Source organism: Diorhabda carinulata, chromosome 7 (genome assembly GCF_026250575.1).
Source record: "Diorhabda carinulata isolate Delta chromosome 7, icDioCari1.1, whole genome shotgun sequence".
Classification (NCBI taxonomy): domain Eukaryota; kingdom Metazoa; phylum Arthropoda; class Insecta; order Coleoptera; family Chrysomelidae; genus Diorhabda; species Diorhabda carinulata.
The window spans coordinates 10,836,991-10,897,938 of record NC_079466.1 but is presented as its reverse complement, the minus strand read 5'-3'; the positions used below and the strand labels follow the sequence as shown (position 1 = coordinate 10,897,938).

The 60,948-nt window shown below is 31.9% G+C and overlaps 2 protein-coding genes and 1 long non-coding RNA gene across 3 annotated transcripts; 2 read left to right on the top strand and 1 right to left on the bottom strand.

The window, feature by feature from the left end:
- The first annotated feature begins 3,797 nt into the window (after positions 1 to 3,797).
- On the top strand, positions 3,798 to 5,796 carry LOC130896559 (uncharacterized). The gene is made up of 2 exons (XM_057804739.1): positions 3,798 to 4,128; positions 5,744 to 5,796. The coding sequence occupies exons 1-2, from the start codon at positions 3,798 to 3,800 to the stop codon at positions 5,794 to 5,796; spliced, it is 384 nt and encodes a 127-aa protein (XP_057660722.1).
- Positions 5,797 to 19,698: 13,902 nt separating this feature from the next.
- On the bottom strand, positions 19,699 to 20,451 carry LOC130896558 (uncharacterized). The gene has a single exon (XM_057804738.1). The coding sequence runs from the start codon at positions 20,449 to 20,451 to the stop codon at positions 19,699 to 19,701; it is 753 nt and encodes a 250-aa protein (XP_057660721.1).
- A 29,048-nt stretch (positions 20,452 to 49,499) lies between these two features.
- LOC130896553 (uncharacterized) lies at positions 49,500 to 53,673 on the top strand. The gene is made up of 3 exons (XR_009059589.1): positions 49,500 to 49,717; positions 52,695 to 52,811; positions 52,873 to 53,673. It is a non-coding gene; the product is annotated as an uncharacterized LOC130896553 (long non-coding RNA).
- The last annotated feature ends 7,275 nt before the right edge of the window (positions 53,674 to 60,948 follow it).

Here is a 60,948-nt window from a genome sequence, read left to right as displayed (position 1 = left end):
AAACAAGAAATAATAGCAACTTTTTTTGTTTTATAGTATGTTTTAATGACCTCAAGTCAATGCCATTTTACTCATAGTCTTTTTCTATTTATATATAGCCAGAAATGTTACAATTTCTCTTTCTTCTATTAATGAATATAGTATTGGCAAGAGGATATGGTCTAATTGAGGATGATAAGAATAGTTCATGTCAATATTACTTAAAATTTCTAATTTAACATTGCATTGTTTCATTAACAACTAACATCAATTCTAATATGTTGATTTTACTTTTCTGAGAGAGAGAAATGTTTTAAGAATCTCTGAAATGTGCAGAACAAAATGAATTGAATGGTGACAGAAGGAAAGATACATTTTGTATTACTTAAATAAATACAGCTTCAAGAGGTTAAATATTTCTTGTTTTCAGGTAGAAGTAGTAACTTGGCACTAATTTTCCAACTAAGATGTTATTTCCTTTAAAATGAAAATACCGCTACCTACAAATTTTAAAGTTATTTTTGAAGCAAAAATTAGCACTGAAATTAGAAAAATCTAATGAAATACTTGAAGGGTACTCAAACAATCCTAATAATAGAATTCTCAAAATATATTTTGATAATATAGAAAAGTCCAAATGTCAAAATTTGTCTTTTGAGAATTATCTAATTATCAAAAAAAAACAAGTTTTAAGGCGAAAGAGACCTAAAATCAAGAATATTCACATGCAAACATACATACATACATATATATATATATATATATATATATATATATATATATATATATATATATATATATATATATATATATATATATATATATAGTATATATATATATATATATATATATATATATATACTTCGCAGAAAGAATCCGAACAATTGATACAAAAGAATGTATACTGAATCAGGTGTTATATGTACCCAAACTTAGCAAGAACTTAATATAAGTGACAGCTATAATAGAAAATGATGGTAAAGTGATATTTGAAGAAAATAAAGTATATGTGATTAAAGAAAACAAAAAATTTCTAGAAGGAATGAAAAATGAGAAAGGACTTTATACAATAGAACTTACAAAAGAAGATATAATGAGTGAATATACAGAAGAATGCAAGGAAGGAAGCATGTTGACAGAAACAACAGTAAAAAATTGATAAATTGGCACCGTAAACTTGCACATCTGAACATCAAAAATATGAAGAAGACAATTGAACAAGAAATTGTGACAGGAATGGATATTATCTCAAAAGATTGTGACTTATTTGAATAACCGTGTGATATATGTATGAGAAGAAAACAGACAAGATTTCCATTCAACACAGAGAGCACCAGAGCAAAAGCACCATTAGAAATTATTCACACTGATTTATGTGGCACAATCTACCCTCCAACATGGACAATAAAAAATATATGCTTACAGTATTAGATGATTACACACACTACTGTGTAGTTTATCTTCTAGAAAATAAAAATGAAACAACAGACTTCTTAACATAATAGATGAGATGGGAAGAGAACAAAATTTGAAAGTTGAAAAGATAAGATGCGACAATAGTGGTGAATATGTAAGTGATGAACTAAAATACTATTGTAGAGAAAGTGGTATTATTTTGGACTATACAATTCCATACACTCCCCAGCTAATCGGTAAAGCAGAATAGCTCAACAGGACAATAATTGAGAAAGTGAGAGCTGTATTATTCGAAACAAACAAATAAAAAATTCTGGGGTGAAGCAGTGAGAGTTGGGGTATATGTGTTAAATAGAAGCATCACAGAATTTTTAATTGTATACAAGACACCATATGAAATATAGTCAGTAGTCAGGCAAAAAGCCAAACTTAGAAAGGCTACAAGTTCTTGGATCAGAAGTATTTTAAAAAAATCTGGAATATTTAAAAAATTAGACACCCGATCAGAAAACCACTTCTTATGGGATATGCATCAACTGGATACCGTTTATGGAATAGAACCAAACAAGATATAATAACAAGGAGAGATTTAGTATTTAAAGAACCTCAAATTGGAAATAAAACTAATAATAAAATTGGACCATGAAAGTGAAGTAGAATCAGAAAATGAGATAGATAATAGTAAAGAACAAGAAAATCAAACACATTAAACAACAACAAGAAGATTAGATAGGGAAAAATATACAGCAAGAAAATGAAACAGAAAACATTTTTGAAAATAGTGATGAAGAAAATTTTAATTTGGGACAAGGTAAAGAAGAGGAAGAAAAATAAATAAATCAAAGCATTTTGAAGATTACGTTTTATTAACAAACAATGAAGCAACTGAAGGTCAAGACGTTGATTTTTGGAAACATGCTATAGAAGAAAAAAAAGAATCTTTAAAGAAAAATAATACCTGGGAATACGTAAACAAAAATCAAGCAAGTGGAAAGAAAATGTTGACAAACTTACCCGTATTCAAGATTAAGTACCATAGAACATACAAAGCCAGATTAGTTGTAAGTGGTTGTCAACAACAGAAAGGTATAGATTATGAAGAGATCTTTAGTCCGGTTGTACAAGTCAGTACACTGCAACTGATGCTAGCAATTTCAGCGCAAATAGAATATGAAATAAGAAAATTGGACATAAAGACAGCTTTTTGTATATGTTGAATGGAGACATTTATATGCAGATACCTGAAAGATACGAGAAGCAAGATGACAAAGTTTGTAAACTAAAGAAATCATTAAATGGGCTTAAACAAGCACCTATGAGATGGAATGAGTATTTCACAAAATTTTTGAAAGAAAATGATAAAATTTTGCTGGAGACAAAACAACGGGGTATGTTTTTTATTCTGGTGGACCAATAAGCTGGTGTTCCAGGAAGCAACCCATAGTAGCATTGAGCTCGACTGAGGCTGAATTCATAGCAGCCGCTGAATGTGTTAAAGAGTTATTGTTTTTGAAGGTATTATTAAAAGTTTGATTTTTCAAGATTCAAAAATTATTTTAAACATTGACAATCAAAGTGCAGTAAGCATAATAAAAAACGCACAGTTCAATATAAGATCTGAAAACATCGACGTTAGATATCATTTTATACATGAAAAAATTTGAGATGGCTTAATTTTCGTTAAATACTCGTGTACTGAAAATAATGTTGCAAATATTTTAACAAAACCATTAAATAATGTCAAATTTGTAAAACATAAGAATTTGCTAGTTGAGTGAGTTAGGTCAGATTTATAAGTTTTATTATTAAAATAACTTATAATTATTTTTTTATAAATATTAGGACAAGGTGTTGAGAAAGGTAATACTTTATAAAATAAATTAATATGTACCCATTTTATCAGTGACCTTACTTAATAGTTTAGTATAATAAAACAGGGTGACAGTCCCTTCTTGTTTAATCTCCTCATGGATAAAATTATAAACAAAGTAACATGTCTCAACCTCGTATACAGAATGGGCAACAAAAGGGTTGGTATGGTATGCTACGCCGATGATGCAGCAATCATCGCCGAATCAGAAAACGACAAATCTTCCAGTTTTTCTTGGTAAGCCGCCAACTCAATATGAACATTTCTATCAGCAAAACCAAATGTATGACAATCGCGAAGGATCCTCTCAGATGTAAGCTGGTGGTGGAGGACAATCCCATAGAACAAGTTATGCAATTCAGATATTTGGGCATAAACATATCAAGTTACCCACGACCCAGTTAAAGACCTAAGAAGCCAGATTAACAAAGCATCCGCACTATTAGGATGCCTACGAGATATAATCTGGTCCAAACCGTACATACGCAAAGATAGCAAAATTAGAATCTACAAAACTTGTATCAGACCCATCATGACGTACGGCACGGAAGTCCGTGAGGACACCAACCAGACGAAACAAATGCTGAGGGTGGCCGAGATGAAAACACTGAGAACAATAGTGGGGAAAACAAGAAGAGACAGAGTAGGAAATATAGATGTCAAAGAGCAATGCGGGATACAAGACATTGTGAGGTGGGGAAGACAACATAAGAGGCAGTGGTACAACCGTATAAGACGGATGGACGAGAACAGACTTCCGAGAATAGTCCTAGAAAACAACCCGCCCGGCTCAAGGCCTCCCGGGAGACCACTAAAAGGTGGAAAGATAGTTGGCAATCCACCTCTCAGGAAAAGATGCAGAGGCAACTTCAGAATTAACAGATCGACAGATCTCCAAGAAGTAGAAGAAGAGGTATAATAAGAATGATGTAAAATAGAAGAAGAAGAATATTTTTTGTAACCTTAACGGTAGGTAGAAAAATAAAAAAATTAAATGTTCTAAAAAAATGCGTGTATTCTGCTTAGAATTAAACAAATACAAACAAAATAACATAACAGAAAAATTAAGACATTTAGAAACATAAACAAATCAATTGGTCTAGGAAATATAAGAATATATAAATATTGAGGCTATTGTAAGAGCCCTTTTCTCCTTACTAAAGTTAAATGTAGACAAATCGGGTTTTGAAAGTTATATCATTTATAATTATAATTTACACAAAATGTGTTATTTATTAATTCAAATTATTAAATTAAATTACTAGTTGAAAGGCACTGAAATGCTGCTTGTAGTTCATGTAGAGAATTAACTGTAAATTTAAATTAAAATTAAACTAAGAATTCGCCAACCTTCAACTTTATTGTTTAATTCCTTAATTTAGTGAGGTTACGAGTTTGTAATTAGTCTGTATTGGTGGTATTGTTTTGTTTACAACATCATTGTTCTTTGCAGAATATATATATATATATATATATATATATATATATATATATATATATATATATATATATATATTCTGCATTTCCAAAGAATTTTGAGCAAGATGCCTTGACTACAAATTCAATTGAAGTTGCAGAGAATCATCTATTAGCTTTTAAGATAATAATTTAAAGATAATGCACAGAGCAGCGATGATTCTTCCATGTTGATTCATATGAAAAATAAGATGACAAAAATACTGGTGAGGAAGTTGATAGATTATTTTAGCGAGTCTCTACAGATTTCACTTTGTTTTTTTGGAGTGGAGAATCATCTATTAACTTAAATTTCTAGATAACGCTTAGATCAGCGATGATTCTTCAAAAGGTATTTTTTAATTTTTCCATTTTACATTGGTTTGATCCCTAACAATCGAAGCTTGAGAAGTTAAACTTCAAGTTACTAAACTATCGATAGCTTTCCAACGATAGTATCGAAACTATCGATAGCTTCAACTATCCAACTATCGGCAACCCTAGATCAGGGTCTGTGCACTGGAATAGGAGAAGTTCAGGACGATTTTCAACGCCATCTCTGTGACTGGCTCACATCTAAAAGCTTACTTTTTGATGTTTCATTTTTGAATGTTTGTCAATCTGGATTCTGAAACTAAGTTGCAATGACGTATCGAGACAACAACCTAAGATTATTGAAATGAACAACGTCCATCTTGCAAAGGTGTTTGATTTATTAGCTATTTGCATTTTTGTGCATTTAAAAGTTATTATTTGTTGCGAATTGTGCTATCGTGTTTACGTAATCAATATGAGTAAACGAGTAAAGGCCTGCCGTGTACCAGGATGCACGAATAAGCAAGCGAAAAGGTGAGAGTAATATTTACTATTTAGCAACATAAAAATATTTAAATTGAAATGAAGTTCATATCTAAACGAAAATAACTCTTTTCTTCCTAACTTCATTAATTTGTATTTAGGAAATCATTTTATTGAATGGTTAAATATGTTAAATTATTTTATCCTTATTTTACTTTTTTATAGACATTCCATTCCTACGAATGAAGACGTTTGCAGAATTTGGTTGCAAAGAATAAATAACCCCAAGTTAATGCTTGCAGATTCAGTATTATCATCACATAGAATGTGATATTCATTTTGAACCAATTTGTAGAAACCATAATGGCAGGTTAAAAAAACTTTCACTGCCAAGTTTACATTTACCTGGTAAGTACACATATTTACTTAGACAATAAAGCTCTTATGAATCATAGTGGAAAGTTATGCAGAGGAAAAAATTACTAACCTAAGCATTTTTTTATTGTTTTGATATCAGTTTAAAAATAAATCACCACCAACATCGGCGCAATAACGCGAATAATATTTCCATAACCAAAGAACAATGACGTTGTAAACAAAACAATACCACCAATACAGACTAATTACAAACTCGTAACCTCACTAAATTAAGGAATTAAACAAAAAAGTTGAGGGTTGGTGAATTCTTAGTTTAATTTTAATTTAAATTTACAGTTAATTCTCTACATGAACTACAAGCAGCATTTCAGTGCCTTTCAACTAGTAATTTAATTTAATAATTTGAATTAATAAATAGCACATTTTGTGTAAATTATAATTATAAATGATATAACTTTCAAAACCCGATTTGTCTACATTTAACTTTAGTAAGGAGAAAAGGGCTCTTACAATAGCCTCAATATTTATATATTCTTATATTTCCTAGACCAATTGATTTGTTTATGTTTCTAAATGTCTTAATTTTTCTGTTATGTTATTTTGTTTGTATTTGTTTAATTCTGAGCAGAATACACGCATTTTTTTAGAACATTTAATTTTTTTATTTTTCTACTCGCTAAGGTTACAAAAAATATTCTTCTTCTTCTTTTTTACATCATTCTTATTATACCTCTTCTTCTACTTCTTGGAGATCTGTCGATCTGTTAATTCTGAAGCTGCCTCTGCATCTTTTCCTGAGAGGTGGATTGCCAACTATCTTTCCACCTTTTAGTGGTCTCCCGGGAGGCCTTGAGCCGGGCGGGTTGTTTTCTAGGACTATTCTTGGAAGTCTGTTCTCGTCCATCCGTCTTACATGGTTATACCACTGCCTCTTATGTTGTCTTCCTCACCTCACAATGTCTTGTATCCCGCATTGCTCTTTGACATCTGTATTTCCTACTCTGTCTCTTCTTGTTTTCCCCACTATTGTTCTCAGTGTTTTCATCTCGGCCACCCTCAGCATTTGTTTCGTCTGGTTGGTGTCCTCTTACGTTTTTTGGCGTGAAGAATCATAATTTGCACTCTAGTTAAACATTGCTAATAGAGGGCGCTAGTATTGTATTGTATTGATGAGCCGAAATAGTACAGAAACATCAAATTTGAAACTAATTCCTTTTGAAGAATCATCGCTGCTCTAAGCTTTAACTAGAAATTTAAGTTAATAGATGATTCTCCACTCCAAAAAAACAAAGTGATATCTGTAGAGACTCGCCAAAATAATCTACCAACTTCCTCACCAGTATTTTTGTCATCTTATTTTTCATATGAATCAACATGGAAGAATCATCGCTGCTCTGTGCATTATCTTTAAATTATTATCTTAAAAGCTAATAGATGCTACTCTGCAACTTCAATTGAAGAATATATATATATATATATATATATATATATATATATATATAAATGGCTCTTAAAGCCATTTATTTAATAGAAAATTCATCATGTAAAATTATATTTAGAAACCAAGAGTTAATATTTCAACAAAAAACGTTTGGACCTTTTGTAATAAATGAATTAAATTTGAAAATAAATCAATTACACATTTCTCCAACGAAGATTGATTTAAAAGTGTTAAAATTAAAGGATATTTCAAATCAACTGGTAACACCAATATTCAAGGGAAACACTAATTTTCACATTCCCAGTATTTGGACTATTCTTCTTTATATAGCATTGATATTGGCCTTCATGTGGATTTTGTATAAGAGGAAACATTCAGGAAGGACAAGTAAGAATCACCCGCAGGCAACAGAAGATGGGATCCAGCTTCCAGGAGAAGCTTCTTTCTAAAGGGGGAGGTGTCACCTACGCCATTGCCCTTAGGTGGACAGTATATTGTGCTGATTAAGAACTTATTTTATTGTAGAATTGCTTAGCTTGTGTTTACTAAAAGATTATTTAATTCACGATTGTAATAAAAAATAGGAGTCTTGTAATTGAAGTTGTTGATAGAATTTATGTCAGAAATAAACTTTGTTTTTTAAAAACACTGTTCCAGTTAAAGCATATAACATTCGGTTCGTTTCTACAATTTGTTGACTGTTCGAACAAGTAAAGTTAAATTTTTGGAACTCTTAGTTGGGCGAACTGAGTAACTCAACTAGAAGATCTGTGTTGTGCCAGAAACCGGAAGAATCAAGAGGATATTGGTTGTTCCTGTGCAGTCCGAGCCAATGGAAAGGATCTTCATTCTATTGCTGTAAGTGTTTTTAATGTCATATAGAGGAAATATTAATTATTTACCTGACACATCTGACGATTCTGACTCAAATTCTTATTCAATTAACTCAAATTCAGGATCAAACTCTGTTAATACTAAAATAAAATTTAACTTAGCATCACCAAAACTTTTTTCTACGAATAATTTTAATAAAATGGCTACTCCACAATTGCCTATTTTAAAAAAAGAGTATCTTGATATGATACCCGAATTTGATGGAAACAATGCATTACTTCCTAGGTTTATAGAAATTCCAGAGAAATTAGTAAGTAAGTTTTATAATACTGTGGATGTAGGGGATTTTCAAAACGACTATTTGATGTCCAGCATCTTAGCAAAAATAAAACTTTAAATTCTATGTTGTTTTTACTTAAAAATGTTTGGAATTCATTAGATTTAAAAGTAGTAGCGTTGTCAGAAACTAATGCAAAAGGTAAGCCAAATCTAGAAAAAATATCCCTTGAAATATTTATTGTTGCACTAGATTTAGTGTTTGAAGTGACAACTGCTTCTAGCCATTTTGTATGAGCATCAACTAACACTAAAATATAGTTATCAAGAATTGGACCTAAAAAATCAATATGAATTCTTTCCCATGGTCTATCGGGAAAATTCCAATTTTTTAATGGTGTTTTGGGAGGATCACTTTTAGTTTTTAAACAATATTCGCAAGATTTAATTACATTTTCAATATCATAACTAATTTGCGGCCACCATACATAAGAACGAGCCAAGCTTTTAGTTTTAACCATTCCGAAATGAGGAGAATGTAGTTGTTTTAATATATTTCCTTTTAAATTACAAGGAATTACGACTTTGTGGCCCAGCATCAAACAACCATCGACAACACTTAAATTTTTTTTATAATTAAGATAAGGCTTACATAACTGTGGTATCTTTTTAGGTCACCCCATATTAACATATTTACAAATTTGTGATAAAATTTTATCATGTTGAGTTTCCGTTTTGATCTGTTCCCAAACAATCGGCAAATCAGTATTTGAGGCAATAAAGTTTAAGTAAGCACTCTCAATGTCAAACTCTTTTAATTCTTCCCCTAAGGGTAAACGAGAAAAATAGTCAGCCGTATTATCTTTTGATTGCACATACTCCACATCAAAAACAAAATTAGAAAGTATTAGAGCCCAACGTTGCAATCTGTTAGTGGCAAGTGGTGGAATGCCTTTCTTATTTCCAAATAAAGTTACTAAACATTTGGCATCAGTTTTTATCGTGAATCTCCTACCATACAGATACTGATAAAACTTCTTCACGCCAAAAACAATGGCTAAAGCTTCTTTTTCTACTTGAGAATATTTTTGTTGACTGCTAGAAAGTGTTAAAGTTGCAAAACTAATGGGTTTTTCTACATTATTAATGGCATGTGAAATCATAGCTCCAACACCATAATAAGAACTATCAACAGTTAACTTTACTGGTAAATTTGGGTCATAAAGCTCCAAAATGGGAGCAGAGCTAATTATGTTTTTAAATTTATTATATGCCTTTGTACATTGTTCAGACCAAATAAACTCAACATTTTTCTTCAATAAATTGTACAAAGGCTGAAGTACTGAGCCCGCGTTAGGTATAAATTTATTATAAAAATTCCCAAACCCCAAAAATGATCTAAGTTGAGTAATATTTTGAGGTACTGGAGCTTCAACAATCGCTCTAACTTTATCTTCACTTGTATGCAATCCGTATTTATCAATTGTGTAACCCAAATAATGTACTGTGAGTTTTTGAAAAATTCACATTTGTCTAATGCTACCGTAAGACCACTTTTTTGTAACCTATCCAAAACTTTTTCAACCTTTCTTAAATGAAAACCCCTGTTTTTTCCAGTAATTAAAATGTCATTTAAAAAACAAAAAACCCCATCTAAACCTGCTAAGATTTGTTCCATTATTCTTTGAAACATTGCTGGAGCACTAGCAATACTAGTCTAAGAGCCAGTGAAAGGCTACCTGTATGTATTTGACCAGACCTGATTTTTGGTGTATTGAGGCCCCTATACCTACCCTACATGGAATGGGGACTCACTAAGCCTAAAGTGGTGGACGCGGCTAGTGCGCAGGTAACACAGGTATTAATTTTGAATGAATTTTGAATCCATTTGACCACGTCTGCCGTTTTGAAATTATAAAATATATTATTATTATTATCGGAAAATAACATTGGCAGACTATTATCACGCCGATTTCTTTGTGGCAGACAATTTTGAAATTTCAAAAAAAAGTCAAATTTTGAAAGTATTTGACCAGATCTGCCATTGATGTATTTTATTAATTACAGTCTAAAAAACTTATATATATCACGGCAGACGTCTACATCGCGTATAAATCTCAATAATTAACAAAATCCCAGCGACAGCCCGGTTAGATAGTTGGCCTAGGCCTAGCGATCTCTTTTTTTCACTCATGTAATACTGTTGTACTCATCCTTATCTGTACAGCTTATTCTATCTTATTCTAGTATATTCTTTCTCAACGTATAACGTTCAAAAAATATAGGGTGTGTACCTGGAAGGGTCAGATAACAGTCCCAACGTAGCCAGATGTTTTCAGTATAATTCTATGCGTACATATAGTTACCTCGTGTTTCGTGAATATTGCAATATACGTAGTGCTGATTATTTTATTTTTTTGTTAATTATTTATCAAATATATCTGACATGATGTCGAGTAATAAAGACCAAGTGAAGTGTGTTTTTTGTATAACATAAAAAATGAAAAATTAATAACTTTCTGTAGAGACAATGGCAAAATGCCGAACGATTTTAAGGTTAAGAAAATTTCATAAGTTGAAATATAATGACGTTATTTTACCAGATGAAATTTATGATGCCGCTTATCACAGTGCTTGTTATAAATCGTTTACAGCTTTAAAAAAAAAGTTTGTTTCGACAGAGATCACAGAAACGGTTGAATCACGACGTCATACTTCTATCTCTGCAATTGATGAACCATCAACATCTGTTAGTCATCATGTAACAATGCTAAATGATTCCCATGCAGATGTGAACGTGACCGAAACACCCGATGACATGGACATAACTACAGAAGCTGCAGAAGATCAGGCGCTGGAGGAAGTACCATGTGAAGATGTTCAGGCTTCTGGTAACGTGGCGGCAACCAACCCGCAATTGTGTTTTTTTTGTAACAAAAAAAAGAAACAAAACCGGTCTAAAAATGAGCCTTTACGGACAGCAGATAAGGATCAATTTGAAAAAAGTATTTTGTCAAAGTTCAAAGTAGATACAGAAATTTATAATGAAACTTTGTCAAAATTACAAAGTCATCAATTCCAGAACGTTCATTATCATGATGTTTGTCGGCAAGATTTTAGAAACAAGAAAAGATCCTTGGTTAAAAGTCCTGTCCGTACTTCTTGGCATATCTCTAGAGATTTACATGAAACGGTCTATAAAGAAATATGCAATTTAATAGAAGAAAATGTGGTAAAACGTGGACGTTGTTATTTATTAACGTACTTACATAAAGAGTATCTAGATATGTTTAATGAATTGAGTGAAAGCTTGGAAACAAAATCGATATTTAACACACACTTTTTAGAAGAAAAAATCCGCAAAAAGTTCAATGATAAAATTCAAATTCTCATTTCTAAAAACAAGAAAGTAGTTGCCCCTAAAGGTATTACAACCATCGATGATTCATTATTTGCCCATTTGAAAGATCAAGACACACTGCAAGCAGCCGCCGCCATTTTACGACAGGAGATCATGGGAATAAAGAAGAAAAAATTACCTGACTACATAACAAGTCAACGACTGATCAATGGGGAATGTTCAACACCACCAATGGTGTCAGAATTTTTTTCTTCAATTCTCGGAGGTTATGGTCGTAAACATCGGAATTGTGATAGTTTTCAACGCCACGTAAAATCTTTGTCCCAGGACATCATTTATATGAGTCACAATGGTAACATTAAGACTTCGAAACACATCTGCTTAGGCATGGCGTTAAAAAGTCTTACTAGCAGTCGAAAGGTTATCGATATCATCAATCGTTACGGCCATTGCATCAGTTACAGCGCAATTGAAGAGCTTGAAACAGAAGCAACATTTTCTTCCGTTTCACGTACCGGGATATGTCCAGAGGCAATTAATAAAGAGGAGAATCTTTCGACAGGTATGGCATTCGACAATTATGATAGATTTGTTGAGACTAGGAATGGAAAAGATACTCTTCACGATACAGTTGGTATAATATACCAAAATATTGTACACGACAATTTAGAAGAAGAAGAAGAAGACGAAGAAGAAGAACGAGAAAAAACACGAGTTGAAGATATGACAGGAAATAAACGTAGAAGGCGATCTTTTGAAGCAGTCCAACATGAATTGCCACAGTGCGCTAAAAAACTGAAAAAAAGCGACTAATATTGAAATTCAAAGTGAGGAAGAGATTAATTTAATAGTGCATAAGAGTCTTTACGATCAAATTGACATTATTTGGATGTTAAGTCACGCTTTTGGGCTGCCCAATACCCCTATGTGGACTGGTTTCAACAGTAAAATAATAACCGATGATAGTCCTCAGCAATTAATTTCCTACTTAACTCCGATTAATGAATCTCCAACAAGTAATGCAGTTGTTTTGGCTACTATGCATCAATGCATGTCAGTATTGCAAGAGCTAAATCAAGAGTACATGCAAGTAACTTACGATTTAGCTATTGCAAAAATCGCTTTGCAAATCCAAGCTACGGAAAGTAACACCTTTAGAAAACTATTCATACACTTGGGTGCTTTTCATATTATGATGTCATATTTTAAGGCGATTGGAAAGTTTATTAATGATTGTGGTTTGACAACCATCATGGTTGACAGCGAAATGCTTGCTAGTGGATCTATTTCAAGTTTTATTGAGGGCAAGCATTTCAATCGCTGTAAAAGATTACATCCAATGATGGCTTTGGGGCTACAAATTATGCATTTCAGATCTTTTTTAAAGTCTAAAAATATTAAAATTTCTAATGATATCGAAGAAGAACTTGCAAGATTACAAAGTTGTCAGACACCTTTACTTATTATTCACAATGAAAGTTTAAGAGAAATCTGTAATGACTATGTTATTTATGAACAGCAGACATTAAATGGTGATCATGGTAAAACATCGCAATTTTATATGATTTACATAAAACTTGTTTATCATTATTTACAACTAAGCAGAAGCATTCGTGCTGGAGACTTTCAATTGTATCTTGACATTCTACCAAAAATAACCAATTTATTTTTTGTTTTCAACCATCAAAATTATGCAAAATGGACTGTTCAGTATCATTACAACTTAAAGAAAGCTTATACAACTCATCCTGGTTTAGAGGAGGACTTTAAAAAAGGATTTTTTGGGATCAAACGTACCAGTAAACCATTTTCAAGGCAGCCCATTGATCTTACATTAGAACAGACCATCAATGCAGATGCTGCAAGAACACTTACTGGTATCTCACATCTGACTAATTCCATTTCAGCTCGTCAACGGTGGGCGAGAAGTCACGACATCCGCTCAACTATAATCACACACGTGTTAGAAGAGTTGGGAATAACCAAGAAGCAAGATATTTCAGTAGAGTTGCAGCCACATAATATCAAGAAAAGTTGTCAACAACTTGATAAGTTTATAAACTCGTTCGATCAGTATGTGAACCCCTTCAGCTTAGATTTATCACCCGATCAATTATTTAATATAGGTTCTGGGAAAGCTGCATCAACTCAAGTGAGTGAATTTCTTTTAAATATCGAAAAAAAAGGTGAAGAGCTACGAACTACTTTTATATCGGAATGTGCATCTGACTCCAATAGGTTTGGAAAAACCATAAAAAAGACACCGATACACAATTTTTCAAGTCTACTTATGAAGAAGAAGTCGGTAAAAATTGGAGGTAAGCATCAAGAGATCAAGCTACAGCGAGATTTATTTGGGCGTTTGTTGGGAATTTCTATGGACCATCAAATTGATGTTTTAAGAGTTTTATCGTATCCCATAACTCCTGTACCTCTTGCTCTATGTCATCTAGATGGTGGTTTTTGTAAGACTGACAAATCTGTACTTGTAAAATGTCTTGTACCAAATGTTGATCAAGAACCACCACGCAATACAGATGTGTTTATAATTGGTGGATTTTTCATTCTTCATTCAATGAAAGAAGTTCCTAAAACATTCGGGAGTATTTCAAAAAAATTTCTTCAAATGATAACAAAATATTCTGCCCGACGTATTGATGTTATCTTCGACCAATATTTTTATCCATCAATAAAAGATAGTGAAAGATTTCTACGGCATGAAGCATCTTTGATTGACTACACAATTTCTGGGCCTGATCAGGTGCGACCATCAGATTTTTCAAAAGAATTGAAAAACACCAATTTTAAGGAAGCTATTGTTGAATTTTTTATAAAGCATTGGTCTACTGAGGAAGTAAAATCATTTTTGGGTAACCGACAGATTTATTTAAATTTTCGGAATTGTCAATTGTATCAAGTTGTTGATGATACAGTAGAATCGAGTGTTGTGGAAGATTTATGTTGTACTTCACATGAAGAAGCTGATACAAAAATTATCTATCATGCTTCTTATATCGCAGAGCAGACAAACATTGTCATTAGGGCCTCAGATACCGACATTTTAATTCTAATGATTGGTAATATGTCACATTTAAAGAACCCTCGTTCTAATATTTGGATGCTCAGTGGAACAGGAAATAATGAAAGATACATTGACATCAAAAAAATTTATAGAGAACTTGGTGAACTATTAGCTAAAAGTTTAATCGGTTTCCATGCATTTACTGGATGCGACTTTAATCCAGCATTCTTTAACAAAGGGAAAAGAAGACCCTTTACTTTACTGAAGAAAAATTCTGGATTTCAACAAGCATTTGCTACACTTGGTGAAGATAATTTAACAGAAAATCAACTACAACAGCTATTTAACACTATTCAAGAGTTCACCTGCCAGCTATACAATGCCAAAAAATCTACTGATGTAGACGATGCCAGGTTTCAGATGTTTGTTAGAAACTATAAAGCCTCAGACATCAATGAAAATTTTCAGAAGAAAATTCAAAATTTTGACGCAAGCTCAATACCACCATGTAAGACTGAGCTTTACCAACAATTTTTGAGGGCCCACTACATTTCTTCTCTGTGGAGAAATGCTTCCAAATTACAACCGACAACTTTAGACCCATTGAAGTATGGTTGGGATGAGCAAGACAACGCATATACCTTCAAATGGTTCGAAGGTGACCAACTTCCATCTTTTGTGGGTGACTTAATCACCAAAGTTTCTGGTAAGTTTATAAAAATATATCCTTTCTAGAATATTTTCCGATCAATTTATTTATATTTTACGACTAACGTTTTATTTTTGCAGAGTCTGACGCATTAGATGATGAGGACGAGCTACCTAACGACCAACATGACTCCGATGACGATGATGATAACGACGATGATGATGAATGATGATTAAGATGTATATACTTATATCAATATATATTTTAAAGTATGCATGATTTATTTTTAAACTTTTTTAACAATTTTGTATTTATGTTGACGAAATGAAATGAAAAAATTGAAATGAGACATTTTATCATTTTTTTTATTACCATTTTACCTTATTATTTATTGTTCATCCTTAAATATATACTTTTTATCATTTAAATAATGAAATATAATATATATAATAAAAAAAAATTTTAATTTTTCCAAATACTCTCATAAAGTGACTCAAAAGTTAATTATATTGATGTAAATTAACGAATATAATACATATACATCTGACCGGGCTGTCGCTGGGATTTTGTTAATTATTGAGATTTATACGCGATGTAGACGTCTGCCGTGATATATATAAGTTTTTTAGACTGTAATTAATAAAATACATCAATAGCAGATCTGGTCAAATACTTTCAAAATTTGACTTTTTTTTGAAATTTCAAAATTGTCTGCCACAAAGAAATCGGCGTGATAATAGTCTGCCAATGTTATTTTCCGATAATAATAATAATATATTTTATAATTTCAAAACGGCAGACGTGGTCAAATGGATTCAAAATTGGTTAAAAATTAATACCTGTGTTACCTGCGCACTAGCCGCGTCCACCACTTTAGGCTTAGTGAGTCCCCATTCCATGTAGGGTAGGTATAGGGGCCTCAATACACCAAAATCAGGTTTGGTCAAATACATACAGGCTACCTGTATGTATTCACTGGCTCTTAGACTATACCAAAAGTTAAACGATTATAACTAAATAACCCCTTTGGAGTATTAATATTTGTTCATTTCTTTGACTCATTGTCTAACTCAATCTGCTGATATGCTTGAGAAAGATCAATTTTTGAAAACTCCGCCTTGTAGTTTAGAAAATAATTCCTCAATACGGGGCAATGGGTATTTATCAATTAACAATACAGGATTAAGAGTAATATAACGGAGGGCCCCCATTAGAAATTATATACAACCGTATTGTTTCTGTTTTTAAATTAAAAGTCACTTCTACCTCAATAAATCCCAAAGGATGAATACTTGAACCATCATAACTTGCCAAAGTTTTGCTGGTTCGATAAACAATGAACTTATGCAAATGTTTTTCTCTAAATTGTTTAGAAATTACAGAGACCCAGGCCCCTGTGTCCAATTGAAAAGTAAACAGTTGCTTGTTTATTGTTATTTCAATTGTGATTTTATCATTTGAAGCAGATAAATTAAAAATGTGATCAAACTTACTGTTTTCACCATCAGATGATAAATCAGAATTATTATTATCTAAAAAATAATTACCCCTCTTAAGTTTTTTCTGGCAAATATTGGCTAAGTGGCCTTACTTCTGGACAATTTTTCAACCAAAAAAAAAAAAAAAATAATATACGCGTTTCCGTTTTACCTCGTCGCCAACTGTAATGTCTTATTAGAGTTGAGAAAAAGTACCACGAGTGAAAACTCACTAACTTTATTAATTAAAAAAGAAACAATTCGAAATTAATATTACAATGTGTTCAATCTGACAACCGTGTATTCGATGTTAACAGTTCAACGATTCGAAAAGAAGAGAGAGGCGAACTCCTACTACAATAAGGAAACCGTACATGCATACAATAAAAAATAACTCTTAAACGTCTGCGTTAAATATTCGAAATATCGTATTAAGAAGTAATAAGGGTTGCCTATGCTTATTGGAACAAATTTAATATTTAATGTGGGATACATTACAAAATCAAAGTAAACTTTTTTTGGGCTAAACTTACAACTTACAAGCGTTCAATTCTACAAAAAAAAGTTACTCTTCTTTGATTCGTGTAACTCAATCGGTTATCGAGTTATTTACTTCTAAAAAGTTCAATAAATTCTAATTTTTTCATAAGAAAAATTTATTATTCCTTAAATATGTAACAATATCAAATTTGTAAACAAAAATAAAAAACTTAAAGCAAATGCTCAAAATGCCCACCATTTACTTCAATGCACTTTATGATCCGCTTTCGTAAAGATCTCCTAATATCAAATAATCCTTATCGCAGTTGTGGAGGAGAAGTAATTTTTTAATTTTTTTTTGTAAACTAATGCCTTCATTTGAGACCAAATTATATATATATATATATATATATATATATATATATATATATATATATTCAAGCGACGTAATATTAATATAATTTCTTATTCAAGATGTTGTTTTTTAAGGTTTTCTTGAAACTCCTTGAAATTATAAAAGTCCGTTGTAGTCTGCTAGCCAAAGTCCTAGAACAGTCGTCGCCAACCTCTCAATGTGTTGAGCTATTTTGATAATTTTGGAATAAACTGCGAGCTACCCACTCGGAAGCCACGTAACGCAACGTAAATTAAATAATCCACAGTTAATTTATCATTATATGTATTTATTTTATTATTTAATTGAAAAATAAAAATGCATGTTCAATGAGAAGGCTGACACTCAGACTCATCGATAATTTTTTTAATGTTTGCAGTATAATTTGATGCAGCCATTCGAATACCATTATCCAAATGTTCATCTGTCAGTCGATTGCGATATTTGTTCTTAATAAACTTCATCTTGAAAAAAGAAGATTCACAAAAATAGGTTGAACTGAATAACGCTTTCACTTTCGAGGCAACACGGCATAGAACTGAATATTTGTCTTTACTTACAAAAGGCCAGATACATTTGGTACTTGAGACTAACGATTTTAAGACTAAATCATTTTGAAACTCAATTACTTCCATTTTTGTTGCAGCGATGTCTTCGCCAAAGTTCTGCGTAACACAAGTTGGATATCAATTTCCATAAATATATATATATATATATATATATATATATATATATATATATATATATATATATATATATATATATATATATATATATATATAAATATTCGAGTATACATTTATATGCTCTTTTGAGTACTGCATGAAAAAGTTATTAGAATTTTTTTCTGCACTTTTGAGCTATGAAATTTTGAATGAGTTCTTCAAAATCTATTGTTCTAAACAATTCACTTTCTTTTTTCAATCTAGCCAGTGCTGACAATATTCCATCTGCCATGTTTGCGCGATGAAGATCTTTAACTCTTTTTAAAGTTGAAAATGATCGCTCTGCTTCACAGTTACCGATAGGTATTGTAACATATATACGATAAGCTATAGAGGTATTGGGAAATACATCAATCATATTGAATTTTACCATCCAATTTAAAATTTTCACAGGATTTAGACTTGTGTTTTCTTTGGTGTAAAGTGGATCGCTGCTTCTTTTTACTAGAGGAATAAATTGTTTAAGCTCATCTGAAAAATTATCGTTCAAGTCACTCGAATAAGTTTTCACTAAAAATTTCCTTCTCATCGATAATATCATCTTTCATCAGATGCAGCTTTAAAAGAAACTCAAACGTATTTACTATATGCGAATAAGCTTCATTCCTCTTCTCTAATTCAACAGTGAGTTTGTCAATGAGAACATACGTATGAATACGAAATTTATCAGCCCCTGTTAAAGTTTCAATTGTGGTGGATCCATCGGGTAGCTCCTTCGTTATTTTTCTTTTTTTGGCGTCTGCATATTCTGCAATCACAAAATCACTAAGGTTTTTTGCTTCCTCTTTAAAATTTAAAAAATTATTACGTAAATCTTTTACAAAATCTGCCAGAGATAGAAGCATATTATTTGCCGTGCACAAGTCTAACTCTACTTTTTGGATATATTTGCTGACACTATCAAATCTATTTAGAACAGAATTCCAAAATACAGTCATAAAGGCATTTTCCAACACCGTCGATTTTTTTTGCTAGTGTACGGGCTTCTTGGCGCACATCAGCCTTTTGTGATTCATCTTCACTTATGGTGACAAGTGCTTGATAAATACCTTTATAGTTTTGTTTCAAATCTTTTGCAGCGTCGCTACGACGTGACCACCGAGTCGTAGACAAGCTTTGCAAATGAGCCTTACACACTGCCATTAGAATTTCCCATCGCTGCGTAGAACAAGTGAAAAAAGTATAAAATCTTTGAAGTAAGCCAAAAAAATTATGGCTTGAATACATTCCTCTACACTACATTCACCAACTAAATTGAGAGAATGTCCGATACACGGAACGTAGAAAGCTAGCGCGTTCAATTCTTTTATATGAGCTTGTAATCCTTGGTATTTTCTTGACATATTCCGAGCATTATCGTATGATTGAGCTCTACAATCATTTATTAACAAGTCGTGTTTTCTAAATAAACTCAGTAATTCATGTTTCAAAGATATACCCGTATGGCTGTGAATAGGAATAAAACAAAAAAACCTTTCGAACACATGAGAATTTAAATAATAGCGAAATATAACTGATAACTGGTCTACATGCGAAACATCAGGTGTTGAGTCTACAATCAATCCCCAGTATTTAGCATCTTTCATTTCACTTTTTATGCGTTCTAATAAAACATCACCCATCAAAGTAATAAACTCATCACAAACAGTTTTCGAAAGATAAGAAACATTCCCTTTGCCTTTATTACCATAATTTTCTATATGCAGGCGTAAAAAAAGATCGAACTGAGCAATCAATTCTAAAGCTCCAAGATAGTTTCCGTTGTGAGGCGAATCAAAATGTTCATCCGTACCGCGGAAACCAAGACCTCTTTCGCCAAGAAAACGAATAGTTGCTACGACTCTTCTCAAAACTTCTGCCCAATATTTTACCTCTTGTTGCATTGCATTTATCATATTTTTATCGACGTGTTCTTTTTTTTGCATATATTGAAGATATTCATTCATGCAATGTCTATGCTCTTTGCTGTTTTCATGACTCTATGGTTTCCGCAGTTTTCTTCCAGTTGCAAAATCCAAACTTCACAAACACATTAGTGCGATTAGACTTATTAGCAAATAACTTGCACACATAATAAAATATTGTACCAGTCGATTCGGAGTACATAATCCACTTTCGTTATACCTTTTCTCCATTTTCGAGAGTCATAAAAAATGTTTGGAAGAAAAATATCTAATTTGTTGAGCATAATCTCGCTTCGATGCAAGATATTCTTCATTTTTATTTTGAAAAAAAAATGTATCCTTTGTCTATATAATTCTGACGATCCCTATTAGTGAAAAAAATTGGCCACAAAGCAGGATCCTTGTGTACGACGGCTTCATCTAGAAAAAAAACAACAATTGCAATAGTTTCTCTCATTACATTTACTCATTCAAAATTAGGAACAATCTTCAAAGCCTCATGACCTTGTGTACAATTATAGATATTGAAGATTGACATTTATAGTAATCATAATTATTAAGGAATAATTTAACAATGTACCTAACAATATTTCATTTTTTACTTCTTGTAATTCAAGCCTTTGATTTTTTTCATCATGTTCAACTGTTAAATCTTTATTATCGTGCCCGCTGTGAGGAGCATAATTTAGAGTATTGTCATTTGTTATATCACACAAAACATTATCTGTCGTCACTGGCACTGACACATTTTCTTCAAGATTATCTGAAGAATAACTTGCTCCAGCATTTTCATTTTGCAATTGTTCGTCATTCTCATTATTTTCTTTTTGTTGGTCTAATTCGCTTGAAAAATAATTATTTATCTTTGGTAATTCTATCTATCAACTTCACACAACACAAGAAAATATTGCATGTCGAACGCTTACAGGGAGATGAACAACTCACAACTGACATCTCCGCTGTGTTGAGTACGCACGAGCACGTGAGTGCAAGCTTTTGTTTTTCCGCGAAACGAGAACAAATGCCGGGACCTGCACGCGCGACGCCGCCGTGCGGGTGCTTCCATAGGCGGCGCGCACGCTCTCCTGCGAATTACACGTTTCAAAAACAAATACAGTTTTCGCATATGATTGCTTATTTGTTTTTTTTTATGATAAAGATTATATTAGATACGATCAAGAGTTAGGGTGCATAGGCTAAAAAGTTAGATGGAATCCATTTTTTTTGTAAAACAAAATTTTAAAAATAATATCAATACGTTAGATTTGTGGTATCGAACCCTCTTGGACCTGGGGCCCGGGGCTATAACCCCTCAAGCCCCTAGCTTAATCCGGCTCTGCACCGCAACGTTGCCGCTGTTTGTGTTTAATATTATGACAATTAGATTTTTTTGTGGAATTAAAATCGTTGTGAGAGCTATTAGAATTGCCTAGGCGAGCTACCGGTAGCTCGCGATCGACAGGTTGGCGACCACTGTCCTAGAAACATATTTGAAAAGGGGATATAAGTAGAGGTGAACGAGATTATGAGGACGCTAAATTTCAACAGAATCAAATATGTCATTAATAGTAAGTTTTTGAACAAGAAATTATATTCACCTTTTGCGTTTTAGACTAAGTTTTCATTTTAACCTAAGAACTTGACTTTACCAATTTTTTCTTTCCTGGTAGATACTTATAATCAACCATTGATTAGATAAATAATAATTAGAATCCAAATCACTCGACTCAAACCCAGAATGTCTTTTAATCAATTCCAGAAAACAAATTATCCTCATGAAATATTTCGTTATTTTCAAACATTTTTTAACTCTAAAAATCCACATCTTCAAGTATGTTTTGAAATGATTCACAAATGAGACAAGTTATAAAAGGTAGTATCCATTTATCTGAATTTTATTTTTCTTAACGAAAAATTCGTTTTTGAAAAATATATTTATTAAAGCAATTACAAGTTTATTGTTAGAGTTCTGAACAGAGAATGAATTATATAAAATGAATTTACAAGAAAGTAAGATTTATCTACATATATTGTTAAGTAACAATTTCTCCGAAAGTATAATGTTTCTGCTGCGCTTTTAAGTTTTCTTGATAAGCCGCGTACGTAACTCCTCCCTCCTTAAGTCTCGAAAAGTATGGATTGACTTTTCGATTTTTGGGCCCTTTCCAGGTTTCCTCGACTTTTTTCTTTTGTGGGTTTTCTACATACTAAAATTTTTTATTTGAATTTGAACAAGACATCTGCTATTAAAATAATGAATATTATCGCTAAAAGGCTTTCGATTGTTGTTGTATGACTCTGTGTATTGGAAATTTCTTGAATCGGCTTCAATTTTCTTGACAATTCGTTGATTTGGAAAAGATAATCGAAATTGAGATTTGTTATATTTTTCGTAGTGTTTTGAAGTTGACAATTTGTTTGTTTCTAATTTAGGCAGGACAATTGGTTTACCGTAACTGATTTTGTCGTCACTGATGTATCGTTGATTATTGATACATAGTTCACAATTTTTTGGGATTTTGACAAGTGATGGTTCTTCTATTTCAAGGTATTGATCGGATTGACATTTTGAAAGTATTTTTTCTTGTTGAATCGGCGATATCAAGACTTCTTTTGCTCTTTGAATGATTGTTTCTTCGATATTGACTTCTAGAATTTGGCAATCATTGAGATTGTCCCTTCAAGTAGACTAGGGGTGCAATTATCCCTTTTGAACAAAATTTTGACGTCAATAGTAGGTATCTTCGAGTGGTGGACATTCTTCTTTTTCTGGTTGGGTTTCATTTTGCGTTCGTGCCAGGTAAGGGAATTTAGGAGTGTACATTTTATTATTTTGGATTATGGGAAAAAGGAGGTAGAATTCAAATGTTTCTGAGAGAGATAGGTACGTAGATAGCAAAGACTAATTTCGAATCATTGATTGATACTTGAGTTCCAAGAAATTGATAAGATGTTAAAATGTTAGATAATTTAGGAATTTGTTTTTCTGAATATAGTTTTCCTAAATGTTGAATTATGTCTAGTATCTCGTAACTAGAAGTTATAGACGTATGTACAGAATTAAGTTTCGAAAATACAACTGCATGCTCAATATTATCTATAAACGTTATTGTTGACTTACAGTCTAAATCAATCTGATACAACATACATTGAAACGTTAGATAATAGTTGCAAATCATTATTAAAGTTTGCTTGATTTTTATTTAAAGTTTTTATTTTATTTATGAGTTTCTTATAAAGAGAAATTTGAAGGCTAGTTTCATGGATAATGTTCTTTTGATTTTGTTGTAATAAAGTAATTGCGTTATCGTATTTTATTTCGTCATCTGAATCGAGGTTTCCAAATAGCCATTTGTATATTTTACTAACGCCATTTAGTAAGCCTCTTCGATTTCTGATATGAGGATTCAAATTTTCGAATTTTTTCTTTATAATGTTGCTCAAATATCCGGTTCTTATTAACATGTTTTGTGCTAAAGCGTGATAGGATATAGTGTTTGTAGTGGTTACAGTTGTAATATACTATTTTTTATGTAATTGAAATGCGTAACTAGACTATCTATTTTCTTAATAAGTTAGCTTAAATCTATGTTTACTATACACTAATCCAGGGCTTCTTAAACTTTTTTATATAACGACCCCCTTCAAGCTTAGGAAATTTTAAACGACCCCCTCCTGCATATAATGAAATATATATTAACCGTAGATGTAGATGTAATATCGCACTATTTTACAATGTAAATAAAATAAGGATTAAAGAATACGTACCCATTCATTTCACATATATATAATTGGAAACGTTGACGGGATATCGGTCGTAATAAAACACAATAAATAGAATGACATAAAACTATATATATATATATATATATATATATATATATATATATATATATATATATATATATATATATATATATATATATATATATATATATATATATATATATATATATTTATTCAATAGAAAAAACTTTTGTAACAATTTTTTTATGAGAAGAAAAAATAAACTTTTGTAACAATTTTTTTAATAAAAACATATTAACATCAAACAATATTAATGTGTTTATTTTTACACAAATAATTAAATCTAGGCTCAATTTGAGTTAGTGCAGATCGTAATAAATTTTCAACGTTTATTAAAGTTGAACGGTATTTTGATTTTATGTAAGTTAATGTGGAAAGGGCTGATTCACATAAATATGTTGTACAAAATGGCAGTAATTTTTTCATTGCCATTTCCGATAGTAGGGGATATTCTGATATGATTTCTATGCAAAATTCATGCACAGGCACTTGAGAAAATCTGAGTCGCAAGGTAGTATCTCTTGTTAATTCGGCAAATTCTTCTTGTGCTTTTAAGTTCAAAAAATTAATTTCTTCTATTTCAATTGAAAATGGATTGCAAATCCATTGTTGTGTATCGATATCATTGCGAAAATACCTATGCATGTAAACTTCCATATCCTTCAAATGATTAACTATAATTTTTGTTATAGGAGTATCTTTTTTTGAAATATTGTTACTAATTATATACTCGTCAGTAAATGGAAACATTTCGAGCGATACACTTTCCACTCTGTTCTTCCATATAAGAATTTTTTTAACAAAGGCCTCAAGTTTATTTTTTAACATAAACATATTAACGCATACTCCCTGCATTGATAAATTCATATCATTGATTTTATCAAAAATATCTGCCAAATAGCATAGCTTGAGAAGCCATAAATTATCGTGAAAATAATCGGCCAAATTAGAATTTTGCTCTGTTAGAAATATAAGAACTTCATCTTTTAAAGTTAATAATCGTTTCAAACTTCGACCTTTTGATAGCCACCTAACTTCAGCATGTAGCAATAAACTTGTATAATCCGAATCCATATCAATGCACAAATTTTTAAACAATCGACTATTAAGTACTCGACTTTTAATAAAGTTAATTATTTTGACTGCATCAAAAAACACAGTGTTTAATTCTGGTGCAATTTTTTTAACAAGTGCCTCTCGGTGAATCATACAATGTGTAAATGTAATATGATCATTTCCAGCTTTAACAAATGCTGTAAAACCAAGATCTTGTCCGGTCATTGCTGCAGCACCGTCTGTGCACACACCAACACAATTTTTCCAATTTAATCCTTCTTTTTCAAAAAACTCATTTACTTTTATATATATATATATCTTTTCCACGAGTATGACCTTCCAGAGGACGACAAAACAGTATATCTTCATGAATGCTTCCCTCATAAATATATCTTACAAAAAGTAACAACTGTGCCATTTTTGAAATGTCTGTCGACTCGTCCAGTTGTATTGCAAACTTTGAGCTGTCTTTAAGCCTCACAAGAAGTTGTTGAAATTGATCATTGCTAATGTCTGAAATTCTTTTGGACACAGTGTCATTTGATAATGGAATTTTACTAATTTCAGCACTGGTTTCCATGAACAATTTCAGACATTCTTATAGCTGCAGGTAGTAAAAGTTGCTCTCCAGTAGTAAAAGGCTTTTTCGTTTTTGCTATCAAATACGAAACTGCCAATAGATATTTATCATTCAAAGTAACATACTTCTCCAAAGTGTTCTTTTCTTTATTTGATGTTTGCAAAAGACGCTCAAAATATTCTATTGGCTTTTTTAATAACGTTGCATGTTTAGTATTCAAATGTCGTTGCAGTTTTGACGGTTTCATGCTTTCTGCAGCCAAAACTTCTTTGCAAATTAAGCGCACTGGTTGTTCTTCATTGGTGTGAAAAGAGCAATTGAAGCCATACTGCAAATATGATTCGTCATATTTTCTTTTTTTTGTTTTGCTAGAAGTCGGATTTGAAGCACTGAAACTTGGTTGTGACGGCGTGGCAGACTTATTAGTTGGAATTTTAATTAGCCATTTATCGATGATGGTTAAATAATAACAAATAATTAAACAAAATGTAGTTGAACTTTAACGTAATAATTAAAAACACCAACTGAAAATTACACAGTAAATACACACATGTCACTACGAAGACAAAGCTGAGTCCAAACTGAAGTACAAACAGAAAAATAACTACACACGAATCTTTACCAGTGCAATGACAACAAATTATGATCAGATCAACCCCGACGCATGGCGTGTTCAAAGTGTGCAGCGCACAAAGGCACCGTATCACAAAGACGCCGAAAAAGAAGCTTTCATTTAATTTTTTTTATTATTCTTTTATAAAAATAATATGCCGATTCGCCTAGCCTAGCTTGATTATGCTTCCGTATTGTATGTGTAAGCTGTAAGGCGACGCGGCGTCTGGGTACTTATAATCACTAAGTTATCTTGCAAACACTGACGCCGGCGGCCAGACATCAATGTCGAACGTTCAGTTGAAAATCTTTTAAATGCTACTTCCATATTTTCATTTATAGGCACTACATAACAGTTTTGCATTGCCACTTTTTTCAAAAAATAGTTATAATAAAACTACAAAAGTATTTTGTATGATTTTTATTTGTATTTATATTTGTACGTAGTGTGTATACTAATTTTAAAATTTTATTTATAAGTATCAAATCTTTGCGACCCTTTTTCAGTAGTCTCGCGACCCCCCTGGGGGTCGCGACCCACAGTTTAAGAAGCTCTGCACTAATCTAGCGTTTCCTAATTGGATAAGAAGAAGAAAGTTTTGAATTTTCGTAACCTGTATTTCTTCTACACCACAGGTCGCTTGAAAGACGCGAAGAATCAGGTAAAGCATCAGGATTCGCGTCCTCGTCGACATCCTGTAACAATTTCCGACCATTACTTCTTAGTTTTCGGACAATATTTTTATGATACTTACCTTTATCGATTTTAACCAGAATACCTTTATCTTTGATTATTTTAGTTTGTTTAAATTTCGGGAGTTTCTTATTTCTTAATTTAGTTTTTACCAGTCCCGCCCGGAGGATTTCTGGGGCCCGGGGCAAAAGCTGTCTCGGACCGAGACAGCTTTTGCCCCGGGCTCTCCGAGACTCTCGGTGGGCCCTGTTTACATTTGGGTCTGATAGTGCTGGGGAGGGGGTGGGGATCATTCTGCGAAAAAGAAATTTTTTTGCCAATTGATTTTTTATTTTTTTAGTCGCATAATTATCGAAATTTCATTACTCCAATGAATCATAATCAAAATCGAACATATTTCAAATAATGTTTTAACTTAAAGGTTGCTATTAATAAGCACCTATTTTTTTGTACTTTATTAGTTACTAGGTTTTCATTGAAATTTACATTTTTGTCTCTATATATCTCGAGCGCTGACTAGAATTATTTCATTTCATTGAGAAAGCAACTCTATTGATATATATATATATATATATATATATATATATATATATATATATATATATATATATATATATATATCTTCTAAATGAGAAATCGAAAACATCCCCTGATGAGGTCACAATCAGCGTTCGAAATATATACGGAAAACAATGTTTAATTTAATTATTAAAAGATTGCAAAGTACAACTTAGAGAAGAACAACCACAAAATTTTAAGGTCTGTAAATATTTAAAAGCTGCTTATTTTCAAAGAAACATATACAGACCAAAACATAAATTTTTAATTATTGGTGTTATTTTTTATTCTAGATTAAATCTATACAAATATATTAATAAATTGAAAAAATTAGTGGAAAAGTTAGTGCCAGAACCGGGAATTGCCGAAATTAAATATAATATATAATATTTAAATATATTTTAATTAAAATATAAATTTTTAGATTTGATTAAAAATTCAAAGGGTGAATAACATAATACATATAAGTTTAAAGTAGAATTTTATTTACAGCAAAAATAATGATAAAAGAAGCAAAACAAATTCAAATTAATATACACTGCATTTATCTATAATTTGACTTTTCTTGCCTTTAATCTGGCAAAATCCTCTATCACTTCATCAAAACTTATTTTTCTTACTATGTCATGTTCAATACTTAATATCATTAAGTGGTTAAGTCTATCTTCTCCCATTGCAGATCTCAGCCTGTTTTTTATGAGCGACATTTTGCTGAAGGCTCTCTCACCAGAAACTGAAACTGGTATTACAGCTAGTAATCGTAAGCAGGTGCAAATTTGCGGTAATATGTGTTCAAGGCCTTTTTGGTAAATGTTGTTCAAAATATCAACTGCACAGTTCAAGTTTCCTTCTCCTGAGTTGATCACGCCATCTTTAAGTAGCTTAAAGTAAATGGTCAATTCATTTGCTAACTCATCCTTTGTAAGATCTCGTGGGTATCCGTTGACCAGATCTTCTGCTACACCATCAACATAGAGTTGATTAAGTTGTAACGTGTTTTCGGTAGGAGATATGATCGGTGTGAATACATCAGACAATTCTTTCATCTTCTCAGTTATTGATTTTATTTCCAAAGAGAGCAAATCTATGGACGGCAAAAAAACTTCCACTTTGAACCGATCTGTCACGTTGAAGCTATGGTCAGGTACCTCCGAATCATCAAAAAACGTTTTCTTTTTTCTCCCTCTTGTCGGCTTAAATTCAGGCGATATTAGGAAGGTCGACGCAATTGACTTGGACTCTTCCAAAAACTTATCCCAACTACTCCTTATAGTTGCAATGTCCGAAATTAAGCCTTCCATTATTTTTGCAGAGTCCTTTACGGTAATCTTTGAATTTTGTAAGACTTTATTCCTTTCATCAATCACTTTCAAAGTTTTATACCAAATTTTGGTAAATAAAACAAATTCAAACGAGTTCATCCATGTAATCAAGGCATCAACGTCAGCCTGCGTTTCTGGTGGTAAGTTCGTTTCATCTGATATGCTGACCAAAGCATGAATAATGTCTTGATACCTTTTAGTGAGGGGACGAATCGCATCAACTCTAGCACTCCACCTTGTGGTTGAAACTGAATGGAGGGACACTCCGGTAGTTGTTTGCAAAATCTTCCATCTACTAGGACTCATTGAAAAAGTTTTGTACAACTTTTGAACGTTGCCGAAATATGACTTAACTTCTGTGCTCACTTCCATAGCGTGAACGCCACAGAGATTTAAGGAGTGTGCGCCACATGGAGAAAAGTAGGCGTGAGGGTTATCATTAAGGATTCTCGTTTTGACCCCCTTAAACTTTCCTGACATGTTCGAGGCATTGTCGTAGGCTTGGCCTCTGCATAACTGAAGATCTAAATGAGAATCTTTCAAAACAATCTTGATCTTGTTCGCTATGGCCTCTCCTGTTTTTGATCAAAGTGAGACAGCTGGAGAAATCTATAAACACCCCATAAACCGTCGTTTCGACTGATGTATCTTATCACGAAAACTAGTTGTTCTTTGTGGGAAATATCGGGTGTTCCATCAACAATTATACTAAAGTATAGTGATTCTTGAACTTCCCGGATAATACTTGATTTCACTTTATCCCCACAGACTTTCAACAATTCATTTTGGGTACTAGAATCGTCTCAGCTTCTCCACGATTATACAGATCCGGCACTAAACATTGAGAAGTGGATGGAGATGGGTCCCCTAGTCGGTCAGTCAACAGATTTGCATTCGGTAGTAAAAAACAGTCAAGCGTTCTTTTCCCTCATTCTTCTGCAGCTTTCTTCGCAATAATTTTTTTCCTCTTTTCGGCACCAGAAGGGTAATTTCGCTTCATTTTAAAGATTAGCACCTAAAAATGAATAACACCAGTTTGTGAGCAACTTGTGGCGAAGTAATACGTGAGTGCTGATAATAGGATATAAAAGATATAACTGAAAGCCAGGGAGCCAGGCTCTACTAAAGAAGTCTATAAATAATTAAAAAAATTAATAATAAAAAAAAGTGTGGAAACAAAAGGCAGAGTTTCAATCAATTACCTTTCGAAAGTAATACCGATTCTAATAAATTTAGTCAAAACCAGAATACAGTAAAACATCGCTTATTCTAAATGATTGAGAAGAAAAAGCTAGTGTGACGATGCTCAAAAAGAGGTTTGGTCAAGATCTTTAATAATGAACAATTGGTTTCTTAAAGACATTGAAAAAAATCCAAATAATCTATAATAGTATGGGAAACAAATACGCAAAATCCAGGAATCGATCAATTGGACGGCATTATGCAGAGACCTATTAACCAACAAGGACATCAATTATAAATAAATGGAATTAAACATTTTCATTTGAATTTACATAACATTCAATTAATTTAGATTAAAATTTGTTTTCTTTGAGAAATTTGACTAGAAAAAACAAGTTGAGAAGACGGTTTAAAGACGCAATATTCACTTTTCTTTGTAGGGCGAACATTTAGAAACTAAGCTGTACCTTTTGTAGGCTTAAAAAAACAAAAAAATAAACGGTTGAAAGAAAAAAAATCATTTCGCAAAATGAATAAACTGTGACAGTTTGACTGGATCCAAGTAAAATATGATTAATTATAATTTATAATATTAGTCTCAAACCATCTTTTCGCAAGTAAAATACGTTCCGGTAACTATACACAAAATATTAAATCTAATTGAAATTGAAAGAGAAATTCACTCAACTGAAATTATAATACGTATAGGTAAGTACTCGCACAATAAATTCCCGTCAGCTGAGGATTAAACACTGCACACTACACAAACTGCCTGGTACTACTGACTAGTATTTGTTTAATGTTTACTGAGTGTTTAAAGTGGGGATGTTATTAACCGGCTATTTTGTATAAAATTCTGAGAGCTCGATACCTGGATGCAGAAAACCGGAAACTAAGTTTCGTGAAAATCCGAAGCCAAAGGCTCTTTATGTTAAAGCCGACTCTCAATAACTCAAACTTCGATAATTTGAAATTTTTGATAAATCAATGTCTTCATCTGGTAGCTTTGGTAAATCGAAAAAATGCCGTGTTTGATACTTTCAATAACTTCATATGATTATCGTAATTAGATGGGGAGAGAACCTTCAATAAATCGAACTAGGCCCCTTCCCTATAATTGGCATTTTTCCTAGAATGTTTTCATTCATTTTCCGAGTTATGATTACCTCCTAAGCCTTTTTACTTTATCTTCGAAATTTTCTCTAGTTTGTCACGATGAGTGAAAGCAACAAATACGTTATAACAGAACATAATATAATGTTATTCAACAAAATATTAGTTTTCTATCACTCCACATATAAAGTATTGTAATTTTAAATATTAACTTCAAATTTGCATCATCAGCTTTTAAACAATAGAGAATTTAAATTTATATTATAAACATCCAATAAATTGATTAAAAAAAAATAATAATAATTTTTCCTTTGATTCGGGGGCCCCTCAGCATGGGGGGCCCGGGCCAAAGTGCCCCATCTGTCCCCCCCTGTGGGCGGCCCTGGTTTTTACGCAGTCGGTTTTTTGTTTTGAATATACTAAAGGTTCGATTTCGTATAAGCGTTTACTGATTTCTTTATGATTCTTAACGTATTGAGATATAACTAAATGATTATTCAGGTCAAACGGGTCATGATTGTTTTTATGACCTTTTATAATTTCGAAAGGCTTGAGTTTTGTTACAGTATAAATTGAATTGTTATAACTAAGAACGTGTGTTTCATTATTTGATCCGGTATAAAATTTTTATTATCTTCCTGTATACATCGATAATGTTCTACAATAGTGGTTCTTAATCTTTTTAAGCCGTGACCCAAATTTGAGAAATATGTTCATGCCGCGACCCAAAAAAAAGTCAAAATTTTTTCATTGTTTTATTTTAGATCGTATTTTTCAAAAATCTTCAATTCTACGATGATGATTTTTTTTAACTTAATAATCAAGTGTTTTTAATAATTTTTATTGACCAAATTAAAATATATTTATAACTCGTTTGAATGCTTGTCAAGGAGCATATCTATAACTTGTTCCGGTAATTGTTTTTGATTACACACAGAGCCGCAAAACCAGCCTCACACATATATGTTGTTGAAAAGGGCAATAATACTTTTAGGGCTTCTTTAACAATTATTGGCTTTTCGGTTTTAAATTTTAACCAGAAAGCACATAAAGATTCAGTGTTTTTGTAGAAATTGTATCGAAGTACTTGGTCACTTTGTATTTCTATTAATTGTTCTTGAAATTGATGAATATTAACAAATTCATTGTGCAAAGCACATCAAAATTAAATGGCATTCGAACCGAATTATATTTGACATCGTCTGCAGGGAAATATCGATCAAAGTCTGCTATTAATTTTTCTAAATGATTAATAATAATTTTCTTTATTTCAAAATCTGTGATATCAATATTATTGTCTTCAACAAGTAAATTAAGATTCGGGAATGAAGCAAGTTTCTTTACTTCAACCTTATTTCTCAATAATTTGAGTTTATTTTTAAAATAATAGTCTTGCATAGACGTATTTAGATTATTTATTTCAAATAAAATATCCGACAAATAAGCAACTTGAGTAATCCACTTCAACTCGGAGAATTTAGAAGCTAATGGGTGTTTCTTTTCTCTCAAAAAAAATTCGACTTCTGTTTATTTTCTATCCATCTTTACTTACATCTGTCGTTACCTTCAGTTGAATACTATATAAACCAACAATTTTTATAGCAGACATAAGTAGATTATTAATTTCAAATGACGTATCATTAATTCGTAAACGAATTGTATCATTTGATAATGGTATCTTTTGTAATTTGTTTGACTTTCATCTCCGCACATGATACGTGCCATGTCAATGGCAGCAGGTTTTATAAGTTATTCAGCAATATTATGGGGTTTCTTTTGTCTTGCAATATGCCAAGCCATATAAAAAGAAGCAAGTGTAGCTTGTTTGGCAGTATTTATAAAACCATTACTACTTGGTGCATCCAAACGCTGTCGTTTTAAATGGGCTTCTTTTCTTTCGAAGAAAGTACGATCTTTTCCCTCAAAGGAAAAATTTTTATGTTTTGCATCAAAATGTCTTTTTTTCATTGTTTGTTCAGTTTGATCGATTAATTACTTAATATTTCACTGCACAACTGCACTGTAAAACCTAATTCTAAAAATGCTTCCTTGTATTGACGTTTTGCCAATATTAGGGTGATTACAATTTTACAATTCTTACATCTTGATCACTATTAATAAGACAAAATTTGTTTCTAAAATACTTGTATTGACGTTTCACTGTTATTAAAAGTTTCAGTGTTATTCACAGCACAATACGCAGAAACGAGTTTTTGACAGAGAGCTTACTGAGTCTGCGCGCACGCAAAGCAATGGCGTGCGTATTACCAACACCTCCTAGGAGAGAAAGCCTCACTTCCGGAAGGCCATTCGCGAAGAGCGGTAAAACCGAAACATTGTATTAGGGAATAACTCTTCTAGGAGGTTTTGATATTACTTATTATTTGGTGTATTACTAACTTTTTTGGTTCGACTCAGCGCGACCCAAGAAATATGCTTCGCGACCCATAGGTTAAGAACCTCTGAATCTAAAATACTTTAATGAAATCGTTCCACTGGCGAATTGGAATTGCTATTTTTCGCTGAGGTATGATGCAATTCTATATGGTGAAATTTGCAAAAGTCTTCTAAATCGAAATTCTTAAATTCAGAACTACTATCTGTTATTATTTTTTGAGGTAGTCCATGGTGAGTTATGAAATTTAGTAAAGAGTCTACTGTGGAAAATCCTGTAACATTTACTATGAGGTAAGCTTGTCCATAACGCGAAAAAGAATTAATTACTGTTAAATAAATTTTATTTTATTTGCAATTTTAAAAACATTCATATGTATCGTATTTATGTTTTAAGCATGTATCACAGTTATTGATAAAATTTTCTATATCTTCGATCATTTTTGGCCAGTAATATCTACAACTAAGAGATGATTTAACTTCGTTTATGACCCTATGACCTGATATATATATATATATATATATATATATATATATATATATATATATATATATATATATATATGATGATATTTAATTTTTAACTTTTTGTAATTGCTCTTCATTTGTTTGAATATCTATTAATGATTTGATACACATTGTAAATTTAAATGCAGAATTCTTAAACATATTTTGTGCAGTTACAATAAATATTCTCGATAAGGGTTCGTTCTGGAAATTAAGTGCATAATTTTTTCTGGGGTCAATATATTCTCTGATGAATATGAAGGTTATTATATTATTTGTCAATGTCAATTACCGGTAATGTAATGTATAGACGAATATTTTCGAATACTTTGTCTCTTTTTACCTTAAAAGTATTTATTTGACCATTAGTAAGATATAATTGATTTTTATACATATTTAATGGTTTTACGGTAATTGGAATTGATAGAATAGGGTTTACAACAGATGTATGTACTGTTTCAACGTCTTCGTTATTGTTAGGATTGGGTTCTTCTATTATAAGTATTATTGGTAAATCATTGCTTACGAGATTTCCTATATTTGAATCGTTTTGGTTAGATTTATTTAAATCTAAGATATTTGTAAGATCTAAATTATCTATATTTGGGAGAGTACTGGAATCAATTCTTTCAAATTCTTCATTCATTATTTCATCGATGTCACTTAAATTGACATCCATGGACGCAGTTTCTAATGCATTTATATCAGGATATGGAGATAATGCATCAGCTGCTTTGTTACTTTTACCTTTCAAATATTTTATATCGTACTCAAATTCCTCAAGTTTAAGGCGCCAACGTACGAGGCGTGAGTTGGGCTCTTTTAATGACATGAACCATTGCAATGGTTTATAATCTGAAAAAATTGTGAATTTTTGAACAAATAAATACGGTCGAAAATATTTACACGACCAGACTATCGAAAGTAACTCTTTCTCGATTGTAGAATAATTTATTTCTGCGGAATTAAGTGTTCTACTAGCATAACAAATAGGATGATTATTCTGAGATAGAATAGCACCTATGGCATATTTAGAAGCGTCAGTTGTTAATTCGAAAGGCTTACTGAAATCGGGATACGCAAGGACTGGTTCTGAAATTAAAATGTTTTTACAAGTATAGAAGCAATTAATAAATTCTTCTGTGTGTTTAATTATGTGATCTTTCTTTAGACCTATCGTCATTGGCTTCGTAATTTGAGCAAAATTTTTATAGTACTTTCTATAGTAACCTACTAGTCCTAAAAAAGATTTAATACCTTTAGCGGTTTTTGGGATAAGGAAAAATTGAATTGCTTTGATTTTATTCGGATTAGGTTTTATCCCTTGAGGAGTTACAACATGACCCAGATAATCTGCTTCCTTGCGAAGAAACACGCACTTGTCTCGTTGTATCTGTTGCGATTCAACATACTGTAAATACCATAATCGTAAGACTTTCACAATTTTATGAATTTTCAGACAATGACAAATGTCGAATGTCCTTTGTACCTTTAAACCCCTAATAAATAACTCTCTCTCCGCAAGAGACCAATCGTTAAATTTCTAAAGTGTCACTAATAACTTTCTCTCAAATAAACACAAAAGCAATTACTATTGAAAACTTTTGAAAACCTTCATTATACTTTTACAAACTATTCCAAGTTCATCTGGTTAACCCTTATACAAACAAAAGAGAAATTTCAAAAAAATCTGTTTGAAAAATATAGATTCTTTTTATTGCTTCACGGCAATTAACACAAAATATTACCACGATATTGGGATACTTTTAACCCCCATTTTAGCCCATATAAATAAAATTTAACATTCATGCACGAGACAGTAAGAGAGCAGAAAGTAACACAGTACAGAACAGTGAGAAAAAAGAATCCACAGTAAACAGAAACTAAACATACAGTGCGCGTTAAAACTAACGAACTATATCTAAATCAACTTAACGATTCTCTCTCACTTATCAACTCATAAAAAATCTTAACCTTACAAACGGGCAAAATTACGATTTACCTGAATAATCAAAATATCTCTCGCGTTACGACGCAACATAAAACGTGCAATTTTCTGTTACTTCGTTCAAGAATAACCGGAAAAATATACATATAAACTTCGCTATCTTTTGTAACCAACTATATATCACTGTGGACATTCTTGTTGATTTATCTTGTTGCTTATTTTGTACATCGATTTACGTGTAATATTGTCGTATTTAAGTGTTTTTATTAAACGTTACTTAAAATTACGACTGGTCCTTCATTCCACAACCTCGTCGAAGAAAACAACACATCTACTTGGGTGCTGTAGTGAACGACAAACACGACAGTCCACTTCATCCAACTAGTTCATTACAATCCCCCAAGAGTATCTTAAGCTCTGCGTGGCGTAATTTTGAAAATACTAATTTTAAATTTTGTATGTGCTCTTGAAGGCTAGTACTGAATATGATAATGTCATCCATGTATACCATGCATATTTTGTTTTGAATATCTTTAGGACTTAATTCATATCGGATATATTGGGAAGCGGGTATCATCAAATGTCTTTTTATTAATTTTTCGGTAATCAACTACTAGTCCACTTTTTTGGTTATTTGATGCGTCCATTTTCTTTTTAACAATTCATATCGGGGAACAGGACGGTCTAATTATGCTTTTATCTAACATCTCTGGAATTTATCTCTTAATTTCCTCTTTGTGGACGTAGGGATATCTGTAAGATTTAGTGTGAACCGGTACCTCGTCTTTGGTTCTTATAATATGTTTAACATTTGAAGTGAAAGTCAATTTATCCACTGGTTTTAAAAATAAATCAGAATATTTTTTACATAACGAAATAATTTTTTGTTTTTCTTCTTTATTCATATGATTTGTACAAATTAATTTAGTAATGTTGTCATTAGGTTTTATAAAATTATTTTCATCAAAATCGTTAGCAAAGCTTTAAAATTTAAAAAGTTCATGTTGTGAATATTTAAATGGAGTAACTTGAATTGGTTTTCGTAATGTTATCGTTATTGAATTATTGGTGTGATTTTAAATTTCTATTGGTGCGAAACCGTTTTTCGCTGTAGATTAAATTTGTGGAATTTTTATATTTTCTATTTTTCTAGCGTCCACAATAATAATCCCATTATCTATATTTACGGCTAATTTTTTATCTTTTTTTCTCCGGGATCTATTGAAAAAGAAAACTCAATATTCTTTATTTTTCTATACTTAAAAGGTAATCTTAGGTGAGGTCCTAATAGTTCTCGATTAGCTAGATCAATATTTATATTGATACCTATTAAATCTTTAATACCGAGAATTTCATCAAAATAATTTTAAAAATCATATAGTATAAAATCGATTTGATAGTTTTTATTTTTCAGTTTAGGAAATGCAGCGCGAATTTCTGAGAATGTACAATGTTTCTGCTGCGCTTCTAAGTTTTCTTGATAAGCCGCATAAGTAACTTCTGTCTGGTTTTTACATCATATAGCTGGATTAATCACAATACACAGTAATAAGCAAAGATACTTTTTGTGTCACTTAACTGAAGAAGTGATAAAATATTTCTCATTTTCAGGTGGAAGTACTAACCGAAAACCAATTCCCCACATAAGATGTTATTTCCATTAAAATGCAAATACTAAGAAAGAAGTTTGCTTAAAGTCTGCCTTTGTTCAACATTCATTAAGAAGTGTGCCAACAAATGATTATTTATTTATAGAGACCAGTAGAAGTGGTGAGTGTACCTCATTTGATTATATGGATACTGTGTTTTTTCCGTTTAGTCTAGAAACTTTTGTATTGAATGCGAATTATAGATACTTGATGTGATTCTTTCTTTACCTGATCAACTTTCAAGTTTAGAGAGCATAATTCAGTTAAATTTTGCCATAAATCTGTTACATAAGATGTTTTCTAAAACACCAGTCTTTATTTGATTCATTATTTTGAATTTATTTTGAGAAACATTAATTTCAAGCTTCTGAATATTTCAGTTTTATTTTCGAAAAAAAAGTTCAACAAAAATATTTTTTTATAGAATCAAACCCAACAGTTGAAATATTGAAAATAGAAAAGAAGCTTTTGAACTATTTTCAAAATATAATAGTGATAAATTAATGAAGTCATTCAGACGCATTCCTTAAAGTATGGCTATTGATATTACATAAACGTAATGAGCCTCTTCATTTAAAAATGTATCAAGTATTCATCCATTCACCCCCTATCTAGCTATAATGAATGATATGCAATATTTATGAATATGTGTGCCGTAATTTGAGGTCATATCTTTATATACGTGGATGAATATAACATAAATATATTTTACTTGATATCAATACAATACAATATTTAGGGGTTACAAACCTTGAGTAACGGTGCCTTCGGTAGGTATCAGGTAATCAAGGTGCTGAGCTCTCTCATGTTAAATTATAAAAGCTGAAATTTACACAGAGTGTTCAAATGACCATTCTAAGTCATTATTCAAAAGGCCAGACCTATTCGAAGGGTCTAACACTCCGCAATTTCATGCAATTTAAATTTTATAATTAACAAAAATTTCATGTGAATATTACTGAAAAATTATCATACAATAATTTTTATATAACCAGACATATTCAAAGGGTTAAATTCCCCCTTAGACTGGATAAAGCCTACCTAGAACTAAACATGAGAGAGCATAAGAAAACTGTTAAGTGAATTTAATACAGAAAAAATTATTTATTCTGTACAAAGAAATTAAATTTAGATTTTTCTTTTTTGTTAATTGTGAATATAAAGTCGTTTGTGCTTTTTCCAATTTTAAAGCCTATTTAAAGTGTCTTCGATCTAATTTCTCATTTATTTCTATATTACTTTATTCATTATTTTGCTGGTATGTTTGTTCATACCTCTGTAGTTTTTACAATTCCTTTCATAGCCACTTCTATGTATGGGTAGTATAATTCTTGGATTCCAATCTTCACATATTATTTCTGCTACATAATCTCGTTTAGTAAACCTGTTGATTCATAAATTCCCTTTTCAATCAAATATTCAATAATTTCCACAGTTATATTGTCTCTTTCCGGCGCTCTCCCTAGTTTGAATGTTTTAATTGGTTCTACTACTCCTACTCCTTCTTTACTTTTTTTTAAAAACTTCATTTCTGCTCATTTCTATCATCTCATCCTCTATATCTCCATTTGTAAGTTCTTCGAAATATTTCCTCCATCTCTCCATTACTACTTCTTCTCCATCTTCCTCTGTGATTATATTTCTTTCCTTATTTTTTATATCCTTCGTCATATTATATTCCTTTTTCTACACTGCTTTATTGTTCCATTTTTTATTTTCCCTATAATTTTTGTTTTTAAATATTCTCTCTGTTAAGATTGTCGTATACATTCCATTTATGCTTCAGCATTTCTAATGCACCTCCATCTTCTTAAAACCACTAATCCGTGACACATATAACATTATCTAAAAAAATTGATTACAACGCAAGTGCTCCTTAAGTTTTGGAAATAGCTGGTAATCGCTGGTGGCCAAATTTGAAGAATAACTTACATGCTCAATTAATTTGAAGTCTATGTAGTTGTTGCGATACTTTTGCGCCACTTCAATCTAAATTTTTTTCTTCAATCCCTTTACGCAAATTTGCGACTAAATTGGTCTTAATAATTAGTTGTAATTTTGGCTCTCTTTTGCAGTTAGTCGTATCACATTTATTCTTTAGTGTCATACAATGCGTTAGGGTTAGACTCTCAGCAGTTTGAGTACCTGTTTTCATATTTGTTATTGACAGTCGGGTGTCCAATATTTTTTTGCATTGTCATCGGTTTATTTTAACAGCATCTAATTTGGAAGGTTCGTTGTGAGCATAAGTGACCACAAAAGTAACTGTGAGTTTTTATGTACCGGGTGTCCCAGTAAGAATGGCTCTCGGCCATATCTCGGGATCCGTTTATAGGAAAAAAATTTTATAACAAAAGTGACCTCGAGAAAAACCTGGAAATTATTTAGAGTTGTAGGTCCACCGCCAAAGGGCGTAATTAAATACCAAAAATTATAAAATGAATAATTTACAAATTTTGCCTGATTAAGATGCATTTATAACCTAGCCACAACAGTTGCATTCTCATACATTTAAAGTAAATGCCTATCATATCATGCTTCTTCGTTTGTAAGAATAATCTTAGATATACTTTTAAGTAAATTTTATATCGAATTTAATGCACACAAATCGCAATGACACGTAAAGTAATATTGACATAATAATTGGAACTATTATTAATAGAACAAGTAAAGACAATTTTGAGGAGTCAAAAAATGTTGAAATCTGTTCAGTCTAACTGGAGTAATTTATGTTTAAAGGAAAATGCTTAAAATTTACACATTTCTTAAGATATCTCGTAATACGAAAAAGATATCGACATGCGGTTTTCGCTATTCTGTTGCTAATTTGGTCTACTTTTATATTCATTAATTAAAAATGCATGTTTCCATTCAACATTTTTCAAGGATAGCTAGATTTAAAAAAATAAACAATTTAGCCCTCTAGCGTATGCGTTACTCATTAGGTTGTTTCGAAATTATAACCTCACATTGGTAGATAGGAGCTCTCTTTAAAAAGGCTAATTTTGCATAGATAGGCTGAGTAGAACTGGACTTACAGGCGTTTTTTCATAATAAAGTTCCCGCTCCCCCCACCACTTATTTGAAGAAATAGACTAAAACTTGTAGAATCAAATATACGCTGAATTTCTTGAAGAATACGATAATCATAGTTTAAATGCATCTTAATTAGGCAAAATTTGTAAATTATTCATTTTATAATTTTTGGTATTTAATTACGCCCTCTGGCGGTGGACCTACAACTCTGTAAATAATTTCCAGGTTTTTCTCGAGGTCACTTTTGTTATAATTTTTTTTTCCTGTAAACGGCTCCCGAGATATGGCCGAGAGCTCATCTTTTGAATTATAAAAATATTACTTCATATTTGGTATACTTTCTGTGCTCCAACAAGAGTGTACCGGATATTGAGTCCATGAACTCTGATTGATAAGAAATCCCTTGTCTTCTATAATACCACAACTCTTTAATCTAATGCCTTAGCAAGATTATTTGTAGTAGGAATTAATGTCTCTTCTTGGTGCCACTATTTTTTCGGGTGTTTATATTTATTTGAACCATGACCAGCCTCATATTAGATCTAAGTAAAATCTAATATGTTTGGGCAGTCAATTGGCAATCAAAATAGTAGAACATGCTTTTCTTCTAATATTCTGTTACTGGTTTCAACTTTTTCAGGAGTAATGTTACTAACATCTCTAATATTAACAAATTCATTTTTATCAGAATCCTGTATTTACAATTCCTTTTTTTTTCATCAAATTTTTCTACCATTCCCTTAGAGTAGAATTTTGAATAACTGATCCCAGACTTCACTTGCTCCAATCCTTTTTCGTTTCCATACTTTTCAAATTTGTAATTAATAAAGTGTAAACTGTCTGACTAAAGATCCTTTTAGGCTTCTGGTCCTCGCAAAATTATTTTTTTATTTTAGAATATGCTTCATTGCTTCAGGAGACAATTTCTCATGTCAATAAACAGGGTGATTGATTAGTGCGATAAAGTTCAGTGCCTCCTTTGAGGTATCAATTTGAAACTTTCAAATATTATATAAAAATTATTTACAATCTTCCAGGGTGTTCCAGAATGTTGTCCTATATCAAAGTAACATTTTCTAAATAAAACACCCAATATTTTATTGCATATTTGGAATCAACTTGACTTTCCAATTACAATAATATAGGGTTGTTATGTGTTCTCCAGGGTATTTGAAAAGTTATAACCAATTTTCTATTAAAAACTTAACAAATTTAATACCCTGCACAATGTAAGAGAAATTCAAGAATGAGGTTTTGTTGCAGCCAAAACATTCAAATAGTAGTGAAAATCCTGAAAAATTATTTATTTCGTTAATATTTATTGAATCTATTACAGGGTGATTCAAAATACTAATACCTTATTTTCTCGGTTTTTCAAATGAATCACTCTGCATTTTATGGGAGTATCGAAAAAATGAAACCAATAACTTCTTTCCATCAATCTTTCCAAGACTGCTTTTGTTAGACGTTTATTTTACAATCTTGCTAAAAGTAAAGTAACATGTTTATATTGCATTCTCCTACTATCTAGATAATGAGTATCCAAACTACGGCCCGAGGGCCACATCCGGCCCGCGAAAAGCTATCATACTTGAAAACTCCTTTTAGAGAACTTATTTCTTAAAGCAAATTAAATTTAGTTTACTGAAGTATTCTAATTTTATGTTGAATAATTATTAATATGACATCTATATTGATATGGTCATGGGCTAACTACTTATAACCTTGTTGTAGGCTTATTGTTATTGTTTTTGTGATAAGTTGGATAAAGAAACACAGAATTGTAATGAGTAAAGACATGTATAATATGCAGAAAATTTAACTTCAGTATATAATAACTAACAAATTATTGAAATGAATCCAACTAACATTTTATACATTTTAAATAAAAACATAACTTACAACAAGCATAATGACATAAAATACTAATGAGATTTTTGTAATTGAGATTTTCCACTGACAATAGTTTGTAGTTGTGGACTAATTTCACTTGTACCAATTATTAAAAGAGATTTAAGATGCTCATCAGTTAATTTAGATCTGTAAACATTTTTTGTGTACTTCATTTTGGAGAAGGTCTTCTCACACAAATAAGTAGTACCAAAAACAGAAAACAGCCCACGAGCAAATTTACACAAATTATTAAATTGTGTCAGTGGAAGACTCTTATAAAATTCCAACAAAGATGAGTTTTGATATTTGTTCTTAATTATATCACTGCACTGTAGATCACTCATTTCCATTTGAAGTTCCGGGGCTAGGGTTTCACTGTCAGTATCAAAAGGATTCTGAAAAATCTTAATTTGATTCGCAATGGCATCAAAGTCCGAGAAACGAGTATCAAACTTTATTCTCAAAGCACTCAAAGTTTCGATTGCAAAATTGATAGGAAACTCAGTCTCAGTGGTGTGGCTGAATATTCCACATGTTTTGAAATGTGAAAAACATTTACTTCGTAGTTGTGATTGAAACAGTATCAATTTCTTCCGGAATGATTTGATATTAGTGTAAAAATCAGGAAGATGCTAGTTTCCTCCTTGCAATCTCAAATTCAGTTCGTTCACATGTTTCGTCAAATCAACATAGAATGCTAACTTCCACAGCCATGCGTTGTTTTGTAATTCAGTAAGAGGGCAATGCTTTTCATTCATCACTGCTCGAAGTGACACCGCTTGTGTCCACTAGATGTCGTGTCACGTTACTCCTCATGGCTTGTACTCTATGACTAATCTTGAAAATACAGGTAATGACAGGAAAATTAATAATATGCAGTGTTACCGTTTTGCGGACTCTAGTCGATTTGCAGTCTTTTTTAAACGTTGAGTACTTTTTCGGACTTTTTTTTTCATCAGACTATTTCACTTTTTACCAGCGGCAACTATGATAATATTGTTTTGGCCCTCGGAACTTACTGGAGTAATCAGTATGGCCTTAAGGCTGGAAAGTTTTGAGATTCCTGGTATAGAGGAAACTTATCACTTTGATATTGATATGTCATTGATATTTGCTCAATAGATAAGCTTATAGGGTACAATTCGTCTATTTGTTACCCGACAACGATTAGCATCTGCATAAATTGTTCGGGACGTTTGTATTCTGGTCCCTTATTTTGCGGTGTGAATAAAAACGTGTAGGACAAGTAAATACTTGAACATACTAAAATGATAAGTAAACGCCAAAATTGAAGTGAATAAAACAAGTATTTACTCTTACTCGCGAGTAAATACTTGAGAGGCTAGTAAAACCCCGAAAAATGCCAATTTTGGTGTGAATAAACGCAAGTAAATACTTCTGTAGCAAGTAAATACTCATCCATTCGCAAGTCAATCCGACCCCGTACTTGTACACGAAAGATGACTGCATTTATGAACCTGCGTGGTGTGAAACGTTATAGAGACCGGCGTGATATAAGTCCCGATCTATGTAAGGGACTATTATGGTTTGAGAGCAAAAACGTAGATTTTCTCACTTCGCACTTTCTTCATGAAAACACTAATGCAAGGGGTGGAGGATTAACTGCACGGAAAAAGATGGAAATTTTTCTGAGATACGTTAGTGATCCAGGATTCCAAAGTGGTGTTGCCAACGACATGGAGGTTGAAAGAAGTACCGTCAACAGAACATTTTCAAGTGTATTGGATAAAATAGTGTCGAAGTCTGAAGATTGGATTAAATTTCAAGGCAGATTGGGCTTCAAAATTTCGCATTCCGACTGTCTGTGGTGCTATAGATTGCACTCACGTGCATATTACGTGATCCCAATCCAACGCATGAAGCCCCTGGTATTTTGCAATAAACTGTGTTATCGTTTGAATCGCGAATTTTTAAGAAATCTGCCTCCCATGACAACAATGTTATTGGTTTATTTCCAGTTGCGTTGACATCAGTTTTTTTCTTGACTGCGGTTTTCATATTGTTCAATAGCTTTTTTAACTGTCCAACACTAGTTTGCTTCCCAACGTTTTTCGAAAATTAGTCGGCTAAACATCCCCATGCCTTCTTTTTAGCAGATGCAACTTTAGACAACATGGATTTCTTTAGCACAACACTAATAAAGTCTTTCAATAACGCTACAAAAATAGCTCTATTGTCAAAACCGGAAGTCACACTACTTTTATCCATATAGCTGCAAGAGGACAAAACGGTTCAAAACTAACACAATATTTATATAAATCACTCGCGATGTCGCCTAAACACGTTGAATCTTGCCGTTAAATGTTACCAAACTTTTCCAAAAAAATTACATTTTTTTTTTATTATGTAGTTAATAATATTTCAGAACTCAAATCATTTACGGTCTTATGTAGAATAAGGCGTTAAAGGATATATTTTGTAAAAGGCTAGTTGCAGACCAAAGTTTCAGAGAATTTTTTTCTCTAACGTTTTTTTTTTATAAAAACAAATTCAATTCTCTTTAATCATTAGAACCTGAAATGAAATTTCATAAGAAAGTCCAAGGAAAACATATTTGCGAGCCTCAAAAAAATAGATCGATCCCAAAAACAATTTCAGGCCAACTTGTGGAACAATATAATCTTTATTACAAAATTATTCATGTTACCGTGGAGTTCAATGTAAGCCCGTTTCACGGTATCTATTATTTTGGGCCACCGAGGGTTACACGTCATCGTTTTGAATAGATCTGGCTGACCTTGACGGGCGATGACCATAATAGCATCCAGATATTGTCTTTGACGATTCCGTTCGTAACTCTGAAATGTTGATGGTAATATAACTATCGATTTGCTATTTGCGCTAAATTGTGTTCATGGCGATTGATATTTATATGACGCAAAACTGTTTCCTGGGCGACTCGAAATTTTTCTTGGTTTTGTCGCAGATGCCATAATCTACTAGAAAAACTTCCACAAATTTCTGTTCGGTATTTATAAAGTCCGCCGAATTTAATGCTTTTGGTTTTGTTATTCCGATTTAGTCTTCTGTGAGAATAGACTGTTGATCGAAAGAATTTCTTATCTAAACTCTACCAAATTTGAATACAAATTTTTTATTTTTTTTTCCTTGGCCATTGACTCAAATTCGGCAGAGTATAGGAACCGTTCTTGCAACAACTCAAACGGACGTTTTGGCGATTTTTCTTCTCGCTAACAAAAAAAAACATCGCAATGAGAACACATTTCATTTAGCGGACCTATATGGAATAGATGCTCACCTAGCTGCTCTAATTGTTGCGTTGTTTGAGTCATTCGTAACTGTACAACACAGTGTCTGCGACGTCTTTGTTTTGGCTGAGATGATTGTGGAACGGGAATAGAAATAGGAGGTGGCATCAGTTCATCGTCGAACAATTCCGGTTGTACGGAAATTTGTGAGTTATTAATCATAGATAAAATTATGTTACGAGAAATTCGGAACGAATTAGAGGAAGATAAAGTTAAAGAATAAACAAAGGGATTCGCTTCAATGACTGTCAAGGAGCTACGACTTCTTCAACTTCTTTTAGAACGTATTGAACGTTTAGTAAAAGGTAATCGAGAAGTCATAGTATTATTTACCAGATCAGTATAAAATCGGAGCAAAGATACAGTAAGATAGCGATTTTGATTTTGAATTATTCTATTACTTCTTTCAATGTAATTGAGTCTTTGTGAACATAAGTTTGTTTTTTCATTTAATAGGCATATTAGAATAATTATTTATTATATATATATATATATATATATATATATATATATATATATATATATATATATATATATATTGTTATGGTATGAATATATCCAAAATAAATTATTAAATAATAATAAGATATAAATAAAGCAATAAGTTCAGTTCTGTTATTCGGTTACTTAGAGCAGTTTATCACAATAAAATAAATAACATTCTTTATATTAAGTTTTGGCCAACACTATATTCTAAATTATTATTTAATTTTGACAAATCCTGTATAATCAAAGAATTTAATCCATAAATTGACAGATAAAAACAGGAGCACCAACTTCAAAAATTTGTGTGACATACCAACATAAATTTTAAGGTTATAAATGATAAAATATAAAAATTTTGACAACTGCAATGATAAAATTAATAACATAGGAATGAAATAAATACAACAAAGAAATTATAGAATAATATTATTTGAATAAAGTCACAATAATTTAAAAATTTAGAAATGACAATTTAGTAACTAACTTTTAAAATAAATATCATTGGTTAAAAAAAAAAAGTTTGTTTAAAAAAAAACAATGAAGAAGAGAATCAACAACGAGAGAAATTTTTTTTGCAAGAGAAAAAAGAGCAAAATAATTTTAATTGAAATTTAAAAAAATTAAAATCTTGATAAAAAAAGCATAAAATATTCAAAGGATTGATAATTAATAATTGTATAAGTGTAGTAATAAGAAATTAGTAAAAACAATTAAATAAAGTGAAATAAGTGAGAATACTCACAAAGGGACAATTTCCAAGATAAAGAAGTTGTGAAAAGGAAAAGAACAGGAGTGGAACTACAGCGGAGTATCTGTTTATTCTGCAAGGCCGTAACAATTTCCAATTTAAAAAAAAACACTTAAGGTACTGTTCTATTAAGTTTAAGTATTTCTTTTAGTATATAATATTTGAGTTCACATTTCCATATAATTTAGTTTTATGAGTGTAATTATGAGTATGAATGAATGAATGAATGTTTGTAAAATAAAATAATTGTAATAGCTAGTTAAGAAATTGTATATTTTGAATATTTTATTCATTATAAAGAACAGACCCGGTCTTAAACTATTATAATCTGACCTTATAACCATAACAATTTATCGCAATAAAATTTTTTAATTTGACCTCACAATATAATACCCTGAGAATAAAAAAAATAATAATAACATAATAAAATAAAGAAATTCAAATAATTACTAATGGCGCCCAAATTAAAATCTGATTTTATTTAAAATAAAATTTATAAAAATAAACATTACACACTATAATACCATAACAGTATATATATATATATATATATATATATATATATATATATAAATTAGGGTGTTTCAGAAAACTCGATATTTTTTTTCATGCTCTCCGCCCAAAATATCGTAGAATATGTGTGAACAAATATCCTCTCCAAAGCAAAGCTCATAATTTCAATGTTAAAAGGTACTTCAACGAATTTCAAGTTTCACCGTTTAAATAACACAGAAAATTGATTTTTTTCACCTTAATGACTATACCTTAAAATTCCATTGATCCGAGTACATATATCCATTATTTGATTTTTTACAGAGCTTTGAAATTAAAATTTTTCGTTTTTTGGCTTTTTCAGTTAGATATAAAAGTTAAATAGCAATTTTGTAGTTCATCTGACAGACTACGAAAAAGTCTTCAATGAATTTTTCGTATCTTCAATATTTAAAAAGTTACATGCTTGTAAAGTCAGTATGTAAAATATTGATTTTTGCACAAATAGCCAATATTTATTAGCATGAATATATTTATATTATATTATATATTATATAGTAGTAATTGAGTGAAAAATTTTTATTATACGATGCAACTGATTGGTTAAATAAAAAATTATTGATTCGTCTAAAGGAAGAAGAGTATATTTCAAATAAGAATCATTTCTACACTGTAAACTGTAACACAAAGAGATAATATTGATTGTTCTCATGATATTGTATTTACATAATTTTGTTTCCTTGTACGCAGTAACAATATCCACAACAATTTTTTGAGACACGTGGAAACTGTGTTTCCATGTGTCTCAAATTGTATTGTTTTTCTCTTCACACTTAAACAATTATTGTATTGCTGTATAAGCGCTACTCCTCTCTCAGCCAAATCATTAAATACTTTTAACTCAGACAATACTGTTTTGCAGTGTTGGTAGTTTTCACCGGACATCCAGTATTTAGGATTTTTATCCATGATTGTATGAGGTAATTCAAATAGCTCTAATAATAGAAACGAGTGCTTACTGGCAAAATCGCTTAGATTTTTTGATATTAATGAGCTAATATAATTAGTAATAAACTTTTTCGAGTTTTCAATTGTCCTTTTTCGAGTTTTCATCACAACAACTGTTTGCTCTTTCACTTGCACCGGAACATTGTCATCTAACAACGATAAGCCCACTAATTCTTCTGACAGGTACCATAAGTGCCATGAGAATGTTTTAGTTGCTGCATCAGAAATTTTTGTATGAATCGATCTAAACACACACAACTTTTTCATCTTATTTAAATCCTGATGAGCAGATTTTATTGGAAAAGGCGCATTAAACCATGCCACGACATTAATATTCACAAGAAATAAACAAATATGTCTCAAACCATTTAGTTCTGTAGGATTTAATCGAAATTGGTCTCGAAAGATAAACATTTTTAATGCATAAAGGGCCTTTTCCATCCATCTGGCATGGTGATTAGCTCCTGGAGCTTTGAATCTTATCCCATTTTTAGGAGTACTGCCTAAAAGTATTAATGCAAGTTCCAAAAATTCTTGATAATCATTTCTCTGGTGATTTTCCTGCAATTGACAATTTTTTATTGAATTCTTTAGAATGATTTTAATAGTTTCAAAAGATTTGATTTGCGGTAGTTATCATTAGACTTGAGCAGACAACTTACTTCAAGCAGCAATCAATATAAATTAATTTGTAATCAGTCAAGCATAAAATGTGAAAAGGCTCAAAATCTTTTAGCATTATTTGGAATAACTTCAGTCAAAAATTCAGTACGAGGGCGAGGGCGAGGCTTTTTATTCAAAAAATTTCGATCACTTCTCGAAGTTTAAAAAAGCGCTGAAGGACTTTCCCACAACTAAGCCAATGTGCGGCAGTATGATAAGGTAAGTCATTTTCTCCAATCTCTTCAATAAATTGTCGCTGATTTAGCCCAAAAGATCTGATAAAATTAACAATTGACAGTTTCAGCACAAAGACTGTTGATGAATGATACAGTGTAAGACTAATAGTTTTGAACCACCGTCATTTTCTACACTCTTTGACACAAGAGCGACCACTCCTTTATTTTTTTAATGTATGTTTATGTTGTAATACATTTCAATTTTTTCCATCGAAAGTTCTTTTGATTAATGGTCATTTCAACTCCTTTAAAAATATCTGTACCCCTAGTTGTGCCGTGAATACTATACATTCACGCACTTCATAGCTTTTATCTACTCCTCGAATATAAATCAACACCTGAGCAGTATCTGACACATCCGTTGACTCATCCAAGGTCAAAGAAAATCACTCATCATGTCCATTTTTGTCGAACAGTTGAGAGGATATATTTTCAGTGATGTTTTCTACCCTTCGAGCCACAGTGTTTGCTGATAAACTGACAGTTTCTAATAATTTTACCCTTTCAGGACACATTTCTTTGGCTACTGCAATTATGCATTCTTTGATCATTTCTCCATTGGTGAATGGTTTTCCACGTTTTGCAATTTCAAGAGCCATACGAAAGCGGGCACAAGTTGCAGCCTCTTGTTTAGTTTTGAGTTTTGTAAATGAAGAATGCTGCGATTTAAATCCGCGCTTCATAGCTTAGAATTTTTCTGTCCGCAAACTTCCTGTATATTTTGAGTAATTTTGAAAATGTTTTGTTTCATAATGTCGTTTAATGTTATATTCTTTGAGAACAGCTATGCTTTCATTGCAAATCAAACATAGTGCCTTGTTACTGGACTCAATTAAGAAATACTGAATGTTACACTGATCTTTGAATTTTCTGCATTCACTATCAATTTTTCGCTTCTGTTCCATACTCCTAAATCACACACAATAGCAACAATTCAAATCAAAATACTGTTACAAAGATGTCTTAATCTTAAACACGCACAAACACGTTTTAAGGAAGTACGCACTATTTTATTTCACAATTCAGTGTCATAGGAACTGACTTGTGGTTGTGCTACTGCTTTCTTATATAATCCAATTACTCCCATCTAGAAGTGAGTGGAAGACACCAGAACTTTCTCGAACCAACGAGTTTATTCTGTACGTGCTATTAGCGCCATCTGTTAGCGATAGAAGGTACTCACTATTTCCGCTTGTGTCCGCTAGATGTCGTGTCACGTTACTCCTCATGGCTCGTACTCTACGACTAATCTAGAAATTACAGATAATGAGATGAAAATTGATAATATGCAGTGTTGCCGTTTTGCGAACTTTAGTGCGATTTGCAGCCTTTTTTAAACATTGCGTACTTTTTCGGACTTCCTTTTTCTTCAGTGTACTATTTCACTTTTTACCACCGGCAACAATGATAATATGGTTTTGGCCCTCGGAACTTACTGGAGTAATCAGTATGACCTTAAGGCTGGAAAGTTTGGAGACCCCTGATCTAGATCATATTAATTATTTCGTCACCAGTGAAATTGAGTTTTGCCTTAGTTCGAAACCTTCCAAACATCAAAAAATGTACCAAACCGCTAAATTCAGAATCTATATTCTATTATCACGGCATGTCACTCTTATTCAGTAACACCCATGCTTCTCTATTATTACATTACCCAAGACAAAGGCTTTTTGTAACATTTATTTTCAAGAAATCGTGTGTGTGATTTACATTTCACATAAATCAATATTTTTCATTGAAACTTGTCTTAAGGAAGCATTGAGAAACGTTTAGTAAATTTTTTTAAATGTTAATAAACATAACCAAAATAACTTTTATTTTACCTCTAGATTTTTTGAAATTTTTCATAATCAGGATTTAGACCTTATTCTCTAAACAAAAGTCTTGAATATTCCTATAAACTAAATTGTTATCTTGCCCAATCGAACACCAGGCATATCTTTAAAAATAACAAAAGTAGGATACAATACTTCCTGAGCAGAACAAAATCGAAAGAGTATTCTTTTATAGCAGTATTCTCCGTATTTTCCAAAATTAAATGTTTATATAGAATCCATAGTTGTCATAAAGCTAGAAAACTTTTTGATTCTGTCGTCTTTGAAGTTATTTTCCCAAATTGATGGCAACTAATTACGTTCTCTTACATTTTTTTTTCAAATTCTATGCAATGAATTATCAGATTTTTCCACTAGAGCTATTCTGTTGTTTTAGATAATGCTACAAATACTTCTTATATAATTCTGCTTAAAGTTTTTCTTCAGCCCCTATAGGTAAGTTCCTATGAGCTTCAGCAATAGAATTAGTTTAATGTAGAGTAATATTTGACTTATTCATTGGCTTTTTGGTCTTCCTCAAGGCTTCCATTCTGTTATTCTTTCAACTTCAATATTAATTTTCATTCGTTTCATGTTTGTCGTTGATAAGGATTTTATATTGTCCGTCATCCAACTTTTTTGGTCCATATATTCTTAGTATCATTTTTTCTTTCGTAAGTTTCTCTTCATAAGCTTTTAATAAATTCATCGTTTCTCCTCCATAGATTGGTTTTATTGCGGTTTTGTATATTTTCCTTTTATAATATCAACTGATTTTTTTATGTCATAAGAGATCGGACTTTATGGTATGCTCGGTGTCCTGCGTGGATTCTTTGAGTGGTTTTCTCTCCTCGTTCATTTTGGTTATTAACTATTACTCCCAAGTATTTAAAATTTTTAACCACCTCGTATATATATTTCCCTATTGCTATATTCTTGTGTTCAGTATCATTTTGTTTTTTTTATTTAAACTCCATAATATGGAGTTAAAGACTAAGTATACTATACTTATACTTATACTTATTTTTTCTGTCCTTCGTAATTATAAAAATAATACTACTAATAATATTATTGAATATTATTGAATAAAATTTTGTCAGTATTTTTTCCAATGCTAGGAATAATAGTTTCTTTCTTGTTCTATAGATTCCTGAAGAAACGGTTGATGATTAGGTCAGAAAAAAACACTCAAGTCAATCCTATATAGTTTGATATGAAGAGGAAAAGTGTACAACCAAATTCGCTTAAAGTTAAGCATATAAGGTAAAACGTATAATTTATAAGTAGTGCTGTCCATGAGTTTAAGGCCTCATTTTGTAAATAGTGTGTGTTCGCAGAAATCTTTATTCACGCTTCAGCAAAAAGCTGAATGAGGTTTACGATTACCTTGTCAAGCTGGATTAACATCAAAACAAATCATAAACAGAATGGAGGCTGTTTAAGGTGACTTGTGTTCGTTGAGTATGCGAATCGTTATAAGATGACACAAGTTTGGGAGGTTCTGTGACGGTGACTATTTAAGAAAACATTTAATTAGTGGAAGAAATTGTTCTAAGGGACCACCGCCTAAAAACAATAGAAATTGCAGGACAGGCCGGCATTTTCAACACAGAGTTCTGAGGAAAATGTATCATCTAGAAAAACAACATGAATAAGATTTTTTTGTTTGTTTGTTTGATTCTAACCAAAGAACCCTTCTGAGATGAAAAGGGGACCTCAATTATGCCAGTACCTACAGTTTAATTTATGGACCATACATTATCAATGGAAAATTCTTTTCACAAATTTTTAATAACAATTGTTCAATGAATGTAGTTTCCAGTTTCAAAAACTTGAGTATTTTTTTGAATTTTCAGTTAGGTTCAAAAAAATTAATGAATAAAATCTTCTTCGTTAAATGTGCCATTGTATTTCACCTATGTTTTTATTGCCACTATCGGCTGTAAAACTTGTTTGCAAAAAAAAGTAGAAAACCAATATATGAGGTTGGCAACTAAGTACTTTCGCTTTTTACTGATAGAGAGACTTGCTCCATTGTAATAACTTTTGTTAGTGCTGCACTTTGCCGTTTGTCACGTGATACTGGTCACATTGAGGGAACGTTAGAAGCTAGTGCGTGATTTTTATTGAAGCTATTATTTGTTGGATAATTTTATCTGTAGTGCTTTTATATTTTCGTAAAGAAAAGAAAGATGCTGCGCTTCACAAAGAAATATGTAAAGTTTATGGTGCTGATTGCTTATTGTGCACGTGACAGAATGGGTATAAAAAATTCCTTTCTGAAGATTTTTCCCTCAAAGCTGATAAATGTTCTGGTCGGCCTACTGAAGTTGGTAATGATCAAATCTAAGTCATAATTGAAGAGGATCGTCATATAACTGTTCGAGAGGTTGTGGAGGGACTACATGTATCGCACTCAACAATTGAGAATCACATCAACATTTGCGATATGTACCTCAATCATTACTAGGGATGAAAAATGGGTCCTGTACAGTAACATGGTTTAAAAACGATCAACCAGCACAAACAACATCGAAAGCTGAAAAACAACAAAAAATGCTCATGCTTTCATTTCGGTAGGATTACAAAGATGTTGTGTTTTTTGAGCTGCTTCCAAGGAACCAAACAATGAATTCTGAAGTTTACTGTCAACAATTGAAGAAACACGGCCAGAATTGTCTAATCGGAAAGGTTTAGTGTTCCATTATGATAATCCAAGGACCCATACATCCTTGGCAACTCGTGGGAAACTATTGGAGCTTGGCTGGGAAGTGATGGCACATTCTCCAAACAGCCCTGATTTGGCACCATCTGATTTGAATGGCCAAACTTTCACAAATCACTTTCAATCGCACCAGGTTAAGAAAATTTAGAAGACTCCATTTTTCCATGTATTACTTTTTGATTTTTGCTCTAGACAGTTGAAGAATACCTAGAACTCTTTTTGATTTTGATTTAATCTCTCGTGCACCTCTAGAATTTTCAGCTTAAAGGCAGATATAACCAAAGGAACAGACATATAAATTCTACATTATAACAGCTGCAGCAATAGAGGAAATTTGAAGAATAGATTTATCTAAATTTTGTATTAATTGTAAGTTCCATGACAAAACAAAAATTGCTGAGCATTGTATTGATGAGCCGAAATAGTACAGAAACATCAAATTTGAAACTAATCCCTTTTGAAGAATCATCGCTGCTCTACGCGTTAACTAGAAATTTAAGTTAATAGATGATTCTCCACTCCAAAAAAACAACGTGAAATCTGTAGAGACACGCCAAAATAATCACTTCCCAGCCAAAATAATCTACAAACCTCCTCACCAGTATTTTTGTCATCTTATTTTTCATATGAATCAACATGGAAGAATCATCGCTGCTCTGTGCATTATTTTTAAATTATTATCTTAAAAGCTAATAGATGATTCTCTGCAACTTCAATTGAATTTGTAGTCAAGGCATCTTGCTCATAATTCCTTGGAAATGCAGAATATATATATATATATATATATATATATATATATATATATATATATATATATATATATATATATATATATATATATATATATATCAGTAGCACAGAGGTAAACCGTCGCATCTCCATTATAGAGAGTTTTGAGAAATTAACGAAAACAGTTTTTATTTCGTCTATTAAAAAAATTGCCGAAAATTGAAAAATAGCAGGAATTCCTACTCTTGCACTCCGTATCAATACGCTCTGCATGACAAAAAGAAGTATTCATTGTTTCCATAACCCATACCTGAACTTGATTTTGTGGACTTACGACTAGCAAGGTAAAGGGTAGTTACTACTCCTCATTTAATTTAAAAAATCATATTTTTAAACTGAAATTTTATTCAAATACACAAAAAGAAACATGAACTGAATGCCAAGCTTAAAAAGACAAAACAGTTAAATTTATTCGTCATCGTCTTGCCCATCTTTTGATGCTACCGGTATATTTCTGTAGTAGTCATGAAAGGTGGTCGGGACCCACTTGAGAAATGTAATTAAGTGATCTTTCTTCTTTTTGTTGACCCCCTTTGGACTATTTCTTATGGCAGGTAAGTTGTCAGGTAGTTTCATCACCTGTCTAACAGCTCTTGCAAAATTAACAGTTTTGAAGGTTTCTTGGTCGAATTTTGTTTTATAATAAATAATGGATGGTGACTCAACACGTGGCTCCAACCAAACAACTGCAGATATTAGAAAATTTTCTTTGTCCGTATTTTGTTTCCTGCTTGTGAAGGGTGCTCCGCGGGAGTTATACAAAACTTCAAAACTTTACTGTTCTCTCAATCAAGCCATGGATATGGTCAGCTTCCATGTGAGTATGCCCACGTAAAAGAAATTTGTGAACAACAGTTTTCAGAGACGGACATACTTTTAAGAGCCAAAAGTAACTTGTTAACATCATAATGTTTCTATTTTGGCTAGGACAGTTGTCGGACCATATTATTAAATTTTCGGTTCCACTTTCAGCAATAACATTGTCTGCCCATTTTAACAGCGCCGAAGCATTCCCTCCTCTTCCAGCTTTGGACTCGTCCCAAGTTATACAGTAGGATTTCTTATCGGTAGCATCGTATATCGTGAGATTGAGTGTCCATAATTTTAGCAAATAGAAGCTTTGGCAATTCGACAGATATGGAGTAGGTAAACATTTTTGAAGGTCTAACATTATTACCTTGGTTTTTTCAAGGCCCCTACTCATTTCTTTATCTCGCTTTTTTTCTTGGTACCGTCTTTCGGCTTCGTCGAGGTGAGCACGGTAAGCGTGTTGAGCTTCTTGCTTATCTTTTTCGTCAAGAGAGTTGTCTTTAAGTTTCAAAACAAAACTGTCACAAGAATCACAGGTGTCACTGGAAGGTTTCTTAAATCCTAGATTGAATTCATTATCAAAGACACGCTTGTAAGCCCAATGCTTCACGACTTCAATCTGTGGAACATTATCTTCTACACACTTTTGTTTGTACAATTGGTAAAGCCTCTCTGTATTTAGGTCACTGCTTTTAGCACTTTTCTCGCGGCTGTAGTGACTCTGATATAAAGGAAATGCCCTGATATGAGATCTAACTCTGTTGAGGACATTTTTCTGAAGTTTGTTTGAAGGTACGTGTCGACCTCTCATATCACGTGCAGCAAAACCCCCCAGAGTTCCCTTTTTCAATGACGTTCTTACTACAGTTTCTGAGATTCCTAATGTATTTAGGAAAAACACTTTGCAGACTTCTATTCGTGACCCATTTACATCAAAGTAGTAGGAAATTGTTTGCTTCCTTTGACCATTCCTGCTGCCGTCTTTCGATCTTACTCGATTCGGGGGCTTACTGCTGACATGTGATATTATAAATTGCCGCTTTACATCCCAGTTTTTTGATGCGTCCCAGTAACTGTGGAATATTTCGTTTCGTACATCTTGTTTAATTTTTTCTGAACACTTTTTCTTGCAGGGCCCGGATGCTTGTTTCATGTATTTTGCACATATTAACTTGCCTGTTTTAGAAATATGCTCTTTTCCAGATAACGTCTTCACTGTTCTCTTGGTTGCTTTCCATTGGTCGATATTTCTTAGTTGTTTCCTAATCTCCTTTTTTGCAGTCGGGTTTGCAGCACCATGTAGATTTTCGACATTCTCTTGTTCACTTTCCAAATTTTGGATTGAGGCTTGTTCTGTTTCAGATTCTGAACTTGGAACGTAGTCAGGATCCGCGTCGCTGTCATCACCAAGATAAGCTTCCCCAATCCCATCGTAATCATCAATAGCTGCTGGAGTCGTTTTACTTGTATTTTCTTCCATTTGTTTGAGGTGTGAGTCAGTAGAACTGCTAGAAGAATGGCCTAGTTCTGCAGCTATGCTTGAGAGAGGCAAATTCTCCTCAGATTCGGTTTCGGAAATGGACATATCTTCTGGGTTGCTTAATTCTGTACAGTTATTTCTAAAGTTCGAAGCCACTGCTTCTAAATTCTTCGAAATTTTAAACTCAGTTTGAGATTCCCTTTGTTTCAAAGTGCCTTCGAGTACTACTTCTCTATTTTGCGTTTGTTCTAAGGGAAAAGATTCAGGTTGAATTTCAAGGCGAGAATTAAGCATAAAATCATAATTTGCGGTTTCAGACACAGTATCAAAAATTTCTACAATTTCCGTGACGTTTTTTACAACAGCTTCATCTGATGTGTTTTCTGAAACAAAGTTTACAGATACCTAAATAGCCGTATCTCCAAAGTATATGGTCAGTGAGAGAATCATTTCTCTTTTATTCGTAAGTTTATATGAAAATTTGACTTACCGTATGTGATATTATCTTTCCTTGCATTGTCGACACTTTTTGCTATATTTTTTCCAACTGGGACAGATTCATTAGTTGTGGTTTCTGAAATGAAGCTTAGAAGTAAACAGTCGTATCTCCAAATTGATTAATTACTGAGGGCATCATTTTTTCTTGTAACAGACAATCAAAAAATGTGTTCTTGTATAATGTTCACATTTGTCACAAGCGTTCATTTAGTATTAGAATATAACAATACATTACTTTGCCCAGGATTTTTAAAATTATAACCTCAAAACGTACCATGTTTTCATGTTAATTTAAGCTATCAGTGAAAATTTTACACACTGTATCTGTCATTACCTTTTCTTACATTTTCCAAAGCCAGCTGCACAAGGTTTCTGCTTCTGCTCGTCATTATTAGTAGTTCTAAACAGGTGGAAAACACTGAAGAATGGAGATACGATCATTTACCACTACTAAAATCTAGCTTCAGATTCATGCGCAGTACCGCTCGGTGGAGTTACTATTATTTACTTCCGTGGGTACAGGAGATACTACAGTTTCTACCTCGAATATATCATATACTAAATGCATTGATACTTACGATCTTTTGTCGTTAGAAAAAAGAAAATTTTGTTTGCGGTAAAGTGTAGTGAACTCAAATTTGGCTAAACGTGGAGATGCGACGGTTTACCTCTGTGCTACTGATATATATATATATATATATATATATATATATATATATATATACAGGGTGATTCATTAAGAATGTCCAATCTCTGAATTATAGATTCTACACCTCAAAATATAATGATTCTGCTCAACATGCCTTATGCAAATTTTGCTAGTTTCCGAGATAGGGGGTGTTCAAAATTTATATTTTGATATTACCAATAATTTTTTTATATTTTCACAAACATTGCTAATAGAGGGCGCTAGTTACACTTTTTTGGGCTAAACTTAAAACTTACAAAAGCGTTAAATTCTAAAAAAAAAGTTACTCTTCTTTGATTCGTGTAACACAATCGGTTATCGAGTTATTTGCTTCTAAAAAGTTCAATAAGTTTTAATTTTTTCATAAAAATAATTTATTATTCCTTAAATATGTAACAATAACAAATTTGTAAACAAAAACGAAAAACTTCAAATCAAATGCTCAAAATACACTTTATGATCCGCTTTCGTAAAGATCTTTTAATATCAAAATCACATTCGTGAATTAAGCCGTGGTTTAATTTTTCGTTTTCTTTTCAAGTAGGCTTGTGTCAATTTTATACAGTTTGTGTAGAAGCAAAAATTGGATATTAATAAGAATAAGTAATACATTAGTATACGATTTATTAACAATTTAGTAATTAACAAGTGTAATAGTTATTTATCAAATAATGCCTAGGCATAACGATTTTTCCAATAATGAGATGCGCGATATGATTTGTGTGTTTGCTCACTCAAATTATAGTGGTCCAGCTGCGTCTCGAAGATATTCACAATTATACCCAAATCGGAGGCAACCCAATTACAAACTGTACCAAAATCTTTACAACCGCTCATTATTTAGATTTTCTTCAAGAACATTTATACGAATTACTAGAGGATATACCTCTCGCTTTAGGACAAAATATGTGGTTTTTGCACGACGGAGCACCACCACATTATTCTTTACAAGTTCGTTAATACTTAAACGAACAGTTTCCACATCGATGGATTGGTCGTGGAAGTGAGTTTGCTTGGCCACCAAGAGGCCCTGATTTAAATCCTTTGGATTTTTCAATTTGGTCGCAAATGAAGGCATTAGTTTACAAAGAAAAAATTACTTCTCTTCCACAACTCCGACGGAAAATACACAGAAGAAGCCGTGGATGTAAATGGTGGGCATTTTGAGCATTTGCTTTGAAGTTTTTTATTTTTGTTTAAAAATTTATTATTGTTACATATTTAAGGAATAATAAATTTTTTTAATGAAAAAATTAATATTTATTGAACTTTTTAGAAGTAAATAACTCTATAACCGATTGAATTACACGAATCAAAGAGGAGTAACTTTTTTTTGTAAAATTTAACGCTTTTTAATATTTTTTATTATTTTAGTTGTAATTTTAGCCAAAAAAAAGTTTACTTTGATTTAAATAACACAAACAAGTGTAACTACCACTCTCTATTAGCAATGGTTAATGCTAATCTTAATGCTGCTCATGCCAAAAAACGTAAAATTGTCAATTTTCAAAGAGAAATTGTGAAAACAAAAAATTATTGCGAAAATCACAATTTAAATTTAAACTTTGAATGAATATATATATATATATATATATATATATATATACATATATATACAATCATGCATCTAAATGTTCTTGATTTCTCGTGTCTTCTGATTCAAAATTAGTTTTTTTTGAGAGTTTTTAAAAGATAGAAGAAGATAAATTTTGACGCTTTTTCTTTTCTTTAATTTAATATGATATTGACACTGACAGTATTTTATTATTAAAATAACTTTTATAATTAGTTTTTTATAAATATAAGGACAAGGTGTTGAGAGAGGTAATACTTTATAAAAAAAAAAATAATACTAACGTAACCATTTTATCAGTGGCCTTATTTAATAGTTTAGTATAATAAGACAGGGTGACAGTTTAAGTCCCTTCTTGTTTAATTTCCGCATGAATAAAATTATAAACAAAGTAACATGTCTCAACCTCGTATACAGAATGGGCAACAAAAGAGTTGGTATGGTATGCTACGCCGATGATGCAGCAATCATCGCCGAATCAGAAAACGACCTACAGAGACAACTCTTCCAGTTCTTCTTGGTAAGCCGCCAACTCAATATGAACATTTCTACCAGCAAAACCAAATGTATGACAATCGCGAAGGATCCGCTCAGATGTAAGCTGGTGGTGGAGGACAATCCCATAGAACAAGTTATGCAATTCAAATATCTAACCCAGTTAAAGACCTAAGAAGCCAGATTAACAAAGCATCCGCACTATTAGGATGCCTACGAGATATAATCTGGTCCAACCCGTACATACTCAAAGATAGCAAAATTAGAATCTACAAAACTTGTATCAGACCCATCATGACGTACAGCACGGAAGTCCGCGAGGACACCAACAAGACGAAACAA

What these genes read in the sequence shown, in the direction of transcription:
- LOC130896559 (XM_057804739.1), top strand. Translation starts at nt 3,798, where the DNA reads ATGACGTACGGCACGGAAGTCCGTGAGGACACCAACCAGACGAAACAA. An exon ending in TCTCAGGAAAAGATGCAGAG is followed by an intron (nt 4,129 to 5,743) that starts GCAACTTCAGAA and finishes ACTTTTTTATAG; the next exon opens with ACATTCCATTCCTACGAATG.
- LOC130896558 (XM_057804738.1), bottom strand. Translation starts at nt 20,451, where the DNA reads ATGATAAATGCAATGCAACAAGAGGTAAAATATTGGGCAGAAGTTTTG.